The 72,089-nt window shown below is 33.3% G+C and overlaps 4 protein-coding genes across 10 annotated transcripts; 3 read left to right on the top strand and 1 right to left on the bottom strand.

Annotated features, from left to right (window-relative positions):
* Positions 1–19,087: 19,087 nt before the first annotated feature.
* On the top strand, positions 19,088–31,287 carry LOC101267445 (sucrose nonfermenting 4-like protein). The gene is made up of 14 exons (XM_010322794.4): positions 19,088–19,477; positions 19,593–19,770; positions 19,861–19,945; positions 21,544–21,729; positions 22,379–22,513; positions 22,607–22,666; positions 26,701–26,790; positions 27,910–28,044; positions 28,760–28,904; positions 28,975–29,148; positions 29,363–29,426; positions 29,533–29,602; positions 30,749–30,863; positions 30,943–31,287. The coding sequence occupies exons 2-14, from the start codon at positions 19,658–19,660 to the stop codon at positions 31,032–31,034; spliced, it is 1,464 nt and encodes a 487-aa protein (XP_010321096.1). The 5' UTR covers positions 19,088–19,477; positions 19,593–19,657; the 3' UTR covers positions 31,035–31,287.
* A 1,137-nt stretch (positions 31,288–32,424) lies between these two features.
* On the top strand, positions 32,425–35,955 carry LOC101267737 (nucleolar protein 58). The gene is made up of 6 exons (XM_069298853.1): positions 32,425–32,539; positions 32,642–32,879; positions 32,959–33,113; positions 35,059–35,117; positions 35,203–35,295; positions 35,372–35,955. The coding sequence occupies exons 2-6, from the start codon at positions 32,785–32,787 to the stop codon at positions 35,429–35,431; spliced, it is 462 nt and encodes a 153-aa protein (XP_069154954.1). The 5' UTR covers positions 32,425–32,539; positions 32,642–32,784; the 3' UTR covers positions 35,432–35,955.
* A 323-nt stretch (positions 35,956–36,278) lies between these two features.
* LOC101268026 (uncharacterized) lies at positions 36,279–40,343 on the bottom strand. 5 transcript variants are annotated; one of them, XR_002028238.3, is made up of 4 exons: positions 37,690–40,343; positions 37,151–37,251; positions 36,922–37,005; positions 36,279–36,717 (listed from the first exon to the last, which is right to left on the bottom strand). XR_002028238.3 is itself a non-coding variant. In XM_010322808.4 (4 exons), the coding sequence occupies exons 1-4, from the start codon at positions 38,134–38,136 to the stop codon at positions 36,682–36,684; spliced, it is 663 nt and encodes a 220-aa protein (XP_010321110.1). In that variant the 5' UTR covers positions 38,137–39,331; the 3' UTR covers positions 36,279–36,681. The 5 variants fall into 5 exon arrangements, 2 of the variants coding, with proteins under 2 accessions (XP_010321110.1, XP_010321112.1); XR_011221538.1 differs by having other exon boundaries at positions 37,151–37,603; positions 37,690–38,580; XM_010322808.4 differs by having other exon boundaries at positions 37,151–37,246; positions 37,690–39,331.
* Positions 40,344–49,880: 9,537 nt separating this feature from the next.
* LOC101249204 (protein ALWAYS EARLY 3) lies at positions 49,881–69,092 on the top strand. Of its 3 annotated transcripts, none has more exons than XM_010322813.3 (21): positions 49,881–50,062; positions 50,720–50,849; positions 51,713–51,811; positions 51,938–52,000; positions 53,687–53,764; positions 54,558–54,732; positions 55,218–55,477; positions 55,579–55,915; positions 57,207–57,284; positions 60,436–60,689; positions 60,771–60,827; positions 60,970–61,275; positions 61,355–61,533; positions 61,663–61,945; positions 62,745–62,972; positions 65,318–65,479; positions 66,459–66,602; positions 66,679–66,894; positions 67,773–67,877; positions 67,945–68,061; positions 68,818–69,092. In XM_010322813.3, the coding sequence occupies exons 2-21, from the start codon at positions 50,739–50,741 to the stop codon at positions 68,980–68,982; spliced, it is 3,417 nt and encodes a 1,138-aa protein (XP_010321115.1). In that variant the 5' UTR covers positions 49,881–50,062; positions 50,720–50,738; the 3' UTR covers positions 68,983–69,092. The 3 variants fall into 3 exon arrangements, with proteins under 3 accessions (XP_010321115.1, XP_010321117.1, XP_010321119.1); XM_010322815.3 differs by having other exon boundaries at positions 49,882–50,062; positions 67,963–68,061; XM_010322817.4 differs by having other exon boundaries at positions 49,889–50,062; positions 55,609–55,915.
* The last annotated feature ends 2,997 nt before the right edge of the window (positions 69,093–72,089 follow it).

Raw genomic sequence — 72,089 nt, 5'->3', positions numbered from 1 at the left:
TGTGATTGGCTTTGGTGGTCACTGGGATCAGTTCTTGCCATTAGCGGAATTTGCTTACAATAATAGTTATCATTCGAGCATCGAGATGGCACCATTTGAGGCTCTGTACGGTAGGAGATGTCGATCTCCAATTGGCTGGTTTGATGCATTTGAGGTTAGACCATGGGGTACAGATTTGTTGAGGGAGTCTTTGGACAAGGTCAAGTTGATCCAAGATAGACTTATCATGGCTCAAAGCATGCAAAAGAGTTACGCAGATAGGAAGGTTCGTGATTTGGAGTTTATGGTTGGAGAGAGGGTTATACTTAAGGTTTCACCCATGAAGGGTGTGATGAGATTTGGAAAGAAGGGAAAGTTGAGTCCAAGGTACATTGGTCCTTTCGAGGTTGTGGAGCGTATTGGTGAGGTGGCATATCAGTTGGCTTTGCCACCTGGGTTGTCAGGTGTCCATCCTGTATTTCATATTTCAATGCTTAAAAAGTATCATCAGGGTGGTGATCATGTGATTCAATGGGATTCAGTGTTACTTGATTCGAATTTGACTTTTGAAGAAGAGCCGATCACCATTTTGGATAGGCAAATTCGGAAACTAAGGTCCAAAGAAATACCTATTGGTTGGGAATATAGGTGCCATCACGACTCGTGATTTTGGGTCGTGACACAAAATGAATTTAGAACTCTTTAATTATTATTTTTTTGTACACTTTTGTTGTGAGTTTGAAAAGTTTTGATGAAATTAGTTAGTTTAATGAATAAATGATTTATATAAGTTGATTTAAAATCTAAATTTATTTTAAAATATTAGAATATTTAACGTGATTCAAATAAGTAAAATTTAATCAATTTGAAAGTCCTGAATATTAGGATTTCAAATGTTACAAAATTCTTTTATATGGTAAAAACATTAAGGAAAAATGCATAAGTATCCTCTTCAATTATGAAGAAAATTTCAGCGATATATCTTAATTTTGCATGAGTCATATTATCTACTGAATTATTTTAAAATGTAATAAAGATACCCTTTGTCGCAAAAGTGACACAAAGAGTGTGGTCACTCTTTTGGCGGCATGTGAAAGACTAACAAAAAAATTAAAATTAATTTGAACACTTGTCCATTTCAATTGGACATTTTTCACAATTAATTAGAACACATAATTAGTTAACATTAAAGCTTAAGCTGATATCCTTTTAATTAAATTTCTTATTTTTCATTGTTGAATAAAGCCAATTTTTTAACTTTTAGAAATACGATTGTGTTTTTCACAACAAACTTAAATTGTCGGTGAATATTTTTCTAATGTTTTGCATGTGAGTTACAATTTTCATGGTGATTACTATATGTTTTAATGGAGGAAATAGTGGGTTTAGTGGTTATGTTGGGTGTAGTGATTGTAATGAAGGCAAAGGAATCAATTAAATGACATGAATTTTTTCTTATATTTGAAAATATTGATGTGACGCTAGCGGAAGGATGATGTGGAGGCGAGCATAAAACACCTCACTTTATGTGAATAACTATACAAGTTTTAGTGTGTGTTTATTACACTTTAAAATAATTTAAAGTAAACAGGATTCATCTGTAGTTAAAATATCTCGCTAGAATTTCGTTCATAATTAAAAGGGTAATCATGCATTCTCCCAAAAACTAAAGACATTTGGGTCTTATTTGGTTCTAAATATCAGTACTTTGACGTTTAGTAGAAAATAATATTTTAATTAACTTTAATGTCTTTGATTTTAGGATCTCCTAATTCTAATGTAATAGTTTAAGGGTTTTTTTTATCATGTGATATAGAATCACGATATGATATCATAATATAGAATTATGTGATGAAATTGAAGTTTTATTTGGATTCATAAGTTGTAAAACTATTAAATAATCCAAATTGTTTATTCAATCTTACTAAATAAACAAAATTTTATAAAATCGCATAATAAATTATTACAAATTTATTTGTTCCCCACTCAAGTAACTGTTTCATCAAACTTTAATTCAATAAAAAATATTGAACATAAATTGTAATGAACTAATCTTTAATATGATCCTCCCAGATAATACGAACAATCTTATCAGGTTGAATTTGCATTTCTCGATCATGTGACTGAGAAGAGAACCAACATTGTTATTGTGAATCATTTGCTGGTCAATATCATTTGCAATTATATTTTCATGCTCATAGACCATAAATATTTGAAAAAATTGCTGAAATACACGTTTATGTTTCCCTTATTTCCATATCCCTTACTATTTCTAAAAACCTCTAAAATCCTTTATTTATTTAATGTTTCTGAGATATGTATTAATGTATTTGAGCCAGTATTTAATGTATACGAGCTACATATTATGTATATGATTTATTTTATAATGTATCCGAGCTAGTTTTTAATGTATCCGAGATACATATTATTTATTCGATTTATGTTATAATGTATCCGAGATACTCTTTAATGTATCCGAGCTATATATTATGTATCTGGTTTGTGTTACTTTTAAGGAATTAATGTAATTACAAACTAAAGAGTGATAGATTGTAATTTCATATTAAAACTATGTGATTCCTAAAATTTATCCTAAATATTTCTGTCCTTTGATATTGTCGCAAATAATTATTTAATATTGTATAAGCTATGATAACTTTCATTTGTATGTCAATATCATAATGGTTCATGCGTTGTTTCGGCATTCTTAATCTATTTTACCAAGCTCCAAAAGTCCCTGAGGATTGTTTTAACAAAATATAAACTTGTGGATCAATTTTTGTATTTTAAAAAATATCAAATCATGATATGAAATTCTCATATCATGATTTCTGAAAATATGAAATTCTATCTCATGACATGAAATCAGCCTGAAATCATATGTCCAAAAGCTAATTCCATATCTTGATATGATATCGCATGAACAGATGCCTGCTAAATATAGAAAGTTTTAGTTGATTTAAAAGACCTAAATTTTAAAGAAATAATCAAGTAATTATTTTCCTTAATCTATTTTTAAAGGGTGAAAAGATAAATGTAGACACACATATATCTCCTATCAATTGTTTAACGATCCTTCAAATCGTTAAGTACGATGTAAAAGAAATTGGACGACGAAACATCCAGAGTATCAAGTTGAAAATTTTATGCTAAGTTAGCTTAGGATGAAATTTGAACAAAGTGAAGATTGAGACAATCTTGATATGTTTGAATATACTAATTGTTGAACACTTTCGACACCAAAGAAAGAGATAGTTCAATGGATAAGGTTGTGCAAATTTTCTTTGGAGGCCTAGGTTCAACCCTTGCATCCTACAACTATGTTTAGTTTTTTTTTCTTTACAAAGGTCCTTTTTTGTAATTGAAAAAAAAATGAAAAAATTATCTTTTATTGTTAAAAACGAGAAGTCTTTTATTCTATTAATCAAAACAAGATGAGTACATCATTAAGTGACTTTCTCCATTTAAATTAAAAAATAATTAATATCTCGTTTTGATTAAAAAATATTTGGCACCTCTTGTTATAAAAGTAAGAACACCCTTAGTAAAACGTTGACTCCAACACTGGTATGGCTTGTTGTAATGATTAATCATGCCATTTGTGAATGTTAATATCAAGTAAAGACTGAGAGTCCAAGTTATGTTTCTGAGTGTGATTGTAATTGTATGTTATTTGTTTTATAATATTGTGGTTGATTAATTGTTCATTTTTCATATAACTAGAACGTTAAGCTCGGATGTTGACAAAGTTTTGCTTACTCACTAGCTTGCACAATATTATCAGTTTGGTGGTTTGAGACAGATTTGACAACGGGGATTAGATTCGACGTGTTTTAGTAAGAGTGTTGCATGTGATTTTACTAAATTTGTCAACGACTAGGGTGTTGACATGAGCATTTGAGGGGAATTAGTAGACCGGTTAGCAGAGCTAATAGTGGACTTGTATTTGAAAAATCTTTATATGGTATAAGGGTTAAATTATCATCTGATAAGAGGCGAAATATCTTAGATTATGGAGTTGGCAACAGAATTAGGTATGGTGACTGTGGTATATCATATGAGTCTACGGTAATACTACTCGATTGTAAGGGCGGCGATTAAAAAATCGGGGTTCTAATTGTATCCCAAGCTTCATGTTACTTTGATTATTTGCATGAAACTATGTGGTGGATTTGATTGATCGATGAATCCTACAAGTACGTGTTGTTTGTATTAATATTATTCTTTGTTATGCCACTTAGTATAGTTTTCTTGCGGGATCAATATAATGATGTTTCTTCGGTAGAGGCAAAGATGATCTCAGACAACTTCTACCTCTTTTCATATGATGGGAGTTGTGTCTATTTATTTTGAAACTTGTATTCTCTTAAAACCTCTTGTATTTGTTTAGACTAGTTCCACTAAAAAATTCAATGTATATCTCTTTACAAAAATACCCAGTTTTGATCAAGTTTTAGTATTTCGATATTTAAATAGGGTGTTTAACTTACACATTGTTCACTTCCACATTTCATGTTTTAAAATGAGTGTAACGATTCTCCTATTTAGGTGTCAGCGTAGCAGTCCACACGACCCGATGAATTGGATAGTCATGGTAGGGATTCTTATTTGCTTAAAGTTCATGTTATTTATGTAATAAGTGTTTACCCATTTAATCTACATTTTATCTTACTTGTGTTCTAAATCCCAATAACATTTGGATATAACCTCTTTTTTTCGCAGTTTTAGATTGATGGTGTTTAATAAACTCACACATATGAAAGAACACAACTTGTCTCATAATACAAAATCCATATATATTAGTGCCTGGCCACATATATCTCGTACAATGAGCCTCAATAATTTTCATCACCCTTCAAAAGGTATTTAGAGGAGTAAGACCAATAATAATGTGTTTCAAACAACACAATCCTCTACATGCATAGGAAAGTTCTTTAACTATCCTAAAGGTTGTTATTCTTGTCATGCCCCAATCTGCAGTGAGTGACACACACGCTAATCCTTGATGGAAGAAACCAACTAACTACTAACACACATCCATTAAACAACAAAAAATCTATAGTTTTTAATTTCAAAACAATTTCCATAATTCCAAAAAAAATAATTAAGTCTTAAAAAATCAAGGAAAAGCCCCCTAGAAGTTAAAATTTGTACACAAAAATATCTAAGTAGCCTGTAGAAATAGAGATACATCCCCCAAACAATCATAGTCAACCTGTTTAAGTTTAAAAGACCAAAGAGAGATGGGAAAAACCCATAATAACATGAGAAAAACAACTCACCCTTGAGTTCAGGAAATATTATAATCATAATGAGGTCGCGAAGCATCCACTGTAATATGTTTTGTACTCAACAAGGAAAGAGAAGATGCAATATCAGTACATAAAATTTACAATGTACCGATAGGATCATCAGCTAGCTGCAGTTAGCAAAATATGAACATGCAATCACAACTGAGTAAAACAAACAACATATAATATGTCCACAATCATAACATAGCTCCTACTCTAATCCTTACCTTGAATCAATATTCACTATAACATGAACAACAACATTAAAACAAGCCAACTTGGTTATCTCATGAAACCCACACACAAACAGTTAATGTACAAGGCTTGGTACACGAGATAATTGTTTGTAATTTGTACCAGCGTGATACCCGAGTCAGTGTAACGATCCTCAAGTACACCCTAGAAGTTAGAGCATCTTTGAGTCGTCACAAGGCGAATGAGACTTCAAAAAGTCTCACTTGAGCCACTCGTACTATTTCATTGCATAATAAACATTCTAAAATGATTGAGAATTTAATATTCACACACGAAGAACTCTTTCCATAATCAATAAGCAAGCGGAAGACTTTCATTAAAACATTAAATCTTTACAACATCTTATTGAACCATCTAAACTTTGGATTATACAATACTTGGGACTAAGCCCATACAAGACATAAAGTAAAGACTAAGACATAAAGGAACATGTGGATTTTGTCCTTGAATCGATGTGGACTCACCAATACTTCATCTTCAACCCTTAGAACCTATCCATCCTCCATGGCATATCAAGACTTCCAATTCCTTACACTTTAGTCAAAAAGGGAAAAGGAGGGGTTAGCACATTAGATGCACTAAGTATGGAAGCCATGCAAAAACCATGAAAAAGGGACATTTAGTAAATAGCATGTTATTCATGAATATTGATTAACATCATACTATAAGCATAAGAACAACATTTAACACCTTAGGAACACATAATAAATCATTTAAGCAATTATTCACATTTTTATGAACAACTTTCGAGTGAACTGATTCACTGTACAGTGAACTCCTTCATTGTTACAGTGAGGTTTCATAATGTCACCTTAGACACTAGTTAACATGTAATTCCTTCACTAAAAGTTATCCTAAGACTCACTTAAGTAAGACAAAGAGAGATCGTCCATACACCCTCTCTAGGAACACCTAAATGATCCTTAAGACCACCTATAATGAGGTACACACACTTACAATACATCAAACACATGAGATCCTCCTACCAAAGGTGATTCTAAGGTTCACTTGAGTGAGTTGTAAAGAGACCGTCCATACAATCCCGTTGACACACACTCAAAAGATCCTATAGACTACCTAAGATAGAATCATTCTCACTTAATACAATAGAATTCATAGAATATGACATTTTCTTTTCAAACATTATCAAAAGACCTACTCAAGTAACTCAAGAAGAGAATGTCCATAATTGACCTCTTTAAGATTACCTAAGTAATCCTTAAGACTTACCTAAGTTTGGATCATGTCTACATAATCAACCATCTTACCTAACTAGAGTCATTCTTAAGATTTATCTAAGTAAGAGATGAAGTGAACATTCCTATGCCCCCTTCATACCTTAACTAGACAACCCTTAATTACTCTAGGTAAGTACTTATTCATTTAACATGCTTTCTTAACTTAAGTCATGACATTCCTTAGTTTATTTAAGAAACATTTATCAAATAAGGACATTCAAGTAATGGTCTTGAAGAAGACCTAGGGACTCTCACTAACATCTTCAAAGCCTATTGTGCAATGTCTAGATAGCGTCTCATACCACCACCTAAACTTCATAGAACTTTTCCAATACTAGTAGGTATCCCACATGATGATAATAGGCAATAACCAACATAGACCATGGTAGAAAAACATGAAATCTGGAGTTGTAACCTACTCCAATTGAGAGTAATCTACTTGCCAATGGTAGAACTTAGACACATCCCATGCAACCACATGGTTAAGGAATATGAAGGGCTTACTTTGTATTCTAGTCTCATCCTTTAACTAGAACTACTTCCCCTACCATACTCACTCGGTGCTAGACTTTGTTCTCGTAGAGTAATTCACATTAAAGGTTCATACAAAAGTTCCATATCAAGTTCATAACTAATTACGTTTACCGTACCAAAGAGTTCTCCTAGGGCTGCCTTACAATGGCGACAAAGATTGATATGATGTCGTTCTAGCCAACCAACCTTAAGTCCATCATTCATTACAAGAAGGATACCATTACGACTTTCGACTTCAAGTTTCATAACCTTACCACTAGGTTTAAGGTTCCACATAGATGGCCTTCTTAACATCATTTAAGGTCCCACATATAATTCATACATTCAAGACTAAGACGTTTTAGTATCCTAAGTCAAGACATCTCATATTCATATTCATACATGTATCAAGTAAGGAACACAAATCAACCATGACAAGACACAATATACTTCACTTTAGCACATATTACATGTCATTCTACACATAAGAATAACCATTGTCATCCTTAAGTCATACTATACACTACTACATAATCATCAATATAACCATCATAGACTCATATAGTCAAGTAGGAATGATCATGTACCAACTCTAAGACTACACACATAAATACATAGTCACAATCTAACATGATCACCTAAATAACATCAATAGATGAAACCACATACTTTCACATTACTTCACGTGTAGGTAGATATGATCATACTCACATAATCAACTATACAAATCATCATAATACTTCAAGTAGTGCCGACAAGGCCATGATCATCATAATACATAAAGTAACGCCGACAAGGCCACATCATTCACATAACACCGCCATAATAAGTGGGCCATACCAATTACATATACTCCAAGATCTAAATTATAATAACTATACATAATATTAAGAGATTTAGGGCAGCATACCACCCATTTAATCTCACCACTTCAATCCAAAGCTAAATCATCCAATTCGATATCGGAAGGCCCTTACTCGTGGCCATGAGCATCAATTCAATACAATAACCATAATACTCAATGAATCTAGGTCAATTCAATGTAGATTTATTAATCTAATACAACCTATACATCAATTGAATACAATCCTTACATTGTTCAATAACTCATAGAAAACTACACTAGAATTCATAAGCATTAAGTCAATATCAATTCAATAAGCTTAACATACAACAGATCTAAGAGTATTCAATACTCAATTGAATCAAATTGAAACAGCCTATAAACCATACAAACATAATCTATACATAAATCAAAAGCCCATAACAATTGATACATGAATTCATTAATATCAAAACATGATCAATTCATCCATACTTTAGTCAAATTTAGAGATTTGAGAAGGTCAAGGATTCATGGAGAATTTCATTATAAAACATCAATTATACATCAATAACATCATATCTCAAGGTCTGAAAACATTTTATGCAAGAACCCAAGACTTAGAGTAGAAATTGGACTTTTTCATCTTTTTGAAATCTTTGAAAATCATCTTTAAAATTAACTCTAAGGTGATAGCAAGCCTTAGATGAAGAAATCCAATACCTTATTAGAATAACCCAATTATAATTGAAGAAGAAACTCCACTGAATATCCATCATCAAGCTTCATTTTCACCTTGAGCTCTCATGGAGGTTTTTGGAGAAACTTTAGGAGGGAAAGGGTTTTGATCTAAGTGCTAGGGTTTAAATGAGAGTTTAATGACTTATATACTCTTAAAATACTCATAACCACTTAAAACAACCGTCATCCTATTTTATAAGACTTGGGATGAATTTCCCAAAAACCCCAAGCTTTAACAGAAAACTGGTAGGAACTTACAACACCATCGACGCGCTATCATCGACGGTCCGTTGGTGAGACCACGCCCCGTCAATGGGGTTTGTTGGTTGATTCTGCATCTCCTCAACCTGCAAACCACATGGCTCCATCAATGCCACCCATCGACGGGTCAGTCGTCTGGTCGAGTGGTCGTCGTTTGGGGCAGTCGATTGCCACTGCCTGGAAGTGTTGAGCTCGAAGCTCGGGTCCTTCTTCTAGGGCCCCTTGTGGGTCCTAGGTGGAGTCGTACCCGAACGTTAGACCTCCAAACATGAATTTCTATGTATTAGGAACATCTCCAAACAATTTCAACATCAAACAAGCTACGCAACATGCTAAAACACATCCAAACTCACAAGAACATCTAAAGGCTATCTTTCAAACTTCACCGGACGTTCTTGGACGTTTGACCTCCAAACCTCATGAAACTTGATACACTGTCTATATACACCATAATAATTGAATTAAGGACCTCATAACCTCATGAATCACACTTAAACACATAAAACACATATGAGTCACATAGGTGACTTAGTCGTCGAACGTCTTAGTCGTCCTTTGACGTTTGACTTCCAATGCACCTAAACTCTTAGACACTGCCTCTATACCACATTATAGACCAATTTAGGACCTTATACCATCATGACAACCATGTTAGGCTCTAGCTTCACCTAATTCATTTTCGAGATCTTACAATCAATTATATTGATATCCCTATATAAAGCGTGATACTTGAGTCAACTATTAATATGTACCACACATGGTACTCGAGCCAATAAAGGGGTAAGATACCCTATACTAGATGTTATACCCAAACCTATCACTATAGTGGTGGTGGTGTAGTTGGACAGTTTGCTATAGTGGAAATTAATTTCACCGTTATAGCGGTTTGTATGAAACATAAACTCGGACATCTCCTAAAAGGGCTCATTTCACAACACACATTTGAACCTCGATGTTTGCAATTAACTCTTCATGTCAGTTCCAATATTAGAAGTTCTACTTACATGAATTCACTTTGGTGAATCCTTCATAGACTCACTAATGTCTTAACAATAAGAAAAGTTAACTCCACTGAGACGTTTCACTGGATCGTTTCATACTGTTAGGTTCGAAAGTGATTAAGGCGTCACGCGGAAGCTTACAATTGTAAATCGTATGGTTAACAAATCAGACGACAAATAAAAGTATACCAAAGATATATTATTAATATCGTTTGGTCCAAAACTTATATATTATATAACTAACATTAAAAAACATAAATATGTTTAGGAGAAAATCTATCCCCATAGACAAAACTCTTTTAACGGCTACATTGTGAATACTATTCTATTATGTTGAGAGAATATGAATTTTCAATTTATATTTTCCTTTAATGATAAGTAAAAACATTTGCTAATGTTTTGTTTTTTCTTTTAGGAAAAATAAACTTCAAATAAGGTAAGAAATCAGGGCTAAATCCTAACAAATCTCTCGTTTTGTGTGGATTTTGTTGACAAAACTTGATCCGCCTTCTTTATATGCTTGATAATATTGTTATTCACAACATCTTCATGTATCTCTGCTGCTTACCATGATTCAGAAATTTATATGAGTTAAAAATTGGAATCCTATGTTAAAAGTTATGAGTTTGATTGAAAGTGGAGCTCATGCATTGAAAATAATATGCATGAGTTGAAAGTCGAGCTCATATGTTAAAAATTAGATGCACGAGTTAAAAGTGAAACTCACACATCAAAAGTAAAGATACAATATGAGTTAAAAGTGGATCAGAGCATTAAAATTTGTAGGGTTGAAAGTTGGAGTCCATGCTCTAAAAGTAAGCATGACTTGAAAATTGATTTTGTTTTAAAGGATGGAGCGGCGGGATATTGTTGAAAATATATTTGAAAATTTTCCCCAGATGTAGCAGTATAAAAATCTTCATTATCATCATGTTGATTGCAAATTGATTTGAAACCACTTGAACCTGTCTTCAATCTTGTTCAACCATTGCTTCATTGAACCATATGGTCTGATAACATTTGTTGAGTTTAAAAGTGATTAGGGCGCCATGTGGAAGCTTACAATTGCAAATCATATGGTTAACAAATCAGATGACAAATAAAAGTATATTGAAGACATATTATCAATATACTTTGGTCCAGCGACCTATATATTATAAAACTAATATTGAAAAACATAAATATGTTTAGGAGAAAATCTTTCCATAAACAAAACTTTTTTAATGACTACATTATGGATGTTATTGTATTATGTTATGAGGATATGCATCTTCAATTCATAGAATTCCAGACTTCCCCTCTAAGGAAAGAATAAATAGAATATGGATTTTTTTCTTTATGAAAAGTAAAAACATTTATGGTAATGTTTTGCCTTTTCTTTTAGAAAAAATAAGCTTCAAATAAGATAAGAAAATCAGGGAAAACCCCTAATACATACTTCATCTTACTCAAATTCAGTCCAAACCTAACATGAAATTTGTAACTTTTCAAACCAAAAGTTTTTCCCCTCATTTTCTTTCAGTACTAGCTCCCCTATAGTGATTGGAAAAGTCGTTAGAATTCTATCATATATTTTTCCAATCAAGGATTGCCACTATTTGTAATTAGTTTTTTTTTTGTGGTGAATTGTGATAACTTGATATTTTTGCCTTATTTACTTGAGAATGGGTGCATTTAATGTGGTTTTCTTCCTACATTGCAAAATAATAAGATATACAACTAACAAGTGCTTGGGAGATAAAAGAAGAGACACATGTTGAATCAAGGCAAAACGGGGACTAAAGCATAAAATTAAAAATGACAACATAATTGATCATTGCGACTGTGTGGTCAATAGGTCACGATCAATCTCAACATCGAAACAATGAAGCACGATTGTGTGATTGACTGTGAGGTTAGATCAGTACTACCCTTGCAAACACAGTCAAGCTTTAATGAACACAATGAGTAATGTGTCAGAAGTTGAGGGTAGAACTAAAAATGTTACTTGTGATCATAGAACTCGCGTTAAGTCTAGGAGATAGCCTCGAGGCATAACAATTATCCCAAACTATTCAGATTAATACCAATATAGGCATGTTGATAATCAGATTGGTGCTCCATCTCTTTCAACACATCTCTTTACTTTCCTCACTTTACCTTTAGGTTTAAGAGGTCGGGTAGTATTTGATATTTGCTAGCATTAACAGAAAATACACTATTCGATATAGTATTTGGTATTACATTAGTAAAAAGAGGTACTTTATCCTTGTCTGCATATAAGTGTGCCAGCAAAAATCTCACTACACGTCAGGTGACATTGACTTGAATCAACATCCTAGCTAGCAGATGATATTTTAATTTATTTTGTAGTAGAATCATCATCATAAGATGTACTTGTAGCACTATCTATTCTCTGTAAGGAATTGCAACTCCAACTATTCATTGGTATATTGGAGAACTTCACACCCACATAGAGATTTCAAACAAAAATTCAATGACCAGTTCAAAATATAGTGCCCAAGGTTTTAATATCAGGGGTTATATATGTTGTTGATAGAGTAAGGACATGCATTGAGAATACTATTCATATGTTCCTTAGAAATAAATTTTGCAACATAATAACCATTTTTATGTAAGAACTGTTGAAGAAGAAGGAAGCTGACGACTGGAACATGTTCAACACAGTTGATAGATCTATCTGCAGCAAGTGTTGATAAGGAAGGAAGTCAATGATTGGGACATGTTAAAGGAATAGGTCCAACGAAGCTGAAAAACGAGTTTACATCAATGTTGTAGAATTAGTGTCGCATTAGGATTAGACTAATTATATTTATTAGGATTATGTTTCGTTTATAATTATATTATGATTAGGATTAGATTACTATTAGAATTGTAGTACAATTAAGATTTTATTATTATAGTAATAATAAGTATTATAGTAGGTTTTAAGGGCTGCCAAGGGGACGGGGAAGGGGACGGGACGAAGGGGGATGGGACGGGATGGGGGACGGGACGGGGGACGGGGAGAGGGTATTTGATACGGGAACGGGATTGGGGGGACAAAAATAGGTCCCATCCCGTCCCACTACATATAAGGGATGGGATGGGATTTGGAGGGACGGGACGGGATGGGACGAGGGATTTTTTTTTAAATACTTATATATTTTTATTGAAATTACACGTCTTTATCTAATAAATTTTAAATTTAATTTTTGATTTTCAAATATCAAAATAAATTTTCAAATTTAAAGTTTCAATTTTCAAATTTTAAGATTCATGTTTCAAATTTCAAGTTTCAACTTTAAAGTTTTAAATTTCAAATTTGAGAAGTTTAAATTTGTAATTTAAATATTTTAAAGTAATGTAAATTGTAAACTTTAAATTAAGTATTTTAAAATTAGTTTAGTACTTTATTATATATTTAATTGTATATATTAAAATTAAAATGCAAAACAATAATTGTATAAAAAAAAACTTGAACAAAAGTTAAAACCTTCAAATTTATTCAATAGAACTTAGAAGTTACAATTAACAAATATTAGTGGAGTAACTAATCTACGCAGCCACCTTCTAGGAAGGGTTCTGTTTCAATAAGTTCTCATACGTAACATTAATATTTGTTATAGATATTAGATGAGTAACTAATTTTACGCAACCACCTTCTAGGAAGGGTTATGTTTCAATTAGTTCTCGAATGTAAACTTAAAATTGTTATCTCCTTTAAAATTTAATTCTAATTGTCGCATCATATTGATGGTGAAATCCTCTGTGTTGGCAAACTTGTTAGAAATTCTTCAGTCTCTAATTCATCATCACTGCATTCAATTTGTGTCTTCCGCCAATGAATGTCTATGATCACCAATTTGAAACCTTGCCGCACTGAAAGCCTCTGATGCAACTAATGAAACTTGAATAGCTAGAACATCACGAACCATTTTGCTCAAAGTTGGAAATGCATCGCTTCGCCTACTCCACCATCCTAATAAATCTTCATTGCCATCTTTGATTTCCAATACTTTTAAAGATTGATTAAGATATTCTTCAAAATCATCACAGTTAGTAGAATTAAGACCAAGAAAACCTCGCATATAACATGAAATTGGAAGTGACAAATCAATCTCAACATAAGAAGTTTGACCAACTTCTCCTTGAAAATTTTCAATAGTTCTATATTTTTCATACAACAGTTTTGCTTCTATTTTTATGGTAGACTTACACATTTGACAATTCGGAATTTCTTCCGGTAAAATTTCTAAAGTTTCATAAAAAGTGTCAACAAGGCCTTGCACACCTTGTAATTTATAAGCAGAATGAAATAAAGTAGCCGCTAAAAAAACTTGAGGAATAGAAAAAAATATTCTTTAAAATTTTCAATCGTACCTTCAATTGCAACTCTAAATTTATCTATTTTTTTATATTTACAAAATTGAATTGAAAGAGCACAAATATTTATTAATACAGATGAAATAGTAAGAGAATAAATTCCCGAAAACATGGTAGTAGCATCATAAAAAAGTCTTAAAAATTGTAATAGTTCTTTAGTTTCTTCCCAATCTTCATCACAAATTCTATCTAATGGGCCAGCATTATGAACATTAACAACCATTTGTATGGGTCTTCTATATTTATAAGCAACCGAAAGCATTTCGTAAAGAGAATTCTACCTTGTTTTAATATGTTTTGGAATTTTTCTAGGTGACAATTCATATAGTAAACAATGCTCATTAAATTCTCTAATTCTAGCAGCATTGTTTGTATGAAAAATCCACGTAACAGCATATTCAACTTTTACGCTACCACAATCAAATAATGAAATACCATCTTGTATAACTAAATTTAATATATGTGCAACACATCTAACATGAAAAACATTATTGTCAATTGGACATAATCTAACTTTTAACATTTTAGCAGCGTTTGTATTATTAGATGCATTATCTAATGCGACAGACATTATTTTATCTATAATTATGTAATAATCTAAAACACTTAAAATATTTGAAGCTAAATATGCACCAGTTTTTTTCTCTATACATAGTTTATAACTTATAATTCTTTTTTGTAAATTACAATTATGATCAATCAAATGTGCAATAATAGTTAAATAATCATTTCCATTAACACTACGACCCATGTCCGAAGTTATAGACACTCTACTATCTAATATGCTAAATAGACAACGAATAAATTGACAATGTTTACCTTGATATTCAAAAACATCAGATTTAACAGTATTTCTTGAAAAGCCTCTATAATCCGGATTATAAGTTTGTTGAATATATTCAATAAAATCGGGATTTATAAGGCAAACCACAAACAGAAACCATTTTAGCTAAATTTTCCCGATCTAATTCCTTATTATATTTACATTGTGTTATTGGACCAATGGGGTTGATCTAATGTTCCTTGAACCATGTTAGAAGCCCCTATCGATGCATTACCGGTAATATCTAATTCATTAATTGAAATTCCCTTTTTTCTATTGGCTAATGCTTTAGCTTCCTTATATTGAATCGACACACAAGATAACAAATGTCTATTTAATCCCCCCGTTCCACCTTGACCCCCACCTTGTTTATGTTTAAAAGGTTGCTTACACTTATTACAAATAGCAACACTATTTTCTTTATTGAAAGTCATAAATTGCCACACAATAGAAGTTTTAGGTCGTTGATACTTCACCTTCTTCCTTGTGGGAGGTATAAGGGGTGGGTGTCCAAAATTTTGCTCCGGTAAATTGATAATCTCATTTGGAACTTCTGTCACTGGACTAGTAGGTGTTTCTTCTAACTCCTCTTCTCCCATATCAGCTTCTACTTCTTCACCTGAATTTTCATCAACATTAGGATTAATATTACCATAACGTCGTTCTAAACTTTCGTGATCGAGTTGAACATTTGAATCAATATCATAAGGAGTATCATCAACATAAGTAGAATCATTTATGTTAAATCTAACTCTACTCGTTGATTTAGATGAAGTACCACCACTTTTACTACTCTTTTTTTCTTTACTATTCTTTTTTACCAAAATTAAATAATTTAAAAAGTCTACTTTCTTCTTTATCTTGTGCTTTCTCTTTTCCTTACCGCTATTTTTTTGCTAGAACTCATACTTAATTTTATATATATATATATATATATATAAAGTGTAATATAAAAATAATAATAACACAAAAGTAAAGACGAAAAATAAAATATAAATATTATGAAAAGAATGTACCAAACGTCTGCGTTAATAGCAGACGTTAAATCGATTGTTGAAGCTTGTGGTTTGTTGTAACTTGTAATTTGTAACTCCAACCAATACTTGATAACATATATGAAATAATGTAATTATATTTATTGATATAATATGAAATTTTTTAATTGAAAATTGAAATATATGGATTCTAATAATATGAGAATTAAAATGGAATAGAAATTAAGATTGACACTTGAGAGTTGAGAGGATATAGAAAATAGATGAGAGAAATGAGAATAGATGATTTTGTAAGAAATAGTAGGGGATAGATGTATTTATAATATTAAAAATGGGTTAAAGTGTAATTATTATAACTTGAGGGTTTAAAATAAAGTTTTAAAAGTAGGGGGTGGTAGGGAACACAAAAAGGGGCAAAAATACGTTGGGGGGGGCCCACTAGTCGTTTCCCCTACAGATCTAAACGGTCAAATTTTTTAAAATTTAAAAAAAATAACCAAAAAAAAGAGGGAATCCCGCGAATCGGCCGATTCAACCGGGCCGGGACCGGGCCGGGTCGACCGAACGCAGGGGTGAATCGGCCCCCTCATCCCCCATTGCTTAAACCCTAGGGGATGGGGCGGGTCGGGACGCGGGGCGGGGCGGGCCATCCCGGTCCCCCTGCCACCCCTAATAGGTTTCTAAGTATAGTTAACTTAGGACTCTACAATTTTCTTCTATATAAGGAGTATCTACTTAATATTATTATTCATCAATACTATCATAATTGATGAATATTATTAATACTGCCAATATTGATCAACATATCAATTTATAAATATTGATCAACCTATCAATACATCAATATATCAATACAATCATTCATTTCTCGAAGGAGATTTCTACAAGAACGCACATTAGGAGTTTCTCGAACAAAATATACCATCAAAATATAACTTCATTTTTGTTTATCCACTTAATTGTTCCAAAGCCAGACATTACCTGTTCCATTAACAATCACTAAAGGAATATAGATGAAACTCTTACCATGATTTTTCATATATAATTAACAGATATTGGTTGTTAATATTTAATATGCACACTTTTACTAGTCATATTTGTGTGAGTAGTAGTTATTCAATTGTTAACTCAACATGCAACAAATGATGCTATTATAAATACTTTGCTGTTGAAATATGAATTGCACTCCTTAGTTGAGAATTTTTTTTTATACTACGAGAATTACATTTTAATATTAATATCTCAATGAGTTCGAATAATTTCTTTTTTATGTCAGTAGAAGATTTCTCATAAAGAGTGTCACACCCCCGCTAGGGGTAAAAGTGTTTGACACTCAACATGAGAAATTCTTGAGTGAAATAATTAGTAACTTACGATTCTAGGTAATTAATTTAAGAATCAATAATGATCATCTTTACTATTCTCAAGTTATTTGATAAAATGATAAATATAAGATCATTTATATTAACAAGTTTTAAGCCTTTAAATTGAAAATGTTTGTTATCGTCGAAAGGAAAGAACATCAAATATAACCGAGACAAAATCAATAGCTAATCACAAAGCTCCCCATTTATATTTTTTACCACTGTCACACCATTTAGCAAACTCAAATAAATTGAATATCACCAATAAAGTACGTAACAAATCTCGTTGACAACATGTTAAGCGAAGGAACAAGACTATCATAACTAAAGAATCATAATTAAATATAGGGGGGCGTAAATTAAGCAATTCACTTAACTAACATTATAATCTATAAGTTGAGTTTGAATAATGTAATATGAAGATATGCACCGAAACTGAATTACTAAAAATAATTATTTTAAAACGAGTTAACCTATAATGACACATGCACATGTAATAACTCATTAGGCGTATAAATATGATTGGTTTCTTTATGTAATTCATTATGAAATAAAAAGCTTTCAATTTCTAAACATTGGAATTTAATGCTTACTAGAATGTAAAAATATATAGTATTGATTGGAATTTTTATATTTGAGTAATTTATCAAACACGTTATATGTGTTTTCTAGTCAAATATTTAACTTAGCAAAGTAGACCTCAACTTACCTCAAATAATTTCTCCACTTCACCTTCATAATGTATGATTTGTGCAATTCAAACTATCTCATTCAACTAATTTACTTCATAGAGTTTAATGTTAATTTTTTTCGAGGATTTATATTAGTTTTATTCCAAGTTCTCGAATGATTTTATATTCTTCAATTGTAATGGATAAGAAGATTTTAAATATGGAGTAATAAAATTATCTTAAACAACGCACACTATATTTAAAGAGCTCTTCTGTTCATTCGTAAAGGTATAAAATTTGAGAATTAAACCAAATTTTATAAAAAAAAGATACATCATTAAATATAATGATTAAATTAAAATTTACTATAAACAACCAAACACTATCTTTTTTCTATTTTTTATCTTCGACTATTTATTGCTAGTCTTTATTAAGAAATAAAAAGCATCGGAGTATTAAATATAGTAGTACTTCTTATTTTATCATAACAAAACTTTTATATTGCTACTAGCTATCATAGGAAAGAACCATTTGACTGTATCTACTTTTGAGGTGTATATTTTATTTTTTAAATTTTTTTTTATACAATTCCCTAACAATTTTTTTTTATCATACACGGCGATTTTAACACTTTCTTCATTAATATATTTTCAATTAGCTTTTTTTTTCATATGTGGAAATTTTAATGGTTTTTTTCAAGAAAAGAATACTTTTCAAAATAATATATTTTTAATTCAAGAAAAAGGAATTGGGGAAAAAAAAACCTCGGAAGCATAATTTTATAAGATTAGGGTTTTCTTCTCTCTATAAAATTCTTCATTTCTCTGCCTTCGCCTTTTTCCTTTTTTTTTTTTTTTGCTTAAAAAAAATTAAATATTTTTTACTCAATTCTCCGTATTCCGACTTTCTCCTTCAAAGTTTTCACATTTCTAGGGTTTTCATTCCCTGATCGACTTCGCTTTCCTTCATATAGTTTCAAGATCGAAGCTTTTTCACAATTTTATCAGAAAAATTCAAAATTTTTGTTTGTCATTTCATCCATTAATTTGGGTATTTGCTTAAAATTTTGTTTGCTGGGTAAAGGTGTTGGCTTTCTTCTTTTTTACCTTGAGTGGGGCTTTGTGTTGTTTAATTTTCATTGAATTTAGGTTTTGCTGGTAAGAATTAATTAAAGTTTGAGACTGTTTTTTTCTTCTTCTGGGGATTTAAGGTTGTCTAATCTTGTCATGGGTCAACCATGATTAATTAATTTGTCTGAACTGCATTCATCAGAATTTCAGCATTTTAGAGTTGTTTGCTGTTTGGGGTTGGTTGTGTTTGGTTGAATTGGAAAGTGAATGTATCCTTCTGCAATGGATTATGCACGGGATGGTGGCACGGCTTTGATTCCTACCCGCTTTGTTTGGCCTTATGGAGGAAGAAGTGTATATCTGAGTGGCACATTTACTGGGTAACTATAAGTTGACAGTTTTGTTTGTATAAAATGCTCTTTTCTCCTTTAGTATCTTGTGTTTCTTAAAGGGAGTTTCACTTTTTGAAGGTGGTCTCAATGGCCGATGGCTCCTGTTGAAGGATGCCCAACTGTGTTTCAGACTGTTTGCAGTGTTCCACCTGGTTATCACCAGGTCTGTTTTATAGTTTCCATTACTTTTTATTTGTTTTAGTATCTTCAGTTAATGCAGTTGAGGCTTCAATTCTGAGTTTTATTCTTAATTTTCAGTATGAGTAGTATTTTTTAGTTAGTAGTTAGCTGGGAAATTACTCCTTTGGGAATAGCAGTAGCGCTAGCTTTCACATGTTCAATTATCATTTATGGCTGTCATGCTATCTATTGTGAATGATTCGTCTAGTTCTTGTAGATATAGTTGGGTGACCTAGCTTTAATCTAGAGACAAGTTAGAAGATACTTCTCCCTATTTTGGAGACTCTGACTTTGTAAGCTTTTCTTTTACTTGCCGAGACCAATTATCTCTTTGTCCAGTGTGTAAACTTGGTGATGACCTACTTAAATAGTAATTAGATGCTTATTTAACTTATTGAAGCAAGTATGTGGTCCCTTTGTGGGATATTGGTATTCCAAACTTGCTTGATTTAAGGTTGAATTTACTTTCTGTCCCTCCCATGGTACTAAGCATGAAGGGAACTGAGGAAATCTAGCAGGGTATCTCGATAATATTCGTTATTGTACAAGGTTTTTGTATGTAAGTCCATTTAATGCTTCTGCGTTGCTCTAAAGATGATTCCTTTTCCCTCCTCATTGCCCCCAAAGGCAGGCTAGTATAGTGGACCTAGCACTTCTACATTCATTGCTGATTTTCTTTCTAAACCAGCATAAAAACATTTCCTTTGCTGGTGCAGGCATTACCACTATTTTGGTCCATATAAATTAAAAAACAAATGTCTGAGCTGCCTGGCAGATGGTTAGTTAGTTTTTTTCTGGATAATTGCAGCTTGATGCTCAGTTTGTCTGTTTAATTAATGGCATGACTATACTTTGTTTCGGAACAAAGGAAAAATAACAAGAGAGCCTTATATATATGGTTATAATTCAGTTCGTGACCATAAGTAGAAAGTTCAGATTCTTCAGTCATTGATAAACATTTTGCTGGCAATACTTAACGCAATTGCCATAAAATATACAGATTCCAAAATCAGTACTGTAATTAAGCGACTGTGTCTTTCGAATATCAGTTTTTAACTTCCAATCAACAACGGGTAAATCTATAGAACATACATGCACACATACTTCACAAGCAATGCATTTTATCGAATTCAAAGTGTATTCCGCCTCGTAAACGTTCCAATGTAATCAGTTTTCGCAAGGTTAGTGAATAGTTACAGGTAAATGATTTGCGTGGAACAGCATAATTATGACACCTTGGCCGATGTATCTGTCGGTTCATATGGTTTATTGACGATAATATATGAATTTAGTTATCATAGGGAGCATAGGTAAGTGTGGGATCTTGCCAGCATATCCCATTGCCCTTTCTCTTTCATGAAGAGAGAAACCTTTGAAGGCCCCCCTGGAACTCTTGCATCTTACCTGTGTCTCGGAGTTGGTAATCATTTTTACGTGTGATGATTTGAGTTTTAATATCATTTGCCTTTTCTTGTTAGTGGCAATTTTATTTTGATCAGTTTGCTTCTTTTCCTTGTTAGATTTGGCATTTAGCTTCCTTACATGTGATGAAAGATTTATGGTTACATACTTTACTTGCAGTACAAGTTCATTGTTGATGGTGAATGGCGACACGATGAGAACCAACCTTTTGTGAGTGGTGGAAACCTTGGAACAGTCAATACTGTCCTCTTGGCCAGAGAGTCTGACTACCTTCCAGCAGTACTAAGTGCACAAATACCTCCTAGCTCTAACATGGATGTGGATAATCAGGCCTTTCAGCGTTTGGTTAGTGAATGTTCCACTCTTGCAAATTGCTGAATTGCAAAGTGGTCATGAATGCTTAGAATATTTGAGACTTCCTTTGTGTGTCTAATATTATTTTGATGTATATTTCCATCACATTGTATGGACTAATCTGTACTTAGAGCAGAGGATTTATGCATCTGTATTTTATATATATTGTCTTCGTGTACTAGTTCTTTCTTTATCAAGAGTCAACTTCTGTTTTTCTGTTCTAGTTTATAATATGTCGTTAGTTTTTCAGAAAAGGTCAGACATTAAATCTCCATATTAACTGTCTAGTTTATGTTTCTTTTTGTTGAACCAGCTCATTTTTGGTATGAGGGTGTCAATAAGATGGTTATTAGAATCTCCTTGTCAAGCACCCCATTTTCTGAAGTGGATGACTTGACAAACATTTATAAGAACCTATGAACTTATTTTGAGACACCGGTTACTTAATTCTACTAATTAAATGATAAAACAAGTGATTTTCAAGCACCTGGTGTTCCATTTTTACCTTGCACCTGATGTTCAACTATTATTGTCTATGTGACCTCTTTATACCCTCCCTAACATGTTATCTTCCTTTAGAGGGAGAGCTAGTAACTTTTGCCTTTTGATTTTTCTAAAAACTTTTTCTAATGTGTCATAGGTAAGAGTGTCGGATGTTGCCTTGCCAGATGATACTCCCAGGATATCACAGACAGATTTGGATATTTCCCGTCACCGTATATCTGCAGTCCTATCAACACATTCAGCTTATGAGTTGCTTCCAGGGTCGAGCAAGGTTTATCTATTTATTCTATTTTCTGTCTAGGCGATGTGATGGGTTCTGAGTATGACTGTTTTGTTGCCTTTTCTGATAAGGACTATTTTTCAGGTCATTGCTTTGGATGTTGACTTACCCGTAAAGCAAGCATTTCATATTCTTCATGAGCAGGTATATCTTCTATCCTGCTAGATGTCCTGTTTGTATCATGATATATATGGAGCTTTCAGATTTTGTCACATTTGATAACTGTTCTTTCGCTGGGGACATGCTTGAAGCCCCTCATTTCCCTTGAAAAGGAAAATTGCCTGAATGGTCATTAAACAGAACTGCGTGGAATATCGTCACCGTCTCATTTAAAGCCTTAGCTATTAGAGAGAGTAGACTTTTAATTAATTAATTAATTAAGTAAGTAATTAATTATATGATGTCTCAAAATCAGAGATATACTACTTTTTTGAAAAGAAAAAAAAATCAAAACTTGGCAGTTGCAAAGTTGAGTGAATTATCAGGGAGGAGTTCAAGAAGATATTAGCTTTTATGGGGGGAAATAGAATCTACTTCGCAGTAGGTTTTAAGTCTTGCGATATCATAAGGCTCGGAGGCAGAGCTGAAGTTTGGTTTAAGTGGGTTTGAAAGACGCTGGAATATGATGCGCAGAACAACTTTTAGCAAGAAAACGATAGAATGGATAGTCCAAATATGTTGTGCTTTTGGAACAAAAAAGTTCGAGTATTGTTCATTTAGCTTCCACCTTCTCCTATGGTGCCAGAGTCTTTTGAAGAGTCTTGGGAGTACAAAGACGATCCATTCCATTATTTTTTTTTTTAAAAGCACAACAAATTTGGAAGATTTATAAGCATTGTGACAGTACAAGAAGGGAACAGATATATCATTATTATTCCAGAAGTTACATTTGATGTTGGGATGGGGAGGAGACATAGGGTTTAAGATAATTTCATCAAGGAACATTTATTACATATACTCCTAGGAGGATAGATCCAAACGCTCCTTATGCAGATTCAGTCAGAACTAGCAAGTGGCAATCAAAAGAAGCATCTGTGTCTCTGATTAGCAACAAAAAGTCCTGTATCATCATCTCTGGTGGTGATGTTTACCAGGAAAATGGCTTGCTGGGAAGTTATATTATTGGAAGCTTCAGTGGAGAAGACAAGGAGAAACCAACATTTTTTAGAAATTAGAAAATGGGTGGTGAGTACTTGGAAGAATGCTTTTGGAGTTAAAATATACCAAATGGGGGTCCCCTCTTTTCTGTCTGCTTTTCCAAACAAGCACATGGTTGAGTGTATTCTTAAAGGACACTGGGCTTAGAAACAATTGAAGATTCATCTCGAATGGTGTTTGGCGACTATAGGTTGTTGCACCAATTGAGAGGCCTCAATGTGGATAAGAGCAGCCCCCCATTTCATATATATTAATTCCAAAAGCGTTCTTCCATTTTCTGATATCTGTTAGTGTTGGTTTCTCCTTCTCTTCTCCGCTGAAGCAATAGGTCTTCCTTTTCAATTTTGGATGGAAAAAATATTCAAAGCCATTGGAAATCAATGCTGGGGATGGCTAGAAACAGAGGAAGAGAAATCCCTGAAAAACCATTTGAAGTGGGTGAGAATGAGAATATAAGGATTTGGAAAGGAAGTTCCGAAAGAGGTAAAGATTGTCAACAATGGTCTTGCCTTTTCAATTCCGGTCTGGGTTGAGTTGAGAACCATGGTGGTTGCTAGAGTGGAGAAAGTCCCGCAGGATAAGGACGGTTAGGCCAAAAAACCCTGCACTGTTAAAGGTAGTAGGTTTTGCTTTGATACAAAGAGGAAGATAGATTCTTCTGAGCAGATACCTATTTCTATTATTCAAATAACACAAATGGCAAGGGCACAGCAACACGTAGGACAGAGAATTTTTTTTTTTTTAATCAAAAGGAATGAGCTCTTTTATGGGCCAAAGGAAAGGTCAGACAATGTCTTAAAGGAGCTAATTTTAATAAAGGCCAAGTTCTCTTTACTGAGGCCCAGCTTCTTACTTCTAACCAAGATAATGTCATGTGCTCCTTACATTTAGACCCAATGCTAGTGGAAATCTGTCTAAATTCAAGTCGTCAACTAATGATTTTGGTTGGCACATGATAGGGGTATCTGCACCAAATTGTAATCAGGAAAGGCAAGAGGTATGTAGGGAAATAAGGGTTGAGAAGTTTGTTTATGGGACCGTGGGGTGATTTTAGTATTGCCAAATATGCTTCAGGGAAGAAGATTTCCTCCAGAACGTCTACATACATGACTGAATATTCTGATTATATTGAGGATATGGAGTTGATTGATCCTCAACTAGATGGGGGAAGCTATACATGACCTGGACTAGAGTGAATAACTTGGAAACCTCTTCCACGATTGACAGGTTTCTATATCGATTGAATGAGGAGAAAATTTCAATAATATTAAGTAAGAAATTCTTCCTATAATCTGTTCTGACCCCACACCAATTGCGCTTCAAAGTTGCAGCTCGGAACACAAAAAGTCTTGTTTCAAATTTGTAGGATTATGACTGGAAGCTGAAGGTTTCAATGAGAAAGGTGAGGTTTGGTGGGATTCCATTTTTATTAACGGAAGTTCAGATTATATTTCAGCAACCAAGTTAAAAGCTTTGAAGGCTTAATTCAAAGTTTCGAGCTGAAGGACCTAAAGGAACTTGGGAAAAGAATAAAGATCTGATTCTGAGCAAAATTGCGGAGGTCGACAACATTTAACATAATAGATCTGTAATTGAAGAAGAGGCCATTCAGAAAACTAATTTATTCATGGAATTTGAAGATTATGCCAAAGAGGAAGAGATTGAATGGAGACAAAGATCAAGAACACTGGATTAAACGGGGTGATAAATTACAAAGTTCTTCTGGAGAATTGCTGATGCCTGCCAGAGAAGTAATTATATTGATCATCTACCGGTAGGATGAGAAGATAATGTGGAGCCAGAGAACATTTAAAGGGAGATTGGTACCTTCTATCAGAAGCTCTACTCTGAAAATGAGAAATGGATGTCCTATTACAACATGTACTAGTGTCTTACCATAAACACATAGGACCAACATGAATTGCAAGAGTCTTTTGTGAGAAGTTTTGGATGTTCTCAAGGCATGTAGCAGTAGATAAAACACCAGGTCTAGATGGGTACACTATGGGGTTCTTTGTTCATTGTTGGGAGGTCTTAAAGAATGATGTGATATCCACTATGCACAAATTTGTTCTCAAGAAGTTTTCGAGAATAACTTCAATGCAACTTAAATAGCTCTTATTCCCAAAAAGAATGGGGCTAAGGAATTGATAGATTTTAGACCTATTAGTTTTATAGGAAGATATATAAATTGATATCCAAGATCCAACAGTGAGATGTAAGAAAGTGATGCACACATTAGTATATACTCATCAAATGACATTCTTAAAGATTCTTGAAAGGCATACAGATCACAGATGTTGTTCTTACTGCCAATTATGCATAAGATATTTCAGATTGAAAGATAAGACGCCAGGCATCATGTGGAATTGGATATTGAAAAGGCATATGGCCAAATGAATTGGAGTTTTTTGCTTGGAATTCTCAGAAGGTGGGGTTTGGAGGGAAATGGATTAGATGGATAAGATTTTGCATTACCACTGCGAGATTCTCTATTCTGATAATTGGCTCATCTGAAGGTTTTTTCCTTCTCAAAGAGGTTGAGCTAAGGTGATCAATTGTCTCCTTTCTGCTTATTCTGGTGATGGGAAGACTTGACAATATGATGAAAATTGCCCATAAAAATGGCTGGATCAGAGGTTCTAATGTAGCAAAAGAACACTATGAAAGAGTGGAAGTGACACACTTGGCCCTCTGTTTCAAGTTAAAATTTTTTGAGGGATGTTTCAGGTCAAGAGAGATGTTATATAAGGATGTAATGAAAATTTTGATGAATAAATAGGGTCAATTTTGGTAAGGAACTCCATTATTGTATGAGCCTTGCTCATTTTCTAGTATTGGGAATGGAGTGACTTGTTAGCTATACAACTTACTACTGTCTTTTTCTGCATCCATACTCAGTATATTAGCATAATTTGATATAAGATTAGGCATTTCCCTCTTCATTATGCTGGTTATACTTCTCTATATTCTTCCCTGAAAATATTATAAAATCTGTTTCTGAGCCATATTATTTTCAGGGTATTCCTATGGCTCCTTTATGGGATTTCAGCAGGGCACAATTTGTTGGAGTCCTCAGTGCTTTGGATTTTATTTTAATCATGAGAGAGGTAAGCAGAGTTCCTTGCAAGTTTTGATTATGTTTCTTGATATGCTTTTAGCAGTAATATGCTGTTATCATCATTTGTATTTCTTCCAACATCCTGTATGGCTTCTATTTTGTAATGAGTTAAGTGAAGCTGGTCCTTTTTTTTTGGCTTACAATGTTATGTGGCTGGTCCCATTAGTGGTTTTATGCTTCTATTACTGTTTTGGAGGTGCCCTTTTACAGTCTTATCCATAGAGATATGTTGTGCTGTAGGTGAAGTATGTGTAAAGCGACATTTTAAGATAGTCGTTTGGTTTGATTTTATGCTTGCTTCCTATAGTAATATGACCCTGACCCACTCTGCATAGTGGATATACCAATGCTTTTAGTAGATGTTCGAATGGACTGGGCTTTGTCTCTCATCTATTGTCAAGACTCTAGTGAAATAGTTTTTCCCTCTCTTTAAACTGAAAAGCTGCACCACGTTGTAACTTGACCACCTCCAAACTAAGAAATGATGAAATTTTCGAAAAAGAAATAGATGATACCCGAAAGTTTTACATGATGACTTAGCCATTGTGTAGCCAAATTACTTAAAACATTACTTAATGTCTTTGTACTTATATTGTTATTTCTTATGTGATTTCTATGTTGAAAGTTTCTCTTGTTGGCATAGTTCACTTGCTGATACTGTGCTCTTGCATTCTATCAAAATATGGGTTTATGAGGTGGGGATATAGCTAAATTTATGTAATTTGTTTTTCCCCAACTTTTGTGATTTTGCAGCCATGCTTCATTTCAATATCAATGATCAATTAATTGACTACACCTAAATAGGCTTATGGGGCCATTCAGTTTACCTTTTCGCTAATTGCCCTTTCTTCTTGGTTAATCTTTTAGGTCACTATGTCATGATACATCTACTGCAAACTTGCTGCTGGAAGTAGTTGAATTTCTTGCAATTTTTTTGTTTTAGTTGTAGTTTCATTGTGGTGTTGATGATGAATCATTCATGCATCACATATCGTGAGAATCTGTTGTGTAATTCCCTTATTCATATGTTTTTGAGAAAGACATTATGTATCTTTTTAGCTCTTTTCTCCCATAATTGAATGTGAAAAAATCTCGTGACCTGTCGCAGCTTGGGAATCATGGTTCCAATCTGACAGAGGAAGAGCTTGAGACACATACTATATCTGCATGGAAAGAGGCAAAATCTTACTTGAGCAGACAAGCCAATGAGCTTGGTAAATCAGCTCCACGGCGACTTGTTTGGGTGAGTTTGTTTGGCCTGCTCGAAATGTCAGTGTGCAAAGTGCTGATTTAACTTTGTGACTTCGACTTTCAGTTCTGATGAATTCTTTCGGTTATTGTTAACACTTCAAAATCCTTATTGATGTTCTCTGAATCTGTGTGCTTGCTGTAGTCTTGCCATCTATATCTGGAACTACATCCTACAGATTTTGGTTGAATGAAATCTCCAAGCATTTGAACCACACTTAGTTGTAATTGATAGGATACAATTGAGGGTGGATTGCCTGGGGAATAAGAACTTGCACTTTCATGGTTCTTTGAGAGTAGATAATAAGACCAAATAGTTCATATCGTCTTGTTACTGTATCCTATATCTCGGAATCAATCATGAGTTTGATGATTAAAAATGAAAATGATGAAAGCCTACTAAGATCATCACAATCTCGCTGCTATGGATTGCATACATTTTTTCTGATTTTGCAAGAGAGAATAGCATCACCTGTGCCTATTTAATCACTACTTATGTGCTGTATTAATGTGAGATTGGTTGATTAAATTTGTTTAGTTGCATCTGGCTGTTGTGACACTTTTCCTGCTAAAGATGTCCCTTGCATTTTCTTTTACTTCTCTTGGTCACCTGTCCTGGTTTATGAATCAGGGACTTCTATTGTGTATTTAGGACCTATTGCTAGTCAGTCTCTTCTTTTCCACGTCTTGATTTCCACTATTCAATGTAGTCAGGGCCAGATAACAGCTTGAAGGATGTGGCATTGGAAATTTTGCAAAATGGGGTGGCTACAGTACCTATAATTCATTCACCAGCTCAGGATGGATCATATCCCCAGCTATTATATGTTGCTTCTCTTTCTGATATACTAAAACGTGAGCTTTTAATTTTTCTTGGGTTTTTACTAATCTTGCTATTGTGGCTCACAGCTTTGTTACTTTTCAGATATTTGTAGGTATTTCAAGCATTCTCCAGAGTCGTTACCAATACTTCAGTTGCCAATTGGTGCAATTCCTTTGGGCACATGGGTTCCGAAAATTGGAGAGCCAAATCGACAACCCCTGGCAATGCTGAGGCCTACTGCTTCTCTGAATGCAGCATTGAATTTGTTAGTGCAAGGTTATACCTTTCTCAGTCTTTTGGTTAAGATCAAGTATGGTTGTTAGTAATATACTTCCCAACTAAAGAATTTATTAGCACATTATTATTGCTGATGAATATGAGTTCTCACTATTTATATTCTTAAAGATATTTGGTCACATGGTGATAGGTTTTGGCTAGTGAGTCAATAAACTGTCTGTAACTCTTATGCATGTTTTTGTTCCCTTTGCAGCTCAAGTTAGTGCAATTCCCATTGTTGACGATAACGACTCCCTGTTGGATATATACTCCCGAAGGTTTATAAATAATTAGTTGTTTTCCATATTCAAACTTGTATATTTTGTAGTGTGTGTAGACCTTCATTAGGTTAATTTGCTGAATGCCTGAATCTATTGCTGGCAGTGATATTACAGCTTTGGCCAAGGACAAGATCTACACACACATCAATCTTGAGGAAATGAGTATTCATCAGGTACTGTGCCGTGAGTTCAATTTAAATATATATTTCTAGCTTCAATAGGTATAGTTCAGGGATTTGACTACTGGGCCTGGGATTTTATACCTTTCTTCTCACCAGCATGTTGAGGGTTCCCTTCAAGGAAGGTGTAATCGTAGTTGCACCTTAGTTTCCTCCTGACCATTGTCGATGCAACTACGCTTCCGTCCCCATCTAGTGGATTAGCTGATTGGGTTGGCTTTATGATCTCTCTGTACCCTCAGACGATTCACCATGATTTGACTATTTATGCTGGCTATTAACCTTCCGTGTCCCTCCTTTTGAAACCGGCTTTGCTGTTCACATAGGCAGAGTTGCTATTTTCTCTCAATAAATGACTCAATGGAATTAAAAAATCAGCAAATATGTCTTGCATATTTGCTTGGATAGGTGTTCGAACTACATTTCTCATGGAGAGTATTCTGAAACTCAATTTGAACTGGATGCCAGCAGAAATGAAGTTTCTCGCGAGAATATTATTTTTGCATCTGGATAAGAAAATTCTTGCTAGTCTCTGAACTAGTGGATACCACCAGAACCTGTCGTAAGAATTCTAAGTTCAGGTGGTAAATTCTAGCATGGCCTCTGTTGAGTTTCTCAGTGCATGAAATGGTTTTCTCTGTTGGGTGTAACTTTCACAGCAATCACTTTTGCTGGTATTTCAATAAAGTTACTTTCAACAAATGTGCTGCTGGCTAATCTACTCCCCGCACACTCTTAAAGCTAGATGTCTTTTACGGTAATATAGTTGGCAAAATTTAGCCCTTGCAGATTGCCCTATTAACTTTTTGGATTTTGTCAGCTCCTTTGTTCTAGATTTTAGCACTTTTTGTAGGAACGTGTCTTCTCCTTCCCTCTTTTGTACGTATTACATCCTCTTGATGCCTTTTATATATATAGTTTCTTGCTTCACAAAAAAAGAAGTTACTTTTCACCTAAACCCCTAAAGAAAGAAAAAGATTCTTATTTTTGGCCGTCTGTTTTGCTATAATCAACAACGCCTAATCACTGGGATACTTCTGGGTGGAAATTTCATATATTTCTTATAGAAGTGAATATTTTTAGGTATGAAGCTACATTTGTATATTACTCTAAAGTTATTTTTGAGGGTTGTGTTTGTAGGCACTGCAACTTGCAGAAGAACCATATGCAACTTATGGGTTGAGCAGTCAAAAATGTCACATGTGTTTACAGTCTGATTCGTTGCATGAAGTGATGGAAAGATTGTCCAGACCTGGTCTTTCCTCTTACTCTCTTAAACTTGGCCTTTGGTCTTTTCATGTGCTGCAGTAGTAACTTGTCTCTATTGTTTGCAGGGGTTAGGCGGCTTGTTGTTGTGGAAGCGGGAAGCAAACGCGTAGAAGGTATCATATCAGTGGGTGACATTTTCAAGTTCTTGCTTGGGTAGATGAATCAAAGAGGAGTTGACAATAGACGTGATTTTGATGGTGGTTGCTTAAATCTGTGTTGCTCATAGCTCATGGTGCACCCCCCATTATTCATGGGGATTCGAAACCCGATTCTTTCGTGTATACAATTGATTGGCCCCCAAGCATAATGGCCTGGTCTTTTAGGATGTTAGGCTCTAAAGAATTGAGGCATGTAAATTTTCACAATTGTTTCCCTCCTTTTTATTACAGTTACTAAAGGATTAAAGATCAGTTGTCTTATCTTTTCCTTAATAAGTCAGGTTATTAAGTCATAGTTATTGCAAATTGATAAGTATATTATAAATCATAGTACTTGTTAATAGTTTTTTCATGAAAATACATTGATGAAATTGTCTCATGTTAATATGTAGTTCTACTTAGGTGGAATTCATTGGCGGCTAATTTTCGGTTAGACATCTTAAGTAGGTCTTGACTATTTTAGACACCTATAGAAGCATTTTGTAGTATAATTTTTACATTTTTTTGCTAAACATAATATATGGAGTGATACAGTCGTTAAAAGTTTGTGAAATGCTTATTTTTATTCTATTCCTCTCTTCTACTCCGATTTTTAAGCCGTTTCTTATCATTTTTTCAAGCTTCAATTCCTTCAACGGAGATCAGACGATTCGATTTTGTTCTCAAGCACCCCCTCAAAAACCAAAACTAGAGCAGAAAGAACAATAGATTTGAAATAATACCGATAATTTTAAATTTAATATTTTATTGCTAAAATTTACTTAGATCACTAGTCTAAATTCACCAGGCAAAATATAATTGTTATACAAAAAAAATAAAATAGTATATGGTTCACTTTACGTTCTTCATCCATTGTAATATAATAATCTTTTTGGCTTTAGTGTCTATGTCCCTATTCAGAGAGCTTTAGGTTTGACTTAATAGTTTTTTTTTCTTTGTTGTTGTGAACAAGATTTTTGCTAGTGTATAAATAGTAAGTGGATTAGAGTTTCAACCGACCTTATATTAAAATAGAAATAAAATAATTTTCCATTTGAAAAATAGGTTTATTCTTGATGATGCAGATAATATTATGCTTTAATAAAAATACTATAGTATTAATCAACATAGTTAAACAAAAATATCATTGAGCTATATATTCGTGATAAGGCCGGTAAGAGCAATTTAATTAGAAAAAAATCTCAATTTAGAATGCTTATCTGATATGAAATTGGATGTCAAATGAACGATGTGATAAGCTTATATATCTATTTATCATTAAATATGTTGAGAATCTTGTCGATATACATTTGAGGATATCTTGCTTTAGTATAGAGTAAGTTTGACAAAAAAATATTATGTAAAATTTCGTGATATATAACCATATTTATAATAAAATTTTGCAATTTTGAGAAGAAAAAAAAAAAAAACTTTCTATTTTCAAATTCTGTCTAACATTGTTTCAAGGCTACTACACAAATTCATTATTAGATTATTTAGATCTAACATATTCATTTATGTGTTGGTATTATTTTTTAATTAATTTGCCATTCAATTATTGTTATCTACTAATATCTTTATTATTTTATTATAAGATTATTTTTTAATTTACACATTTTTAAATCAGATTTAGAGGGAACGGATTAACAAAGACGACAAAGAAAAAATAGCACCACAGAACGACGTCGTTTTAAACTAGACTGGCGTTTCCCTTTTCCCTGTGAGAAGAACGAAGATCAATTTCGCCGGCGAAAATTTAGGTTTCCGGCGATGGAACAACTGAGTGAAGAAGAGAAAAAGGCGCTTCGTGGAAGCAAATTTGCACCGCTACCTTCTGCACCTTCGTCTTCTCGTCCTCAACCTAGGTTATATAGAGCTGAATGGGATTGATATTACATAGGTTTTGAACTAGTTTGTTAATGGTTAATTGGTTTGTGGCTGCAGGCTGGCTCATCCAGGAGGACCTATGAAGACGAATAAGGCAGCAGCTTTAGCGAAATTTCTTGACAGGAAATTGCAGGACCCTAGCGGCTTGTCATCTCTTGATCCTCGTCTCATTGAACTCGCCGTCAATAATGCTAAACATACTCTTCAAGCCAGTACTATTCTTTTCTTTTGATTTCTTATTGTTATCATTCCATTTATTCTTCTAGTTTCTTCTTTACCTACGTGTTTATGCACTATGATACCCAATATTTACTTCAAATCTTGCATTATAAGACTCAATGTGATGTGATCGAGGATTTTCACTAAGGATGGTGTCTAGGATCTGAACTTGAAATTTTGAACCCTAGCCAACCTAGTCTTGTGTGTTCTTGTGTGTGTTCCGGGGATTCAAAATCTATATATATGCTAAAAAAAACCTTATATATACAATGAAATATTCTGCTGAGTGGTTGAGGTGAAAACCCTCGCCCCTCCTAGATCCTATCCTGGTCTGGCCCTTTCTAAACCTCGGCTCGTAGAGGGAACTTAGTGTGCCAGGCTGCCATTTATAAGATGCTCTACGGTTATAATTACTGCTGTTTACGTCTGCTCTTTTTCATCCAATCATCACTGGTGCTCCCTTTTGCTATTTAACTTGATATTTTCTGCTGTTTTTTTATAATCACATAAATTGTGCTTCAGAATTTTGAATAGCCTTTTGTGTTTTACCTGATATGCCCAATGACATGTGGATTGGGGTGTGCGTTAATGATTTTATCCATTACTACTATTTTTCATTACATCATTACTTCTTACTCCCATTTGAACACTTGAAATGTTCTGCCTGTTTCTTTGTAGGTTCAAGTGTGCTACAGATTCTTGAATACCCTTTTGAGTTTTAAATTATGCTTTTAAGATTTAAATATGCAATACTTAATCCGCACATAGGACTCATCGCCAATTTGTAATAGAGCTAACAAACTCAACGCTTTTGTACCTATGTTACTATCATGCATAATTTTTACTAATCATTCATAACACTACTTACTTCATCAAAAGAAAATATGCTATACCGGCGGCTGCTGACTGCATCATCTATCTCCTTCTGCACTACTGTGCAAAACAGTGGTCAATGCATGTAGTAATTCAGGAGACTAAGTTCCCAAGTTGGCTTGTAAATGATACCTTGAACTCTCTGGTCCTTTGATGTTCATATTTTAATACAGTAATATAAACATGTCTTTAGTGATTATTTTTTATCAGGGAACCTAAATTGATCCTTATAAATTAGCATTCGATTTATCGTTCTTTGTCCTTGTTTTTTTGGAATTCATTTGGAAGCTGTGTGTACAGTATACACTTGCTTTCTTGTTGTCACTGAGTGTCATTTATTTTCCAAAAGCTGACATAAACTTCAAGCTTAGTAATTAACTTGGACCTCTTCAAATAAACATTGGCGTGTTTGTGAAAAACCTTGTGATCATAGCAGGTGTTTTTTTATCAAAGGGATTAACTGATCTAATTGAAGTAACATTAGAATTCTAACTTCCTTATTAAGAAAAAGTATTTGAATTCAATTTTTTGTGCAAATATACCATTGTAAGCTCTTTTTCAAGTTGAGTAGAACCGGAACATCCATTAGAAGGCAGCTCAAAAAGATATACAGTTCTAAGGATTTTAATCTTACAGAAGTGGCATTTGAATCCGTGTAAAAGTGTAACTTAGGCATGAATTCATCTCAACTACGAACTTAACAAAATCAATTATTGGATGCTGAAAACCAATATTAGAGCCCATATGGCCAGCTGAGGTAGATTATACATGTTACATGTTCCTCGGTATTTCAATAGAACGTTTCAGGTCAAAAGTTGTGTTACTTGATTAGGCATTTCAAACTTAATATCCAATTTGAGGTTACTGCTGAAACCAAACCAATAAATAGGAGTATGAATATGATTTCAGATTGCAATGCTATACGAAGTTGCTTATTAGTTGTCAATGAGTGATAGTATTCATCTTACAGATGTGTCATTCATTTGCATGCTATTTTAGTTGGTGTAAAATTTGAGTATTGTGATAAGAGCATAATTATTCTCTTACAATTTGGAAATGGAACAGGTGGGACATCAAGTAGAGGAAGAATTGTTCAGCATGTGGATTCTTTTGGTGATTCTGAGGTTCTTGATTTGTGATTTCTGTGAAGATGTCAAAAAGATCTATCAAGTATTTAAGCCTGACTAACTTTGTCACAAGTTTTTCCAGGAATCTGCTGAAGATGAAGAGGTAAAAATATCCGTCCAAAAAAAAGGTAAGAAAAACAGAAAGAGGAAGAAGATGAAGGAGAAACAGCGCAAGGTATTCTATCAATTTACACATGGTCTATATTTTATCTTCTGCTTTCCAAGGTAGTCCTGAATGTGGTTTTTGCCAGAAATTGGAGGAGTCTTCCAATGGAATGGCCAAAAAACCTAAAAAGAAGCTGAAGCTATGATCTGCGTGGGCTTTCAAGCGTGTTGATGTTGTTAGATTATTGGAGCTTTAAGTAGATAGATGGCATGGTAAGAGTCGATTTTGCAGTTCAGAGTCTAACCACCTCATTCAACATTCCATCTTGGTTTCTCAAATTGAACTTACATTTCTTGCTTGGCCAGTTGTGCAATTATTTCGTTCTTGTAGCATTTTACTTTTTGCCATGAGCTTATCATCAAAGTTATAAGCTTTAATGACATTCGTAGTTAAAGGAAGTATTTTTATTTTTTTGATAAGATTGCTCAAGGTTGTCACTTGGTAGTTTAACCTGGGTGCTTTAAGTCGAATAGAAAAAGATGTCTTGCCAACACATTTGAGAAAGGAAGCGCAAGGAACCTCAGCTGGATTATTGTGACGGATATCGATTAGTTCGGTCTTGTTTCGTCTATTATCTTTGATTTTCGATTTGTAAATATACTAAATTGATAACCAAACTAGTAAAATATTTGTTATGAATTTTTGATTTAATCGATATTTGGTTTTTAATGGTTTGATTGGTTCAACGGATAAGAAAATGCTCCTCTATTTTTACTTCTTCATTTTTGCTTTATGTTCTTTTGGTTGAGTATCAAACCTCTATAACACAAGTACTTTTAAAAAGAACAATAGGGTAGATAGAATTTCAACAAGCCAACAACACCAAAGACAACGATTATATAAAATGCTAAATAAAATAGGATTTGCATTTAAAATCTAAAACCACTACTATATAACTAGGGATAAAAAGATTAGTTTTATCTAATCATTAACTAAAACTTGAGAACCAGTAAACGAGTCGATATAACCATTAAATCAAATATAAAAAAACATCGATAAATATTTTCAATTTGATATTTATTGGTTAAAGCCATTTTGTATACCCCTAACAAAGTACTAGAAAATTGAGGGTATGAAAATTAAAAACAGATAATAAAACCAAAAAAAAACAAACACTTTTTGGTAAATACTCCTTCATTCTTAACTAGGAGTTTCTGACTACAAAATCGCCTTTGTTATGGAATGTTTTACCCAATGTGGGACTTCTTGTATTGCTGCAGATTTACGACTTAAGCAACACATACCCCTCTCCATCTCGAACGTCCATATTCGATGACTACATTAGAGATGCCTTTTTTAAGCTGAAAATTTCCCCAAGCACATCTTTGAGATGTTCCACCATCTTCATTACTTTTTTGCACACAGTCACTTGCTAACTGACATCCCATACTCAAGTTACTTGAACAACAAATACTCGAAACTGTCACTCAGCTACAATGTATAAACGCTAGAATTCAGAACCATGAACAGATATAAAGCTACACTATATAAAAACATCACGAGTGAAGTGACTACTCTTCTTCTTTTTACACCAATGGCATGAGCAGATATACAGCTACACTATATAAAAACATCGCGAGTGAAGTGACTACTCTTTTTTAATGACTAATGCAGATTTATAAATTTGAGGCTCACCTTTAGCACCAACAATCGAACTAAGCCGGTTGAGATGACATTGAGACACAGAGAGAAGGAAAGAAGAGCAATGGAATCTGGAAACTGCTCAAATAGACCGAGAAAGAGAGAGAAGAAGAGGGTGATATTATAATAGCAACAGAATAGAAATGACAATACTTATTGCTAAAGGATATATGATATCCTCTAGCAAATTCTGGAAATTGTGTCCTTTTAACAAAGTCCTCACCTTTAAATGGCAGCCTGGCACACTAGCTCCCTCTATGAGATCCCTCTGGACATCGACTTTTATCATTGTTTCACTCCTGTTCTCGTAGTGCATCGTCTTCTCTTTAATAAATCATGCAAATATCAGCAGTGGTGCATAATTTAATAGAATGGAATTTGTATAACTTGACAAAATTGAAGAAATTAAAAGAAAAGAAATACTAGCAGGGAGTAGTAGTAATGGATTGAAGAGTATGTTTAGCATTTTTGACGGTGAGTTACTTGGTTTTCAAATTGAATTGATATTTGATGATATACCAAAAGAAGCAAATAATGCGCAATCAGTATACAAAGAAAAAGACACATTCTCTAACATGTTAACTAGCTCCTCCAATATGCTGGCTCTTCCAAAATGTTGTGGTGAGGACGCTTACGGCAGTTGGAAAGGGGTGAATAATGCAAAGGATAATCAGCTCTACAAGTTGGACATGTGTTATGCATTGATAGCCATTTTATCATACAGTGAATATGAAATTCATGCAAACAATTAGTTGTTATCACCTCATTCTCGTCTTTGAAATATTCATAGCAAACAGGGCAAGTGTCATCCATCAAATCTCTACTATAGTCATTGAATACGGGAGTCGGAGATGGAGAGCAGCCGATTTCGTTGAGTCCTTTTGGTAAATCTTCTGCAATGGGTGGTTTGGCTGGGCAAATTCCACCTTCACCAGTATATTCCCTTAACGCATGGATATACTCGAGCACATCACCCAAGTACTTGTGATATGGATCATTGATGTAATCAGTGGTAGAGAGACTTCGAACAGCAGTGAGAAGCTCCTCTTCATCATCCCAGTCCTTGACAAACCTAGAGAAAGCGGGGATAGGGGGAAAAGGTGGAACAGAATAATACGATGAAAAACCGACGATATCAAATTGGGAGATTTCAAGGGCAATCACGTAGGGAGGTCGTGGTTGTGGTTTAGAAAACAGGCGAAATTTCATTAGATATTTGTATGATGTCTTCGGGATTAAATTGAAGAGTAGCAGATAGAATCATGGAAAACAAGGATGGATCCTTGTTGAGTAGCCTGGACAGATCAAACGGGATGACGGTAGAGCTATAGGTATCATACCAACGGCTGGCCTGAGGGTAGCAAACTATACGTGGACACTCATGAAGCCACTTGTAGCTCCTCCGAATAATAATGACGCACAGCCCTTCCGATTCTGAAATCTGATTCCGAGTTAGCTTCTCGTTCCGAAAGAAAACCCTTACCTTAGCTTTTATCTCAGTTCCCTTTATCGCCACAGTCGTCCCTTCGTTCGCCACAGTCGTCCCTTCGTTCGCCATAGTCGTTTTTAACAGAAAGCTTATTCTCAATCCAATTTGAATTCTGAATTCTCCTGTCACCTAATTTCTTTCTTTCCCAAATATCCCTAAAACCTACCATTTCCTAATTAAATTCCCCTTTTTACTTGTTTTTTTTTATAATTCTATTATATTTTAAAGTTATTAATATTTAATTGATGTCTTCAAAAAATATATATAATTTAGAACCTCATCAATTACTAATGTTAAAATAATATTCTGAAGATAGTGAATATTCTATAAAAGGATCTGAGAGTCAACTAAAGAGAGTGGTGATTATGAAAATAGTGAACTACTTAAAGATGATCAATATGTAAGTGATGTTCATCAGGAGTTAGTTCAATTTAGGGTTAAGAAAAGATCCTTTATGAGAAGGAAGATAATGCATATCTACTCTCAATCTTCTCTCGCTCCCCCTCTGTCCACTCTTTGACTGTGTTTGGTACGAATGAAAATATTTTTTCAATTTTCTAATGTTTGGTTGGGTTAAATGTTTTTCAAAAACTCATTTTTTTTTTCAAATTTAGGAAAATGACTTCCATTCAAAACTTAAGAAAATTTAATTTCAAAAGTCACTTCGAACTTCAAGTTACAATTTTCATTTGATTGAAAAAATCAATTTATTTTGTCCCTATCCTCAAATCAGCCCCCATTAAAAAAAGAAATTAAAGTTCGTTTCTTTAAAAATGTTTTCAACTTCAATTTTTTTACCTCCTACTACCACCCCAAACATTAAAGTTGTTCTTACAAGATATTTCTAATTTTATTTTATTTTTTATTTTTTACCCCCCTTTCCACCCCAAAATATTTTAAGTTTGTTTTTAAAAATATTTTCAATTTTTTAAAGTTTCATTATTAAAAAAATTCTATTTTTTACATAATAGAATCATATTTCATTAAATTTTCTTAGATATGATTTATACTACTAAAAAATTATTAATTTATAATATTAATGAGACCATATTTTATATAGGGCCTTCTAAAAATATATTATCTTATTGAAATGAGAGATTTTTTCCATTGGCCCAAGCTTGAACAAGAGAAAATTATTATCTTAGAGAAATTATTAATTAACCGAGTATTAATGAGATTTTACTGTATATAACCTTTTTATTTCAATTTATTTGTCCAGACTTTTCTTCTTAAACCGATAAAAAAGAATGTCGCTTTTTCCTTTTGAATGTCGACGTACCTGTTCATATGATTCATTTAGACCACTGAGAAATTAAAGCAACCTTTGCCTTTGCAAATGCTCAATGTATTCCTTTGATTAGGAACTAAAGCATCGTATTAAGCCCATAGCTCCCTCAATTTGGTAAAATACACTGCAATAGAATTTGTGCCCTGCGATGGTGTAGCAATTTCCCTGTGTAATTAAAAAATTTGAACTTATTTTTACTTTATCAAACCGCAAACTAGATCCATTATAACACAATTGTTCATGATCCATTATGACACAATTGCATTACATGTTTCCCAATCTTCACTACTGAATTGATCCTTTCGACAAGATCCTGTAACAAACCCTAAATTTCACTTAGCTTGCAGCGCAATTGTCATGGATCTACGCCACAACTCATAGTTTTCCGATCGTCGGAATAAGCACCGATCAAGGAGTATCAGATTGGTGAACAAACAACGGATAAGTGTTGTTTATTTTTTCAGCAATTGATTGAGATTGTTGATCACCAACTATTGTTTCTGATTGCAACTCCGGCATTTTTGAAGAACACGATCAAGCTGCTGAAGGATGAATAGCGATCCCAGTTACGATTCATACCATGTTAATTTTGTGGTTTGGGTTACACTAAATCCATAACTGCTTCTATAACTCAATGATAAGAGAAAAGGAAAAAAAAAAACTTTATTAAAAAAATGTTGAAGAAGAGAGTAGATGCTACTAGAAATTACTACTGTAACTCTAAAGTTCTTGCTAGTGTTTTTAAAGAGAGAGTAATTAAACAACTAAATATGAGTGTGTTCAAGTTGTAAGAGTTCAAGTATAATATGCATGTTGGTAAAATCAAGTAGATATTTAAATTTATATAAAATTAAATAAGTAAAAATACATGTCTACGTGACAAAATATATGTACGATGTTACATTGGACATAAAATTGTCATTTAAGACGTGTGTATCTATTTATTCAATTTCATACAAGTTTAAGTGTTTATTTGTGTATACGCAAAGTTGAAGTACATATATGACAGTTGAAACCAAGTTTAAGGACATATTTGTGTATTATATCCTCTTAATTTTTATGGAATATTTATAATAATAAAAAAAGACTTATCATAAATAGATAGAACGACAAACACATGCTCAATACCTTTTAAATCAAATAATGATAGAATATTACTTTCACCTTTTGAAAGACTATTTTGGGAACCCATAATTTCTTCTTTTATACTCCTTTTGTTTTAATTTATATAATACATTCTATGTTTTGAAAGTCAAACAGCGTAAGTTTGATAAAAAATTTACGCATGGAATCTTCAATTTTTTTAAATAAAATTTATATATTTATTAACTACGTAAAAAGTATTATGAGTCATAAAAATTGATAATTCAAAATTTTAATAATGAAAAATTTACGATCAAATATAAACTTGTTTGACTTTTGAAATCCAAAATACATCTAAAATGTAACCGGGGAGTAACTACCAATATTAATATATATAGTTACTTGCCTTCTTTCACGCTTATTATTTACTATTACTATATTCATACAATGGAATGAAGTAATTAATTGGGCAAATTTAAAATTTAACATGTGCTGCTATCACATTTGTTTTCGAGAACGAAGCAATTCCAGTATGACGAATTTTATGATTTTTCATTTAAAAAAAGTACACTATTTTTACCTTAGTCATATTATATAATTACTATGGTGTATTGAAATTCATACTCAATATCTTGTTCATATAAAAGTGTGTTAAGCCATAAATTTATGAGACTCAAATTTAATATATTATCATCATAGCACATCGTAATTTAAATCAATATATTATCCCCTTAAATACAATAAAACTTATCCTTTAGTCTTTAAAAGCATTATCAAGTATTTATGATCCATGTAGAAATCACATTTCTACTGCTATTACAATATGCACTATTTGATGATCGATTTCATATAATGTTTTGCCATCAATGAACAATTTATTTATTTTTTAAATAAGGATAGTCTAAATCAATTTAAGACCGAGATATGATGTTAAGCCAAGGAATAACAGAAGGCTTACATTACTTTTCATATTGTGCTTCGATAATTAGAATAAATAAAGATAAATTAAACAAATGTGTGTGTATATATATATATAGTAGGTAAGATAAGATAAACATATATATGCTAACTACAATATCAAAAAATAAGCAAACCTTCCAAAAACTTATCATTTTGAATAGAGCCGTCAATATGGTCTAGGTTCGTTGGGCCGGTCTGGCCTATTCCGGGATTTAATAGGGCTGGACTAAGATTTTTGGAACCCATTTAAGAAAAGGGCTTTTTAACCCGACCTGAATAAGCATGCTCATTTGGGGGCTTGAGAAATATCGGTAGGGCCGACCCGTGGGCCAATAAAAATTAATTAAAAATATAATATAATATTAAAATTTAAAAATAAAGAGAGTCCAAAATCAAAACAATTAGTTTAATATTTCTATTTACATATTTATACTTTTAGTTGAAATTTTTTTTAATAAATATCAAGAAAATGCACAAGTACCCCCTAGACTATAACCTAAATCCCAGAGACACACTTTAACTAAACTAAGATCCTATTACCCCTGAACTTTTTTTTAAAAAAAAATTATACACCTTTTGTCTTATGTGGTACTCTATGTGACTCCATGCAATTGAGGCGCGTCAGAGATATTTGGATGTCACGTAGGCTAAAAAGGTACACAAAATTACAAAAAAAAAATAATTCAGGGGGGCAATACGACCTTAATACGGTGTGTTTTTGTGATTTCGGTCATAGTCTTGGAGGTACTTGTGCATTTTCCCTAAATACTATAAAGATAATTTTATTTATGAATTTGATTAACAAGTAGTGACATTAAGGTCTCATTTGTTTCCATTAAGATTAAGACGTTCGAATGTGAATACGCGCTTAAATATTAAGATGTGCATTAAGATCTAGATGTGTAAATTTGAATAAACATCTGAATATTAAAATAGTGTCTCTGAATCTGAACACTAAATTATTGGGACGGTTTGTTTTCAATATATGAATGCACATATGAAATTAAACATTATATCAATAAAATATTATCAAAACCTTGTTAGTAAAATAGTTTTTTTTTTCATATAAAGTAATATTTTGTTCATTTTTTACCGTAACAAGGTAATATGATTTATCTTTTAAAAACTCTACATCAAGTTACATCATTAATATAACTATTTTTTGCACTCAAAATACTTTGAGAATCTAATATAATGTAATTTAAAATAGTTTATATAGAGTAGTAAATATATAGTTTAGAAAAATATTTTATTTTATTTTATTATAGAAATTTATTGTTGTTATCAATCAAATAACGGGATAATGCCCAAGTACCCCTCAACCTATGCCCGAAATCTCAGAGACACACTTATACTATACTAAGGTCTTATTAACCCCTGAACTTATTTTATTAATAATTTTTTACCCTTATTTAGCTTACGTGGCACTATCTTGTGGGCCCAACAATGGTTGACTTTTTTCCGAACTAGTGCCACGTAGGCTAAAAAGGGGTAGAAAATTACATTTAAAATAAGTTCAGGGGGTAATAGGACCTTAGTATAGTATAAGTATGTCTCTGGGATTTCGGGCATAGGTTGAGGGGGTACTTGGGTATTTTCCCATCAAATAACTAATACTTTCTTATTTTTTGAAACGGTGCTAAATATTATATCATGAGAGTGCTTATCAATTCAAATATATTGATTAATTTATGAAAGTAAAAGATGTATATTAAGTTAATATGAATAAAGAAAATTATAATGGCAAGCATGTAATTAAATATTAATTAAATAAGAAAACAACTTTTATGAGTTGTTGTGATTTAGTTGAATTAAGATAGGAGTCTTATTTATTTTTTAGTCTGAATAGTGTTAAGAGTGTGTTACAGATCTGATTCATTCAGATATATCCAGACCAATTAAAAGGTTTATAAAAAAATAAAACAAACGAACTTAATGAATTGAATTTGAATAATTAAGATCCAGTTTTTAAATACAAATACATGAGGCAAATCTGGATGATTAAGATTCAAAACAAATGAGGCCTAACATAATGTAATATTGTTTTGTCGATATTTATGATAATATTTTTAAATTATAATTTATAATTTAATTTAATAATTATAAAAAAATATAATTTTTTAAAAAGTGGGTTGGCCCGGCAAACCTGTAGCCCATGTACTTGTGGGCTGGGCCGACCATTTTCGGTCTCACACTAAAAGTGGGCTAGCCCGGTCTGACCCGTAAAATGTCAAAACGTATATGAATTAGCCCGGATGGGGTGGGCTAGCCCATATTGACAACTTTAATTTTGAAACAATATTATAAGACAAGTGGCATAAATAAAGTAGATAGAGATTTGCTAATAAAAAACATACCTCACTTTCTATTCTTGAATTGATTATTGAAAATAAAATTCAAATCAGATCTTCAAATCTTATTTCTTGGAGTGGCTGATGAAATGAAATTGAAGTCTCGTACTGATAATATGTTATAAAAGATAATTAATAATATACTACAAGAAATATAGATAAAAAATATGAAAAGTAAAATATAGAGATTATCTAATATAAATGTCTTCAAGTTATCTAACAATGTTAGAGAAATCACTTCAAAAGTCATTATGTTAAATGCACAAATTAATAAATACATTCCAACCCAAAATATTTCCACTTCCATAATAAGCAGTGTGTATCCGTCTTTAAAGGTGATAACCTACTAACAATACTACATAATGATGAGATTTTTATAGTAATGTACAATTATGGACAAGGAAAAGAATCTGTATTTTCCTGCAAGGTAAAAAAATCCGTAGTTTAAGATCTAGTGAGAAGCAAGAACACTTGCATGAGGTAATGAAAATTTAGCTTAGACTAGTCAGCACAAGAGAAACATAAATGTCTATCTCTGCTCAAGAATGTCATTCACCTTCCACCGCTTCCGACAAGATTGGAAATGGTTCGATTGGTACTCTAATCTATCCGGATCTCTTTCAACTGTGTTCGGTCATTATAATACTGATGCAGTTCTCCTTGTTTTGATCACTTGTGACTGCACCGAGCTTTGTCATCTCCTCCATAGCCTTGTGATGGCTGGATAGCTAGTATTCAATAACAAGAATATCATATATGATATGTGACCTTCTTCATTTTCTCCTTCCGATTAAATTTGTTTGACCTACTTTTCCTCTTAGTTCATTTTTAAAAAAATGATCCTTTCCTAATTTTAGCAACTCTTTAATTCCAAAACTTTCTACCTGACATATTTAAGACCATAGGATTAAAGGGCATTTTGATACATTTGAAATGTCTTTAATTTAAGATCATGTCATAATGCCACATTAGATATTATAAATCAAATGTTAAATAATAAATTATATATTTAAAAAATAAAATAAATATGTTTCTCAACTTTTCTTCACCTCTACAACAATGGAGTCTTGGATCTAATTCAGCATAATGACATTGAAACAAAGTACTAAAATTATTAGAAAAGAAAAAATTGAAGAAGAGAAAAAAAAAACACTTGAAGAATTGCAGATCAGTCAAAGTTGATTCTAGAAAATAGATGTAAATTAATAAATCAAAATCAAAGGCAAATTACTATCATTTTCTGCAAGAAATATCCAAATCATGGACAGTCTTCACAAGTTTGCTATGTTTGCTTAACAGAACTTTCAACAAGTAATACTACATTCATCATTGTTACTGATTTTATTTCTCGGATTCATCATAGAATCGTTTTTGTTTCGAAGAGTCTTAGATCTCTCGCCACTTGTATTGCTAGACACAGACGTGCAGATCATAAACTAGGTTTTTTGGGTATATTGGTGCATTCAAGAAGAAGAAACAAGAAAGACTTAAAAGGTTTTGCAAATGACAGAGAGGTTCAAAACAACATTTGGGATTTCAAGAATCTAATTCTACTCCTCTATTGAACTTCTGAATCGTTTTCTTTCTTGGCTGTCAATCGCAATATCAACTTCAACTTTCGCCATGAATTAGGAACGAAGTAGGGCTTAAGAAAGTGCTACGGCTGGAGTTTTGGGGATGATGACAGAACGATGGGTTGGAGAAGATGACGGAAGGAGGGGTGAGAACTTTATTTTTTTTTTCTTTTTCCTTTTTATTATTTAATTAGTTTTCTAGCAAATTTATTGTTTCACTCTCCTTTTAAAGCGTTGATACACGCTCTATATCGAGTCAGCAAAAAAAATGTTACATCAGTCTGGTCAATGGTCAGAGAGTTTTAAAAGTTTCAATTTAGTTAAGTTAAAGGGTTTAATTGACAAAATGTTAAGTATAAGGATCTAGAATGCAAGTGCAAGCAAGTATAAGAATTCATCAGAGCATTTTGCCTATAAAAAAAAGAAGATGATGCAACATCTTGATTCAAGCAATCCGTATTACCATCTTCAAATTGACATCTCTAAATTAGACAAACAGTTGAGATTTCCAAAACCATCAGACCAACATATAAGACTTCTAAATTGTTCCTTTTGTAAAATCAACAAGTGTAACTTTTTTGAGAGCATGTAATTAGGGGTGCATATTTACATCCAATAACATCAATCAATTTTTCATGTTTAAACTCCTCAATCATAACTTAAATATAAGAGTGATAAATAAAGGAACGCATGCAAAAATAACAGTTCCACAACTTTACGGATTAAGGTAGCTTAGACATTATCCATCCCTCCAGTCCCTGACAACTTCGTGTCTCAGATCAAAGAATATAATATCTTGATAAAATAACTACAGTTTGAGTATTTGAGTAAGTTTACGAGTGGGCTATTGGGTGGATGTTTTTTTTAAAAAATAATTTAATTACTTTTTAGGGTAGCCAATAGGATAGTGACACATCATTAATTAATTTAGGCGGTTAAAGATAAGGACAAAATAAAGCCCAAAGGTTGACGTCAAGGAAATTTTAGGTGTGAAAGGTAGAAGAAGGGTATTAATATAACAATTTCCATAGTTAAAGGATATTTTAGGCCCTTCTCTGTTATTTTTATTATTCTCTAAATGTCATCATACAAGGGTATAATGTAATTATTAATTGAAAAGTCAAACAATTAAAATGGTTAAATTTCAAAAATAGCTACTGTAACTATCTTAGTTATGCTCTTTAGCTACAATTTGTTTAATTACGTGTTGTAGCTATAGTTTTAGCTGCTATACATAAGTTTGTTTTAGCGCATTTTTTTAGTAATTTATACAATTCAAAATTCAACTTTATTTTGGTTAAAACAAGCGGCAATTTTGATACAAAAACGGTAAATAGTCCCCTTAATCACAGAATAATATCTATCACGACCTAAAGTTTGAGGTCATGATGACACACACTCCGAAGTCTCCAAAATGATGTGTAATTCGAAAAAAATAACACATACTAAACTCCTAAAGTCATACCACAATCGATACAAAAAACAAAGAAGTTCCCAAAACCTGTAGCATAATGATAAATAGCATATAATATATTCCTACATTTTGAAATACATCTCAAAATTTTTAAAGGAAAATAATGAGTGTAAATGATAGATGAATACCAATGGCGATTTGAAAAGCAGGATCTCAACACAACTTCGAAAGAGAAAAAAATCACTAGATCCAATCAACTGCTACAAATCACCTGCCTAGGATTTGCATAAATCGGATAACAAAATTAGGAGTGAGTAAAATTCACATGTATTCAGTAGGTTAGATCGACTAAGTATAAGCAACTAATCTGACTTAAGAAAGAAACTATGAAACGTTTCCAATTGCACATAAAAAAGGTCCCATTCTGACATCAATATCGTCAATTGAAGTAAACACAAAAAGATACAGATAAACAAGTCACGCAACACAATAAAGCTAGTCAATGCAATGTAATGAATGTTGAAATGATGAAACGGAACCAAGATTGTCCCACAATTTTAGTATACACCTTGCCAATTTTTAGCTTCCTCACAAGGATCCATGGGTGAAAGTTGGGAGTTGGGTCCAGGTTTGAAAGTTGGGAGTCGAATCCCTGGTCGAAGTCTGATTTGGTGTCGAGATTGAATTCATGGTTGAGTGTCGGCATTGGGTTCCAAATCGATCTTTCGAGTCAAATGTCAATTTTGGTGTCAGGTCTGAGTTGACTTCAGTTTGAATGTTGAAACCCGAATCGCGAGTTGGGGTTAGGTATTATGTCGGGTATCGAGGTTAGAACCCAGGTCGATCATTGAGATCATATTTTAGTTTGAGTGTTCGATCCAGTTCGAATGTCGGCTCTCGAGTTAAGAGTCAAGGTTAGGTCCCGAATTGGGTGTCATGGCCGAATCTACGATCAATCGTGAGGGTCACATTTAGGTTGAGATGTTGGGGTTAGATCCTATTTCAAATGCCCGGTGCCAGATTGTTGGAGTTAGATCCTAGGTCCTGTCTTGGGGTTGAATTCTAAATCGATCATCGTGACTGCATCCCAATTTGGATGTCAGGATTGAGTTCCAGCTCGAATGTCAGGTCCTAAATCAGGAGTTAGGGTTGGATCTCAAATTAATTATCGGAGTTAGTTTCTAGGTCATAAGCTATTTTTCTAAAAATATTTCTACTCTAGGTCATAAGCTATTTTTCTAAAAATATTTCTACTCTCTAACCTAAAATAAAATATATTTTTTGAAAAATGTTTTTTATTCAACAAGCGAACAATAATTTTTTTTTCACTCACCAACTTATTTTGTAAGAAATTTTTTCCATGACAACCAAACAAATTTTATATACTTCTCCTAGTATTTGATTACAAAAGATGACATTTATAACATTTTGGACCAATAGAGCCATATAAGTGATATATAATCCACAACAAAATTTAGTGCACAATCGAAAATCAAAGAAATATGAAGGATATGTATGATTATTCCTAAAAGTCAAAATGAAAAGCACTTTTAAACAGTGTTACATATAGTTTTCATGCCACATGGGAGAAATTACAAATTGTAGTTTATTTTCAGAAGTAGAAAAATTTGTTTTTCAAGACACAAGTATTTTTCTTTTACTTCTTACAAACTATACTTGTTGTTAGAACTTTAAAATCCTCTATTAAAACGGCGTCCTATCTCATTTTTCACTATCATATTTCTCCATCATTTTGATAATTCTTTATTTTTATACTGTCTCATTAAATTTTTAGAAAAAATAAAATATTATATAAGAATAATATATCTAGTATTATTTTCATAAATAAAGTTTTTTAAAAATAAGATACACATTAATTTTATTCCTATTTTAGATAAAATAAAAATTATTTTCAATAAGATTTCCGCTCGATCAAATCACACTTGAAAAATATTAAAATTGGAAAATTATGTTAGATAAAAAAAATATCAAAGAGGGATAAACTATTTGACTATGAAAAGAATTAAAATAACTGGAGTGAAAAAACAATGTCAATTATAAAAAATAGAGGATTAAAATATTACATTAATTTTTGCAGATGTCTTTTTTTCATAATTTTTAGCTCTTTCAATATTCTTTTGTGGAAATTTCTCCAAACTTTTATATATTAATAAAGATAAAATAAAAAAAAAACAAATGATTTGGTCAACACAAATAACTGCGAATTATTCTGAAATCTTTTTCTTTCAAAATGCATATTGACAAAAATACTTTTCAAGATAAATTTAATTCAAAATATTCATAAAATAAGCTTACTATATCATTCCATTCACTTCATATTTTCTACCTTTTTAATAATTCTCATATTATTACTTTAATCTATCATTCGTAAAATATTTTTTACATTAATCTTAGCTATTTATATTTATTTCAGATAGAACTAAAATGACATTGAAAAAAATAATCACATACCAAAGTACTACTATATTTTATGTAAAATGAAAAAGTATATTTTCAATATATGGATGGGGCATTTGAATATTATTTATTTAAATTTTTTCTTGAGAAAAATATTTAACAAAAAATTACCGTCCTAAGTTTAAAAATCATTATTATACCTAATTAAAAACCTAAAACTCATTTCCTTAGTTGTAATTTCAAAAGTTTCAATATCCTATTTAAACATTTCAAATCTTAAATTAGAAAAAACAAAAAGTTATTTTAAATTGAATTCAAAAAAAGAAAAGTATAGAAATAGTATAATTATAAAAAAAAAACAATTTTTGCTCGCATAAAATACAAATACATAGTTTCGCGGCTATTACCCCCAAAATATTTTCATCTTTTTCTCCCCATTCTCTCTACCGCAAATTTCTGCAATTTCTCACCGGCGCTTCAAAATTCACCGAATTCTCCCATTTGTATCGAAGCTCATGGTTCTGAATTTGGATTGAGAAGCTCAAACAGTTTTCGTAGGTAAAAAAACTCACCTTTTCTTTTTCAAATTGGTGCAAAAAAAGGGGGTTTTAACTGTGATTTTGAAAGTTTCAATCTTTTCTTTCTGGGTCTTTCAAAAAGTTTGTCAGATCGCCGTTTTTGTATCTGTTAAGTGTTTGTTGTTAATTTCGTTGAGTGCCCAGAGTTAGGAATTGTATCTTTTGAGCACATAGACATAGAATTGATAACCCTTGTGGTAGGAAATTTATTGATCTTATGAATTGGAATTGTTGGTAGGCATGATTCAATATATTTGCTGGATTTACTAGGTAAAAGCAAGTAAGTTCTTTTTTTGTGTGTGTGTGGAGAATAAATTTGTGTGGAAGATGCTGTTTTAAACCTATGGAAGAACGGTAAAAGTAGTTAAGGGGCAGCTACAATTTAAAGCTGTTAATACAAATTATGCATGCATATCTTTGAAAATCATTTAGAAGGACTATGAGTTTTTAAACTTAAAGAAAAAGTCATTAGTTGTTAATAAGCTAATTGTTTGCTTATATTATATCTACCATTTTTAGTTGTATATTGATCAAAAAACTATGAGTGGACATCATGTACTTTATCCCTTCCTAAACACATGTTGTTATAAGCAGAATCTTACATTGTTCTTACCTGATTCTGCTTTTTTTGGTATAGGTTTTTCAAGATTTTTGGCATGGCTCCAGCTAAAAAAGTTAGAAGCTTAAGCAAGAGACAATCTCTTACAACTGACATCTCTCCCAGTAAAGATGGCAATGGGGACAATGCAAAGAAAAGCTTGCAACGGGTGAGTTTTAGTACACTTTTGTTTGCTTTTTAAATATTCAACGGCGAGGCATGTAGTGAGTTCTTTAATGTTTTTTTTTTTTTTGCAATCTAGGATAAAATTAGTGTCTACTTGGAAATGATAACATGCTTTTTGTTTGTTTGAGAAGTGGTGCCTCCCGACAGCATAGGTGGTGCATGTAACCTTTGCCATAGTAGAAACTTGAAAAGAGATAGATAGTGCAAGGAGAGAGATGAATGATTTCGTCAAGGATGTTAGGAAGATGCTAGAAATGTGTCAGAGAAGTCAAGACAATTTTCTGCTTGTTTTTCTATGAATGGAAGAGGAAAGTTTGGAATGATAAGATGATGTCTGGTTTTAACTTTCAACTTTTGTTAAAAAGATATTGTAATTCTTTCATCACACTAAAGTCCTGCACAGGTTGAGGGAAAGATTTGTTGTCTCCTTGTATATACTTGGGAAATCCTATCCCCGCGAGCTAGCTTTTGGTGTTGAGGTAGGTCCGAAGTCCATCGGTTGTTGGGACCCTGCATTATGTTTATCAACACTCCAATGTCTAGTCATGGGCATGGGGAAAGTGTCAAATCCGACATTGGTTGAGGGAATGGATTGTGGCTTACTTTAATGGTCTGGGAAGTCCTCTCCTCCCATAATGAGCTTGGTTTTGGAGTTGAGTTAGGCCAAGCCGCAAAGGTTCATTCTTCACACCAAATGGTTTCTTAAAGAAAGTGGTAATAGTTGAGTTGGAAAGGAGAAATATTCCATCTAGTTTCTTAGGTTTGATGTAACGCACTCTACGAAGGCTGGGCGAGGGCAAGGAATCCTGTTTGCATTTTGACACTGTTCTTTGTTCAAAATTGCAGAAGAAGAAATTGTCTGACATGCTTGGTCCCCAGTGGAGTGAGGAAGACCTGACACGCTTCTATCAAGCATACCGTAAGTATGGAAAAGATTGGAAAAAGGTTAGTTCAATTTCAAAGTATATCCATTAACTGAAGTTTCTTGAATATACCCTGTAACTTGCATATGTTTTCTGTTGATTGATCTCTGATACCTTGCCTCTAAGATCTGCTTTGTACTTATTGCAGGTTTCATCTGCAGTGAAATTCCGATCTGCAGAAATGGTGGAAGCTCTCTACACGATGAATAGGGTAGGCTCTGAATGCCGACAACAAAGTAACACATGTCTTTATAATTGAATCCTCTTAGCTTATGATATCATCTAGCTACGTATCTTGATTGACAATACCTCTCTTCATCTTCTTATTCATATTCCTGCTGATGTATACCTGGTCTTAAATGTCATCTCTACTGATAGGATGGCGATAGAGTCCATTTTTGTTGGAACCTTGTTCTGATACTTCACGTTGTTGGCCTGTGAACATTTTATTCAATATAAGTTCTTTGAGGAGCAAAATACTCCAATAAGTCAGATCTTTTTCACAAAGAAATTTGGGTACGGTTGTCTATTTTTGAGGGGCTATTTTCATGTGTTGTTCAGTTTCTCTAGTACTAATAGGCTATCAATTAACATTGCTTGCGCTCTGCCGCAGATCCTTTGATTCCTTCTTACTCTTTGAAATAATTTAACCTTTCCTCTTACATGGTCATGACTCATGATTGGTGATATGGTGATATGTGCTTCATTATTATATCATTGATACCTCTGGATGTTATTAACATGAGTTGCAATCTACTATCTCCATGAGTGCTCTGTACATTATCGATAGTCTATTGTGTATGCATGATTGCTGTTTTGTACTCACCAGCTTCATAGAGTTCACTTTTCAGGTGTACAAAGTAGGGTTCCATGAGTACTTTGAGATTGCCTTGTATCAGAGCCTTTCACACACACAAGTTTCTTTTTTGCACCTTGTAAAAATGACATCTCCACTAAAGAATAGAAGAAAGGAGGAAGATTGTGTTAAAAAGAAAGACCATAGTTCCAGTGTTTGTAGTAGGATCTAGGATGCTGTATATCCTTCAGTTGTAATATGAAACATAAAGTTTTTCCTTGTTTCTCTTTATATCTTAATATGACATTTCTATTCTGTTATAACTAATAATTTAACATATTTAATTGATTGAGTTTCCTTACTGTGACTTATTATCATATATCATACTCTTCCCCTCTTTTTCCGTCTGTTTTGAGCAGTTTCCAGATTCCATTGCTCTGCTTTTTTTTTGTGTGTGTGGGGTCTCTGTGTCATCTTAACCAGCTTAGTTCGACTTTTAGTGGTACTTTACTTTCCTTTTCTGGATTCTGATATGGAACAGTGTGATATTATGAATAATTGATATTAGTTGAAAATTTGCATCAAAACTGATCCTCACATTTGTAAATCTGCATTAGCAATTGGTGATATGATTTGTTCATTTTCTTTTTGGTGCTATTATGTTGCATTAGTACCGTGAAACAGCCCTCCAACTCCTTTGCAATTGTAAAAGAAACTTTTTCTGGTGAAGCACATTCAGTAAGATAGCCAATCTCTCTTTTTTTTGGAGAGCACAACAATCATCTTCTTGATCAACATTTGGTGAAATAAAGAGTAATCACTTACTTATGATCATTTTTATCTTTCAGTTGGCTATATACATAGAGAACATGGAATGCCATGTTAATCATCATAAACCATTGTATTAAATCATCATAAATCACAGTTTTGTGATTTTAGCCTGTAACAGGTCAACTACAATTTGATGATTGTTTCTATGGTGTTATTATTATGAATTTTAAATTTAGAATAAACTCCACTGAGTAATTAATCAGCATTGAATATATTGTACATACAAAATGGTGATGCAATTCATTATACTTCATTGTACTGTATTTTCAGGCTTATTTATCTCTTCCAGAGGGGACTGCGTCTGTTGCGGGGCTGATTGCCATGATGACTGATCACTACTGCAACTTGGTAAGACTTAAGACATATGGAGTTTCCCAATCCACCAGAGTTATATATTTCTTACATATTTGTTTCAAGCTTAAGGAGTAGAGTTGCAAATGAGATACTTTGAAAGCTTCATGGCATCTAATGATGGAATTCCTGAATACTTCAATTGAAAATGTAGCTTGTCTTGAATAGAAAGGTCTTTGCAAGCTGTTAGGGGTTGTTTGGTAACGAGCCAAGTTATTCAGGGATTAATAATGCAAAGATTAGTAATGTACAGATTATAATGTAGGAATTGCAATGCGGGGATTATATCTTAGTAGATGTTTGGTTTATTGTATTAAAAATCAGGATATCAATTCATAAAGCAACAAAAATTGTCTTTTCAGGCTGTGGATTATAATTTGAAGGGATAGAGAATAATAATGAGCATTGTTTTCTTTTCGAATATTGTTATTCCACATTGAACTAGATATTAAGTTATCCAAAATTGTTGTACAAGTCAATACATGTATTAACTAATATGAAGTTGAAATAACCTTACCTAACATAAGATAGATTAATACCAAATTCTATAGTTGAATTATTTTCTCAGTACCTCATACCAAATGAGCCCCTTGTTAAATAAACAGCAGGAACACTAATTCTAGGCATTAGGTCGTATCAAAAGCATTTTTCTTACTGTTGGCAAGAAAACCTTTTTGGGAAGAGAACTCTTATATTTGTTCATGTTTCATGTGTTCTACTGTTCAAATATTGTAGCTGAGTCTTAATTTTCGGTATTTGCTGGTGAATTTACTTGACCATTGGATGTCAGGCAGCAAGCGACAGTGAGCAAGAAAGTAATGAGGATGCTGGAACGTCTCGAAAATTTCAGAATCGTGCACGGGTTAAAGTTCTCCCTGATACATCTAAAGCATCTGAGATGACATCCTCAGCATTAGCAGCTAGTCATGGCTGTTTAACCCTGTTGAAAAAGAAGCGTTCGGGAGGTGCGTTGTCCCTTTTGACCCCCCCCCCTCCCCCCAAAAAAAAAGAAAAGACAAAAACAAAAAAAACTACAACAACAGAAAATTAAAATTCAGTATTTAGTATTATTCTGACAGAAAAGAATATAATATCTGTAAAAAGTCTTCCAGCTCGGCCTATATTAGAATCTTTCTTGCTTGTTATTCTTGCATAGAGTTTTTGTCATAAGTGCATTGTACTTTCATGCAGTAGTAGCGTTTCCCAGGATGTCATTTTGTTTATCTGCCTTCCACATTACCTATTTACAGAATGAACTGAGGCTTGACCTCTTTGAGAGGCACTTTAACCATTCAAACATGGATGCAAAAAAACTATGTTAACAAACTAAATCTTTCTTTTCATTTATTATCTGTAACTAAAGATAGAAGCCTACTCTTTTTCTTTATCTAAAGATTGAGCACCTGTCATGTGATTATATTAATGAATTTTCTATGGAGTTGCCTTTCAGGAAGCCGGCCTCGAGCTGTTGGAAAACGAACCCCACGCTTTCCTGTATCTTTTTCTTACGAGAATCCCAAGGGTGAGAAGTATTTTTCTCCAAGTAGGCAAAGTTTGAAACTGCAGGCAGATGATAGTGATGATGATGTGAAGATAGCATTAGTTTTAACAGAAGCTTCACAAAGAGGTGGGTCTCCTCAGGTATCTAAGACACCAAACCGCAGGACGGATGGTGCTATGACCTCACCTATTGGGACTGCTGAAAGAAAGGTATGACTATACTTCCGTTTCACATTGTGACTTATCTGCATAGACTTTATGTTCTCAGCAGATCAACTATTTGATTCCCCCCCCCCCCCCCCCACAACTAGCGTGTTAAAATGGATATGGGCAATGTCAAGCTTCTTAGTAATGAAGTGGATGGAGAAGAGGGAAGCATGGAAGCGGACACTGGTGAGCTGATGCGGTATAAGAATGAGTTGGGGGAAAGTGGAACTGTTGATCGAACAACACAAAAGCGAAAAAGACCTTATGGTAGAAAGTTGGAAGTTGATGATAGTGGTGACAATCATTTTGATGATATCAGAGAGGCATGTAGTGGTACAGAAGAAGGTCAAAAATTGGGTGCGGCAAGGGGTCAACTTGAAATGGAGGCCACAAATGAAAAGAATTCAAGAAAGAGGAGCAAAAAGGTTCTGTTCGGGAGAGGTATGACAATGTTTTGTAGATTACTGTTCTTTAGAACTTTCCATTTTTATAATTTGACAGCATTTTAAATGTTCCTTTGGTCCTCTTTGATTGTTCTGTCTTATCATTTTGTCACTAGTTAAGAGGGGCAAGGATGATGCATTTTTGGAAACATAGGCGAAGTTGAGTAATAAGATTTTAACATGCATCCAAGTTTGACACTAGTGCTGCGCAGTAAGTATGAGGTGTTACTACTGCACTAACCTAAACTAGGGTTAATTCTCTTCGAAGGAGAAAATGACAGTTTTTCTTTCATCACAATGACCATTAATTCTTACAATATCGAAATACATGAGCGTATATAAGACCGTCTCTGCTTTGTTTTAGCAGAAAGCTATGTAAACCTCAAATATTATCTCCTTGACGCTCTTCCCCTTTTCTTTTCCTATCTGGTATAAAGCCCATGTTATATTGTCCATGCTCTAGATGTCAGCCTGGGCCCACATCCTCACATCATGAACTAGCTTATGAGGTTGATTTAGGCTGAGGTCCATTTCTTTTTGCATGACATGCCATAAAATTGAAGGCAAGAAGTCACTTACAGAAGCAGCAAGTCAAAAATTGATCCACAATAGACATACTAAACACTCCTCCGACAATGTTTAACAAGTTCAAAGTGGTCAAGAACTTCAGACTGTGAACAGTATCAGAATAAGAGTCAAAAGTGAAAGCAGGTTTTCACTAATAACCCAATTAAAATAAGAAAACAAAGGAAACATAATTAGGTCTCCCAAGTGCTTAATCATCAAACCAAGTTTCCCAAGTCTACCTTCAGAACTCAATGTGTTTGTTACTTCTGTGCCATTGTAATGATAGTAAGCTAAATTTTATGATTGCCATTCTTGGGGATATTTTCCTTTCCTGGATTAACTATGGCAGGCTATAGATGAGAACATTTCCTTCATAACATTATTTTGAGGGAGGTACTTTATTGGTAAAGTCTTAGACAGCCAGGAAAAGCTAGCGAATGGATGGACTCAGAATTACAAGTTTTCAGCAACATAGGGCTTAGGACATGATGGAAGTTCTGTTATATTTTTGAGATACTGTTCCTTTTGTCATTAGCTTGACTTTGTTTTTCAAGTTGTAAAGCAAGAGTTATTTCTGAGTTCTGTTATTAAAATGCGAAGTAGCTTGCTACTCAAGTAATTTGACTTTGAACCTGTTTTTATGTGATAGAAACTGTTATATCTTTGGTAGTCCGAGTGAAAGTAGAGGTTATATCTGCTAATTTACTTTTTCCTTCATGTAGATGAAAGCTCCGCTTTTGATGCTCTACAAACTTTGGCTGATTTGTCTCTAATGATGCCAACGGCAGAAAATGAAGACGGTAAGGGTACAGAATTCTGATTCTAATAGATCTTTGCATGAAAGCTTGCTTGATGGCTATTTGAGATATTCTAGGTGTTGACAGTATCTCTATACCCATCTTTCGTATTCTCCCTGTGTTAGCCTAATATTTTAGCCACTTTGACCTCTACGCATTCTGGTATTTTCTCTTGTTATTTAAAACTTCCGATCTTTGAATTAACTCTATACTTAGAGATCTGATTTTTTCTGTGAATTATTTACTGAAAATAAGTTAGGGAATGTTTGACTAGTTCAAAATAACTTAAAATAAGTTTAAAATGACTTTAGAAAAAGTTAAAACCCCAAATTAGGCCTCTCCTTACTTTTTATTTTTCGACTTAAAAGGTACTTTTTTTAAGTCAATCAAGACGGGCTCTAAATTACTCCAATAGGTCTACGGAAACCAAAACAATGACTTTACTTTTGGTGGAAATTCTAATTCTTTGGGCCAAACACAAGCATACACATGGGTAATTTTTTTTATTTGATAATTTAAGTATTTTTATTTATATAGCAGCGCCTAGAAAGTGCTTTGGAAAGATTCAAAAGTTACTTAGCATATTTGGGATCTAGTAACACATTATTCTCTGTACTTTTTACTATGTTCAACCTACGTCAAAGTCCAAAATTCAAATTCTGTAGACCTTTAAACTTCACGTTAGCTATATTACTTCTCTGCAGTGTTTTGGGAAGCGAGAAGCGGAAAGCGTGAAGCAAAGCGCACACTTTTTTCAAATAAAGCAGTATTTAGTATAAAAATAAAAAATATTAAATAACTGAATAGAGGTAATATATTCTTTTAGACTAAAAGGTAAATAGATAGCCAATAATCCTCATAATTCATAACATAGAAAGCAAATACATAACCAAATCACAAAGGATCAAACTTCTATTCATCATTGTGACATTATAACTACAAGAAAAAATAGAAGAGTAACTCAGTAATACAACAACAAAAAAACTAACGAATGAAAATATAGGGACAGAACAGAGCAGCAGCCAGCAAAACAAAAAAAAAGAGCATAGCATTACAAACAGAGCAGTAGTAACTCTGTCACAGAAGAACAAAAAAAACAAAGGAAGTAGAATAGAGAGACAGAACATAGCAGCAGCCAGCAAACAAAAAAAAAAGAAAAGAAAAAAACAAAGCAGCAGTCAACCAAAGAGAAGAAGAGAAAAAAAAAAGGAGCAGCAGTCGACCAGTGAGAAGAAGTGAAAAAAACAGAGCAGCAGTTGACCGGAGAGACGAAGAGAAGAGGAGGAGTAGAAGAGAACTAATCTATAGAGTGTAGCAGCAGTCGACCAAGGAGAGAAAATAATTGGAAATATGTTTCCCAAGTATATTTACAGAACTTTTTGTTATAAAAATCTTAACAGAAATTTAAGCGAGCTTTTTGTTGCCTTTGCTTCTCGCGCGCTTCTCGCTTCGCCTACTGAAGGGCTCAGTTTTCTGTAGCGCCTTGTTTCAGAGCATAAAAGTGCAATGCTTGCGCCTCACACCTCGTTTTGTGCTTTAAGCACACTTTTTGTCGCTTTTCACAACACTGTTTCTCTGTTAAATTATTCCTATCCTGTCAGTGTTGTTATAAGCTATCACTTTTTTGCTTAATGTGATGTGAGGTTTGTCTCTCCATGGGTTTAAGCCATGCACTTTACTGAATTGTGCTCGTCAAATAATGAAGCACAAAGTGACCCCAATGAGAAGCAGTCGGTTCTTTGAAAGTCAACTTTGAGTTGGATTAATATTAATGTTACTGTGTATTTGATATTGAATTAGTTGTTTTAGTTTTGAAAGTCAATTATTACAGTACTAAATTCATATATGTTTGGTATTTTCTGATCTTCTGTAAGTTGTGTACTTCATTTCTCGCTTTTCACTACAAGTCCAGTTGACCTTGTCTCTTTTTTGCGCTTTTCACTTTCAAAAGTGTCTATCCGTTTGGCCCATAATATGCTCATAGGAATAGTTCTCTAGGCATCTTAGCATTTTTCGTACCTTCTGATCCTTCCAACTAATGATAACTTTGTTCAACCCTCTTGGCATGACTGGCCGAATACCATGTATATTTAAGAACATGCACCAAATATCTCAAATCTGTCTGCAGTTTATGATATATAAGAAGGTAATTAATTTATTCCAAAAGCATCCTGTTTTTTGCGGTTAAATAGATGTTTCCTTATTTAGAATAAACCAAAAGCAAGAAATTATTTAGATTGTGATATTCTACCTAATGAGCTCATCATCATTTGGCTGAAAAAAGTGTCGCACATGCTTAGGTACTTCTGATCTGTTCTGGAATTTTTATCTTTTCAAAATTTCTGTACAAGTAACTAAATAATAGCGTGCAGAGATGTGGTTTACAATGTCCAGACATCAATTTCTATGCAGACAGTATATTGTTGTATAAGCTTACTTTTTAACATTTATTCACGGGTTACCATGTGCTATCTTCCTTAAGTAGGAGAGAAAATAAATCTAAGGCATGCTTGTGCTAATTCCTTAAATAGCTGGTAATATTGGATGGATCTAGTAGCAATTTTTGCTTTTTCTAAAACTTTCTTTTTTTGCAAGCTTGAGGTTACTGATATAGGATTTTGATGGTAAGTATATCACTAAGTATATGGATTCGCGATGTATTAGCCAGTATAGAAGAACCTGGATATTGTAGACCTAACTGTGGATTCATGGACAATGAAACAAGATTTTTGCTTACTATTCCTTGTCACGATAATCTGCTAGTCTGCTCCTTGGTGTATTTCTTCTGTCTTGTAGAACATGAGTATTTTCCATTTTTCTTTGTTTGTGCTCTCTGTTTTGTCCAAATAGCTAGTGGAGGGCTTACTATCTTACAATTTTTCTTACCTTGAAAGTGTGTGACTAGCGTTTAATTCTTTCATCTTGTCAAAGTTGTGACATTGCTATTTCTTCCTGCTCGTGATTTCAACTTCCTTTCACTTCTGGTGTTTGAGTTTGTTTTTCTCCTAAACTGTTTCCTTTTGGTTTCAGTTGAAGTGTTGGATATGCTAACTATCCTGTATCTCGATTACACTTCATGTTTTTCAATTTGATTTTTCATTTTGTTATTTTGTCTTGACAGTGAGTATATTAGATTCTCTGTGTTTTTTTTCAGAGTCAATGATCCAGGTCAAGGATGAAATTGATGATCATGTCGATGAATCTGGCTCCTTGGAAGCCATTCCAGCACATAGACAAAGAGACAAACGTGGATCGATGGGGGTTAAATCAAGATGGAGTCAACCTTTATCAAAGTTTGAAGTTGCTTCCAGTACGGTATCAAAGCATGGTAGAGTTACACCTACGGATGCTAACACCGGTCCTGAAGCAAAGCAGGCGAGGAAGGCACAGAAAGCAATGTCGTCTAAGGTATTAGAAGACAGCATTGCATCCCTGTTCAATATTCTGATGTATAAATGATATGTAACATTTCTGAGGATAATCATGCAGGCTCGAAAAGCTGAAGGTCATCTTAACTATGATGTTACTGAATCTCAGGAAGCTGCGGTGATTTTCTTACTTTTGTCCAATTTAAGTGTTGTTTCGAGATTTAGACATGTTTGAACCGCAGTGTTGAGCATTTTGCCATATTGGATACTTTAATCAGCAGCACTGTTTCTAATTTTACTTGGTATTTTTTCTCCTGTAGGCAAAAGAAGCATCAAAGAAGTCAACCAATAAGGGTAAAAGATCCTATCAGGTCTCGCCTAAATTTATCAAAGATCAGGAGCATTCATCATGTGCAGATCCAAGAACAGAACGAAGTGATTCAGCTCAATCAACTGCCCAGATCCCTGTGGAAAACCAGGTGAATTTGCCTACTAAAGTCAGAAGCAGGCGTAAGATGGACCTGAAAAAACCTCTAAGGCAAAAAGATTCGAAGATGTCTGATAAAGGTTTGGATGATACTAGTGCATCCTTCACTGCACTTTGTGACAAAGCATTCAGTCTTAAGGTTAGTTATTCACCTTTGTCCAACTTGCAGTTCATTATCGTGATATGAACACTAGTTAACTTGCATACATTGTACGCAGAAAAAGATATCCAGTTGCCTTTCCAACCATCAAGTACGAAGATGGTGTACGTATGAGTGGTTCTACAGTGCAATTGACTACCCTTGGTTTGCCAAAAGGGAATTTGTGGAGTACCTGTATCATGTTGGATTAGGGCATGTTCCAAGGTTAACTCGTGTTGAATGGGGCGTCATAAGAAGGTATACCGCTCAACTTTCTTTCAATTTGGAAGTCACTCTATTGAGTCTATTCCCTGGGCAAGTCTTAAACATTTGGGGTTTGTTATTTATATGTTAATGATGGTACATTTGATCCTTTCCTTGATGTAGTTCTCTTGGAAAACCACGACGATTCTCTGAGCAATTCTTGAATGAAGAAAAGGAGAAACTTAATCAATACCGTGAATCTGTCAGATCACATTATACTGAACTTCGTGAAGGTACCAGGGAAGGGCTACCCACAGATCTTGCTAGGCCTTTGTCGGTAGGGCAACGTGTGATTGCGATCCATCCAAAAACAAGAGAGATACATGATGGAAATGTGCTGACAGTTGATCACTCTAGATGTCGTGTTCAGTTTGACCGACCAGAGCTTGGGGTTGAATTTGTCATGGTAATTCATTATTGCTTAAATGTGCTCATATGATATTCTACTATGTTAGTCTATAGTTCCCCTTAGGTTCACAAAGATTGGACAAGATTAGAGATGATTATGAAGGTGCAAGAAGCACATAGGGATATAGTGAGAGAAGGCTGGTTGTATTTGATTGAAGTGTGCTTGAATAGAGAAGACAGATACATAATGTAGTATTTTCTAAGACAAGTAAAGCTAGTTTGGGATTTAGGAGTAATTTATTAGTTGTTTATGTCCCTTTCCAAGCTATCCCATAATGTGCAAGAAATAAAATTAGGAATCAGGTTATGTTATAGTACAGCTAGTTTGGGATTTAGGAGTAGTTTATTAGTTGTTTATGTCCCTTTCCAAGCTATCCCGTAATGTGAAAGAAATAAAATTAGGAATCAGGTTATGTTATAGTGAGTCCAAATGATTGTACTCACGCTGGGGTGCCATCCTCAAGATGTGGTAAACCCAATCTTTCTTCTGAGGATGCTTCTGACGAAAAGTAAGAGAAAAAGAAAGGCACTACTAAATTAAAAATTGATTACTCAAGTCCCAACCAAACTGAATTATTGAACTCCTGCATGTCGTCTCTTTTATCTGTTGGAAGACTAATATTATCTGTCCTTGTAACTAGCTATTCTACTTGTTCATAACAGTTGCTGTGTGTATGAATCATTATTTCAGTACTGTACTTACTAAAAGAATCGGTATTTCAGTACTTTGTTTTTTGGTTCTCCAGTGGTTGGTTTCTGGACCTGATGACTAATTAGAACATTTAATGCTCTGTCAGGACATTGATTGCATGCCTCTAAATCCATTTGAAAACATGCCCACATTACTTACAAGGCATGCTGATGCTGTTGATAAGTTTTTTGAGAGCTCTAATGAGCTGAAGATAAATGCACGAGCAAATGAATTTATGCAATTTCCGGCTGGTGACAGCCAAGAGAATGGCGACATTTCCTCTCATTTCTCCCCGCCAAATCATCCCATCAGTAATCTCCTAAAGCAGACAAAGGTCAGTGGTTCTCCTCTACTCTTTTCTTCAATACCTTTTGTACCTCATATATTTCAGATTCAATGATTCTCAAGAACCCATAGAGACTTATATTGCAACATGTCCCATCCAGTTCCGAATCAAAACAATTAAGACCTCGCTAGGAATTATCCGCCTTTTGTTGTAACTTGGGAAAACATAACTGAAGAATTTACTTATCAGGAAGAAAAAGCATCAGTGAAGTATCAACTCTTTTCCTCCAAGGTATAACAAATTCTCAATAAAAACTATGAACATAGATTCAGTGGAGCATGGAGTGGAGTAGTCGTAACTTGTGGTTCTTCTAGCTTTTGGAGTGTGTGGTAATCTATGTTTAGGAAACAAAAATCGTACAACCTAGTTTCTTTTTAAATACTTTTTTAGATTTTCCCCCATAATTTGTTCATAATCCCAAAACAAATTTTTGGAAAACAACAAATACAAAAAAAGGAAATTGGAATTTTGAAGAGTATATTATTTTGACTTGAATAAATTATGTGGAAAAATTTAGTTGAGGTGGAATTTTTATTTCATCTAATAATAAATGACACATAATAAATATTTTTTTAAAAAAAAGAAAAAGAAAAGAAAAGCAAGAGTTGTTAGTTTTAAGGGTATAAGTGAGCCAAAAGATGAATGGAAGAATTTTTTTAGACCAAAAAGATGAGTAGAAGGGTATTTTTAAACCAACAAGTGAATGAAAGGTATTTTTAAACCTTTTCCTATAGTTCAGGGGTATTTTTTACCCTTCTCCGTTTTTCATGTCACATATTTTCATAATCAATCAAAGAGTCTACATACACCCATCCAAAATAGATGTTTGTAGTGCTTTTGTGGTGAATGAAAAACTCCACAGGATCAACGGTATCATTATACTCCCTCTGTCCACTTTTAATTGTCACTTTTTCCTTTTTTAGGGTCGAACTATAAGAATTTTGACCAACATTTTACGATTTCTTTTTTCATCATATTGATATTCAAGAAATTGCAATTTATAGTACTTTTTGTATAATTATTGAATATATAAATTGTTTATTTAAAATATCGAATTAACGTAATCTAATTTAACTTTGAAAATTAGTCAAATTGACTTTAGAAAAGCGCAATATGCAAATAAAAGTGGACAAAGGTATGGTTTGTAAGTAGAATCTAAATTGTTGCAAGAATATAGGTGATTGTCATACAACTTCAAATGTAAATTGTTGCAAGAATACAGGTAATTGTCATATAACTTTTTGTACCACATTAATGTAGTACTTCTGTGCCAAGTTAATTGTTGTAAGTTGACTTTGGGGGGTTTAAAATTATGAGATTTAGCCATCAAATTATCTCCTGATATACTTGGCTTTTTAAACAAAAATATAAATACTTGATAGTATTTCTATTTTAATTCAAAATACCTGCCCTTGTTTTCTAAATTTTGGTAATTGAAGTGAAATACCACACCAAAGTAGACCACACTGTCAAAGTGTTTTCCCGTATCATCTGAAAGCTTAAACTGTCAGAGAAAACATACTTTCAGTTACTTAAATGTATCTTCAACACACAATGTCCCCCTCATGTGTAGGGTTTGATTCTTTTTCATCGACCAAACGTGGAAATTCTTTTTGATAATGGGTGGCGGTGAGACTCAAGCTTAGGACCTCTATGATATAGAGACACACTACTTAATTATATCTTCAGTACACAGAAACAAAAAAGGGTATATTTGTAGATTTTTGATTTAGAAAGCTGAACCTCAAGTTGCTTTACCTCAGCACCAAAAAAACCGACGTTCAACTTGGGGTTAGTAAATTTCATGATTGCCAATTTTACCCTGTATCTCAAAAGCTCTGTTGTACTATATAGTCTATATTGATATATACCTTGAGAATTCCCTTTAAAATTTTGATCGTAACTCCCTTCTCGTTTTGTAAGTGTCATTTTCTTTTACACATATATTTTTGAAAACTAGTAATTTGTGTTCCTCAGCATTAACGGTATGCTGACTACTCCAAAATGTTATCAACGGTAACTGTGGACCCAAAATCTAATTACCGAGATCCTAAAAAGTCTACCATTTGATCTGCATCCTCTACATTTGCTTCTTTACACCAGAGATGAAAATTTGCAATACATATCCACTTAATTTTCTGCATAGTATTGAATGTATCCTCGAAATATCTTCTATTCCTTTGGGTCCACACTGTCCACCAAATAAATGAAATCGCTCTCCACCATCTCTTTTGAGACTTGCTGCTCCCTCTCCTTTAAGGAGAAAAGAGAGTTTTGTAGGCTTATCTATGTGTTCTCCCTTTCACATAATTTATGAGTTACTTGATGGTCAGGTGGTTTCAGCAGAAGCTGATATGCAATCTAAATCTGGAGTCATGGAAACGACCGCATTTCAACAGATCGCATATTCAAAGCCTTCTGCTGTCGCTCTGATTCAAGCAAAGGAAGCTGATGTTCAAGCTCTTGCAGAGTTGACTCGTGCACTAGACAAAAAGGTTACAAAACTTCCTAGTTTTTACTTCATATGATCCATGCATGAAGATTATACAAATGAAAGCTCTCTCTCTCTCTCTCTCTCGATCGACATATGCTTGTATCTTTGTCTGCTTATGCTAGTCGTATAGACCTAAACAACATGTTCATTCTCTAACTTAAACTTAACGATGAGGTGGTCATTCAATTCAACATGGTGTCATAGCAATACAAATCCTATAGTCAAGTCTTACCTCTCGTGCTTGAATCAAGCAAACGAATTAGGCTTGCATGTGAGGGAGCATGTTGCAGGCCTATACTAAATAATATGTTCCCTTTCTAACATTTTAAAGTTAAAGCTAGTTAGATGAGATTGTCGCGTCATTCAACAATATCTTTTTATTCAACCAAATAAAAAAACTTTATGAATAAAACTAGCAGGCATTTATGTCCGAATAACTTATATAAGCTAATGAGGGAGTAATATCTTCTTCATTTTCTGTCCCTGAACTTGAAGGGCTTATTTGCATAAAAAGAAGAAGAAATTGTTGAAGGGATAAGCTTTCATGATCTGCCAGGTTAAAGCTCTATTTACTTTTTTAAGAGGCTGAAACAGCTTTATAGAACTTAGTCTTATTATATGCACATCTATAAATTGTTCAAAAAATGTGGAGGCATTCATTGAGCATGTATTTGTTGTTGCAAAAGCTGTGTTTACTGCTCAGTGCTCTGTTTGGAGTGGAGAAATTTAAGGTAAGAGGGAAGCTACTCTGAGCAAATGCTGCTACTACCATTTACCAAAGAGATGACTAGTTTCTTCTATTTTAGAGTTTTACTTCTTGTCTTTCATTTTTAGTTTCGGCTGTCCAATGTATTTCAATGTATGTGTTTCGGGATTTGTGTCAATAGATGTATTTCTTTAGTTGACGTTAGATGTACAAAAGGCATGCATATCTTGTGCCAGATGTGCAGTGAGCTCATGTCATTAGGTTGAACCTGTAGGATGCAGTTGTTTCAGAGTTGAGGCGCATGAATGATGATGTCTTGGAAAACCAAAAGAGCGGCGACTGTTCTCTCAAGGACTCAGAGCCTTTCAAGAAGCAATATGCTGCCGTGCTAATACAGTTAAATGAAGTCAATGAGCAGGTATGCTTATCCTCAAAAGAGAATTTCAATTTTCTAAGGTTCACAAAGTTGCTATAGCATTCATTTGCTTTGGCAGGTTTCTTCTGCTCTATTTCGCTTGAGGCAGCGGAATACCTATCACGGAAGCATTCCACTTGCTTGGCCAAGGCCAGTTCCAAATTTTGCTGATCCTAGTATTGCGAGCACTTTTGATCGTTGTACAAATCAACCGCAGGAATCAGGATTCCTTGTCAATGAGATAATAGAAAACTCAAAAATCAAATCCCGGACTATGGTAGATGCAGCCGTGCAGGTAAACATTTAACTGTTATTTCTGTTGGGAGTCTTCTAAAAGCATTTTTGGTGTGACCCGATCCAGTTTTAAGATCATGTTTGAAAAAATTCTAAAGCGGGTTATGATTAAGCATAGCATGTTACTCCCCCATTTTATATGACACACTTTCCCTTTTAGGAAGTCCTAAAAAGAATGACACATTTCCTTATTTGGTGAACATTTAATGACACTATTGAGTATCAACATTTTACCCATGTTAGGTCCCACTTATAGTTGGCATAAAGCCAACAAATGTGTGCTCTTCTACTTAAAAATTCATTTATTTTAAGGATAGTTTTGGAAAATTGCAAAGTCTTCCCATATTTCTTAAAACTCTGTACCCAGTCAAACTACATCACATAATTTGGGATGGAGGTAGTACTGTTTATTAGCTTCTTTAGAAATCTCATTTGCGTGGTTGCCAGGTTGATTTATTCCTTATTTACATCTGCAGACTGGGAATATTGAAATGTATTTCTTGAAAAGATGCAGTAGTAGTATGAGATTTTGCATAATGGTGGTTGGTTACCATTTCATTTTGGTATATATAACCAGATCAAAATATTTTGAGAAAATACATCAGGATCAAAGTTAAGAGGAGAAAAATTGGACCTCCAGTAACTCTTCTGAGAACTTTTGAAATTAGTTCACTTAGATCCTTTTTCGTAACCAGGTTTAATATTATCAGACAATTGGACTTGATTTTTTCAATGTAATGCCTCCAGAGTTTTGCATCACTAAGTTCATGTTGCATTCTGTCCTAATTTTTATTTATGTTACTCGTATCATGTTTGTGATCTCATCATCGTCCGCATGTTGCTGTAGACTATTTAGTACTGATTCACTTACCTGTGTAGGCAATGCTTTCATTTACCGGTAGAGACAACACCACCGAGAAGATTGAGGAGGCTATTGATTATGTGAATGATCGGATTCTACTAGATGATTCTTGCGTGCCAACTGTAAGATTATTTACCACCTCATGCTTGTGTAGTGGCTATTTTGCTTCTCTATATAATTGATTTTTAGTGCATTGATCTGTTGCAGCCACCTGATCTTAAGTCAAAGAATATGTCAGATAGAAATGAAGCAGAAATTCCTTCAGAACTTATCACTAAATGTGTTTCTACTTTGCTTATGATTCAGGTAAATATGATTGGTTAGCTCATTTATCTTCCTGTATTCTGTTGGCAAGTTCTTTAGTTCCGTAATTCCAGCTGATTTTTCAAGTTTTTTCTGTTTCCTTGGACTAAACTTTTGTTACACGATTATTGCTTTAGAACATTTGGCATGGAAATTACCTTTGCTTAGGGAATGTACCATGTCCTTCTCGACATTGGGTTCCATATTGGGTTGCCTCTTTTTGAATGACATAAAATGTTCCAGAAGATGTTTCTCATCTCAATATCTGGATTTCAGAATTATCTTTATCAAACTAAGACAGCAATATATTGTGATTTCGGATAACTGATAAATAAAGGGAGAAGAAGAAAACTCAAACAGATCGACTGAATGAGCAATTCCTCTCCCTCACCAAGTTTTATTCCATCAAAGATTGCCAGATAGCCTCAGAGGAGGAGGATATCCTTATTTTATTTTAAAGTAAAAGGGAGAAAAAAATATGATCACTAGTCTCTGTCTGTGTTACATTATCATGATCTCCAGTATAGAATACATTTGTTGTGACCTCCATCTTTGTAAGTTTACACACGGATACCTTGGGGATGAGTTTACGCTATATATGTCTTGCTACTCAACTGCAAAAGGAAAACCTAACCTAAGTGTTATATGGCAGCACATGATATCTCCAAAAGTACCTTTGATTTTTTCAGTTAACATCATACAATTGTCATTATTTTACATCTTTATGCTTGACACAATATGATTGATTATCTATTGCAGAAGTGCACGGAACGACAGTTTCCACCCGCTGATGTGGCAAAAGTACTGGATTCTGCTGTAGCAAGCTTACAACCTTGTTGTTCACAGAACTTTCCATTGTATGCTGAAATACAGAAGTGCATGAGAATCATCAAGAACCAAATTCTGGCATTAGTACCAACGTAAGCCATGTTTTATCAACACTTAGTTTGCTCTTGTAAAGTCACTCTGTAGATAACTAACTAACCTTATTCATGGTTAAGTTCTCAGATTAATGCAATCTCAATATTATTGTCTCTCTTCCCATTGTTCTTCAATGGTGATTACTGTACCATCCCCCCCCCCCCCCCCCCCCCCAATAAGGAGGGCTTAGTCTTAACATGATCTACAACTACTAATTGGGTTGGATGTAGAAATAGCTATGGGATATATGATCTTAATTTTAGCTTATTTTGTTTAGATTATCCTTACATTTCAAACAGGTTTGTTTTGCCAAAGAAAATCCCAACCACATTCTCTCACAGTCCAGCTAAGCTTCAATGAAAATACAAGAGTTTCCATCAAACCCATCAGTGTTATTGGATTCTTCTCATAAGATATATAAATATCTCACCCACGTTTTAAAACAAAATATTACTCCCTTCTTTGTTTTTTCTTGTCCAAGTTTAACGTGATACATGTTTTTTAAGAAGTAATCACTAGAATGATATCACAATATTACTCGTTTTGTATAGAAGTTCAACATTTTGGAAGATGAAATGAAAAAAATTATAATTAATAAGGGCAAATGAGAAAGTAAGTGATAAATTATCTCATGATTTTTTAAAGTAAATAAGTAAAAAATGAATAACTATTTTTAGTAAAATGGGCAAGTAAAAATGAACGAGAGATCAGTTTGGTCATTTTTTTTAATTTACTTCACTTAGGAATCGTTTACATTCGTAATGTGAATGCATTAGTTATGTTAGCTACCATAAGATTATTTCTTATATAGTACTATTTGATTGGGTGTATTAGAAATTAAAAATAAATAAATTAAAATGTCCTTAAATTATGTGAAATCGATAGATATTTTCAAACTATGTTTAAATTGAAGAACAATGCCTTGAGACTTAAATAATTTGGTCCAAAAATGCCTTTTTATTACTTAATGGGTTAAATATCATTTTCCTGGTAAAAATATTAGTATTTTTTCCCTTGTAAAACAATTTCTAATCAATTAGTATTTTTTGTTTAATGAAATGGCCTTATGACCTACTTGATTTAATAAATAAATAAGTTTCTTTTTCGAATTGAAGTAGGATAATCATTTTCTAATTAAAGAAAATCATCATTAGAAAAAGAATTTGTTTAAAAAGAAAAGAAATAACTGAGGGTATTTGGAAAAGGGCATTTTGACTCGTTAATTAACAAAAGCGATTTTTTGAACTAAGAAGACAAGACTCTTTTTAGACCAAACTATTAACCGAAAATATTTTTGTTTAATTTCATATAGTTTAAAGACATTTCGACCCTTTTACGTATTAAAATAAATGCATTGCGTAACTTCTATTAGAAAATATTTGTTTGCAACAATACCAAAATATAATATGTTCAGCGAGGACTATGAGGGTAATTTAGTCGGTCTAATACATGTGTTGAAATTCTTTCCATTACTAATACATGAAAAATCATGATATTAGCAATACGCAATAGAGTGTGTAAGTTTAACAGAGTAAACAAAAAAAGATAAATGCATACAAAGTTTACTAAAAAAATAATGCAAACATATCATTATTTTTATACACTATGTCGAAACGATCCCTTAGTTTGTAACATCAACCCACCTCTAAGTAGGCGTTTGGTCATGCGATACCATAATACGATATGGTACCGTGAGATGGAATCAACGTTTGAACATGTGATTTTAGGCTGATTCCATCTCATGATTCCATATCATGAGATGTGATTCTATATTCTTCCAAAACCATGATATGAAATTACATGTAATTTCATATCATAATTTGAGATATTTTAATAAAGAAAATTGATCCACGAGTTTATATTTTATTAACACAATCCACATTTATATCTACTAATCATTTATTTCATATGTAAATAAAATTTATAATCACATTATTACTTTTTAAAATTTATTATTCTCACCAACATATAGTCACTTTAACTCACATCAACCGAGTGTTAGAGTGATGAAGTATTTATGGTCTATGAGCATGAAAATATAGTTGTAGATGATATTGACCAACAAATCACTCAAAGTAACAATATTGGTTCGTCTTCTCGGTCGCATGACTGAGAAATGCAAGTTCAACTTGAGGAAATTACCCATACTGTGTGGAAGGATTATATTAAAGACTAGTAAACTACAATTTATGTCCAACTTTTTAATAAATTAAAGTTAGATGAAACAATTACTTAAGTGGAAAACAAATAGCTTTGTAATAATTTATTATGCGATTTTATAAATTTTTGTTTATTTGATAAGACTGAATAAACAATTAGAGCTATTTTAATAGTTTTATAACTTATGAAATATTTATATGAGAAAATATACTACACAAAATTTCATATCGCATGTCCAAACAAAACATCAATTTCATTTCATAATTTCTTATTATAATATCATATTGCATGACGAAACGAGCCCTAAATGAAGGTGGAAATGTGTCTTTTAAGTAAAATGTCATATCATTAAACCGTACATAATTATTACTATTTGTTTGAATAAATTCTTCTGATAAAGATTTATAAAGGTCTTTTCATGGCCTATAGGACAGGAGGACTCCCTAATGAAATTTGAACTTAATCATTTAAAGAAAATGTGAAATAAATACAAATATTCATTCATCAAATCAATAAATACATAAATACTTATTATACAAACTATTATGAATATAATTAACAAAATATAATTTATTTTTGCGTTTTCGATCAAATATGTAAACTTGCCCGACCAAATCGTTTAAACCGACAGTTTGGTAATTAATCAAAAGTACAAAATAAGGTTATAAAAAGATTATTGGGCCTATGAGGTGAAGTTGGGCCTGGGCCCTAGTGGTAGATGTCTGTTGAATGGGAGCATTTATGAATTAATGTGGGCCCTTTACCAACAACACCGACAAAATAGGGATAATATTGTCGTCCATCAAAAAAATTGTCGACGTATGAAAAAAATAATTATTAATGCTCGTAACAATTTTGATCTTTTAAATTTTATCACAAACTAAAAAAAATGATTTCTTAAATATACACTTAATAATTTTAATTTTTTGACTCTGCCAAAATTTAATATT

Source organism: Solanum lycopersicum, chromosome 1 (assembly GCF_036512215.1).
Source record: "Solanum lycopersicum chromosome 1, SLM_r2.1".
In the NCBI taxonomy this organism is placed as follows: Eukaryota; Viridiplantae; Streptophyta; class Magnoliopsida; order Solanales; family Solanaceae; genus Solanum; species Solanum lycopersicum.
This window is presented reverse-complemented; position numbering and strand designations above follow the sequence as displayed.

Excerpts from the sequence above, each read along its gene's own strand:
- LOC101267445 (XM_010322794.4), top strand. The coding sequence starts at position 19,658 with ATGTATCCTTCTGCAATGGATTATGCACGGGATGGTGGCACGGCTTTG. Across the intron at positions 28,905-28,974 it reads TCTTTCTGATATACTAAAAC|ATATTTGTAGGTATTTCAAG; the intron begins GTGAGCTTTTAA and ends GTTACTTTTCAG. Across the intron at positions 29,149-29,362 it reads ATTGAATTTGTTAGTGCAAG|CTCAAGTTAGTGCAATTCCC; the intron begins GTTATACCTTTC and ends TTCCCTTTGCAG.
- LOC101249204 (XM_010322813.3), top strand. The coding sequence starts at position 50,739 with ATGGCTCCAGCTAAAAAAGTTAGAAGCTTAAGCAAGAGACAATCTCTT. Across the intron at positions 50,850-51,712 it reads CAAAGAAAAGCTTGCAACGG|AAGAAGAAATTGTCTGACAT; the intron begins GTGAGTTTTAGT and ends TCAAAATTGCAG. Across the intron at positions 62,973-65,317 it reads ATCTCCTAAAGCAGACAAAG|GTGGTTTCAGCAGAAGCTGA; the intron begins GTCAGTGGTTCT and ends CTTGATGGTCAG.
- LOC101267737 (XM_069298853.1), top strand. The coding sequence starts at position 32,785 with ATGGAACAACTGAGTGAAGAAGAGAAAAAGGCGCTTCGTGGAAGCAAA. Across the intron at positions 32,880-32,958 it reads TCTTCTCGTCCTCAACCTAG|GCTGGCTCATCCAGGAGGAC; the intron begins GTTATATAGAGC and ends TTGTGGCTGCAG. Across the intron at positions 33,114-35,058 it reads TAAACATACTCTTCAAGCCA|GTGGGACATCAAGTAGAGGA; the intron begins GTACTATTCTTT and ends GAAATGGAACAG.
- LOC101268026 (XM_010322808.4), bottom strand. The coding sequence starts at position 38,136 with ATGAAATTTCGCCTGTTTTCTAAACCACAACCACGACCTCCCTACGTG. Across the intron at positions 37,247-37,689 it reads ATTTCAAAGACGAGAATGAG|ACGATGCACTACGAGAACAG; the intron begins GTGATAACAACT and ends ATTAAAGAGAAG. Across the intron at positions 37,006-37,150 it reads TGCCAGGCTGCCATTTAAAG|TTTCCAGATTCCATTGCTCT; the intron begins GTGAGGACTTTG and ends CTATTTGAGCAG.